This window comes from Polistes dominula, unplaced genomic scaffold, assembly GCF_049000335.1.
Source record: "Polistes dominula isolate Pdom_NZ unplaced genomic scaffold, Pdom_raw_medaka contig_15, whole genome shotgun sequence".
Lineage (NCBI taxonomy): Eukaryota > Metazoa > Arthropoda > Insecta > Hymenoptera > Vespidae > Polistes > Polistes dominula.
Genome location: NW_028300915.1, coordinates 1,298,460 through 1,370,548, shown reverse-complemented (window position 1 = coordinate 1,370,548; position 72,089 = coordinate 1,298,460). Strand labels below are relative to the sequence as shown.

General features: G+C 29.0%; 3 protein-coding genes and 2 long non-coding RNA genes across 5 annotated transcripts in view; 4 read left to right on the top strand and 1 right to left on the bottom strand.

The window, feature by feature from the left end:
- The first annotated feature begins 24,182 nt into the window (after window positions 1-24,182).
- On the top strand, window positions 24,183-26,951 carry LOC149033154 (uncharacterized). The gene is made up of 2 exons (XR_016175855.1): window positions 24,183-25,892; window positions 25,992-26,951. It is a non-coding gene; the product is annotated as an uncharacterized LOC149033154 (long non-coding RNA).
- A 3,091-nt stretch (window positions 26,952-30,042) lies between these two features.
- On the top strand, window positions 30,043-31,099 carry Grx5 (Glutaredoxin 5). The gene is made up of 3 exons (XM_015324456.2): window positions 30,043-30,255; window positions 30,505-30,646; window positions 30,772-31,099. Exons 1-3 carry the CDS (start codon window positions 30,172-30,174, stop codon window positions 30,966-30,968), a joined length of 423 nt encoding a protein of 140 aa, XP_015179942.1. The 5' UTR covers window positions 30,043-30,171; the 3' UTR covers window positions 30,969-31,099.
- Window positions 31,100-31,171: 72 nt separating this feature from the next.
- On the bottom strand, window positions 31,172-37,978 carry LOC107068244 (uncharacterized). The gene is made up of 7 exons (XM_015324455.2): window positions 37,342-37,978; window positions 33,257-33,433; window positions 32,652-32,983; window positions 32,396-32,542; window positions 32,020-32,268; window positions 31,654-31,922; window positions 31,172-31,564 (listed from the first exon to the last, which is right to left on the bottom strand). The coding sequence occupies exons 1-7, from the start codon at window positions 37,615-37,617 to the stop codon at window positions 31,239-31,241; spliced, it is 1,776 nt and encodes a 591-aa protein (XP_015179941.2). The 5' UTR covers window positions 37,618-37,978; the 3' UTR covers window positions 31,172-31,238.
- Window positions 31,237-31,625, top strand: LOC107068246 (uncharacterized). The gene is made up of 2 exons (XR_001475984.2): window positions 31,237-31,377; window positions 31,502-31,625. It is a non-coding gene; the product is annotated as an uncharacterized LOC107068246 (long non-coding RNA).
- A 31,033-nt stretch (window positions 37,979-69,011) lies between the features above and the next one.
- Window positions 69,012-72,089, top strand: part of eag (potassium voltage-gated channel protein ether a go-go) — a 79,674-nt gene continuing 76,596 nt past the window's right edge. The window contains 1 exon segment of the mRNA XM_089170064.1: window positions 69,012-69,153. Coding sequence (XP_089026190.1) covers window positions 69,075-69,153 — 79 coding nt within the window. The 5' untranslated portion in view covers window positions 69,012-69,074.

The following is a 72,089-nucleotide window of genomic DNA, read 5'->3' as shown; positions in this document are numbered from 1 at the left end:
AAAAAAGGAAAAATAGAAAGAAAAAAAAAAAGGGTAAGAAATGCAGCACACGAGAAACGTTGTTGAGTTAATTTCTCGTATAATGAATTTAATTGCTTCGTCGGAAATACGAAAAGGGATCGTTCCCTATATACTAATACTATATAGCTACACAACAACGACCAATAGGGTGTCCCACGTTACCTGACCCTGTCACACGCACCTGCATCTTCTCTCGAAAGAACATTCGCGATTATATCCGAAGTTTTACGAGCGTTTTACCGAGGATACACAATCCAGTTTCAATAGTAAGAAAGAGAAGGAAAGAAAAAAGAAGGGGCGGGTGGTGGTGGTGGGGAGGGGAGGGTAGGAGAAGGAGGAGGAGGGGGAGGAGAAAAACAATTTCTTTTTTATACAAATATTATTAAATTATTACCAAGTATTTAATAAGTAATTTCTTTCTCTATTTTTTTTTCTTTTTCTTTTTTATTTCTCTTTAAACGTATATAAAATAAATTTAATTTAAAAGAATCCTTTTTTTCTTCGCTTCGAGTTATCGAGAAATGCGTTTTATTTTCTTTTTTTTTTCTTTTTCTTTCTTTTCTTTCCTCCCTTATACCACTCGGTAAACGAGATTTCCATTCTGTTTAGCTTCTCCAATAAAGTCGTGTTTCTCGAAGAACGACTAACGAAGCTCACACAAGTCGGCCACGATAATAGTCGAAATTTTCGTTCTCGGGTTTTGCTGATTCACTCTGGAACGCGACAACGACGACGACGACGACGACGACGACGACGACGACTACTACGCGAGTAGATTAAAGAATCGAACGATAATTGCGACGAAATGAATATGCCATAATAATCCGAGTTTCTCACGCGTATTATATTTTTTTCTTTCTCTAATTTTTTTTTTTTAAAGCTTGTTATTACGAGCTTTTTTTTTGTACAAAAAAAAAAAAAAGATAAATTCTTACAATTGTATCTACTTTTAATTAAGAAATATATTCTATGCATAGAAAACATTTATTTATTTATTTTTTTTTTTCATTTTTATCTTCTTAATATATATAAATTACGTGTGACGTTGTTTGTCCGCAATGGACTCCTAAACTACTGAACCGATTTTAATCAAATCTTTCACACTGTGTGCAGTTTTATCCAACTTGAAATATAGGATAGTTTATATCTTCATTTATAATCGAATTATTTGTTTAATAATTAATTAGAGTCATGATTATCTCTGTTAGTTCGGTAAGATTCTAACAGATGGCGATATAAGGTAATTCGTTGACTTAAAGACGTGTGTATCGGACTGATTATGAACCACAGCAACATATATATATATATATATATAATATCAATGTTTGAAGAAACCCGAAAAAGAAAGAACAACATTAAATCAAATAAATTGAGTTTTATTTCTTAATAAAAATTCTCAATAAATTTAATAAAAAAAAAACCCACACACACACACACAAAAAAGAGAAACAATTAATTAGTTAACTAGACAAATAAAATCAAAAGTAATAAACGTTAAATCCCATAGGTTTAGTATCTCAGTTTAATGTTGAAAACAACAACCCTTTTTCATCTCCTTTTCTATCCCTCCCTTGAAGCAATGCCTTTCTCGAATTGAGAAGGAAACCTTCCTGTCTGTACATACTCTTGCTGCATGTGTTTATGAGACTGAACGAAACTTTGGAAGGGCTTGCAAAGGGTCGAAGTTTCGCAGTATTCCCTCTCTCTCTCTCTCTCTCTCTCTCTCTCTCTCTCTCTCATCCTTTAAATTTCTCTCATGTTCTTTCTCTTTTTATCTTTAGTAAAAGTAGGAAGGTTCGTTCGATCGATGAAACGACGACGACGACGACGACGACGACAAAAACGACAAAGACAGATTCACTCAGTTCTCCCCCCTACCCTTACACACCTCACTCCTTGCACCCTTCACTCTCATCCCCTCTTACACTCCCTTTTCCTACTACCTTCTAGACCACCCTTTTCTGTTAGTTAAGCACCGAGAAAAGGACGGCTTAACGCTAGTCGTTGACAGATTCGTTCGATCTACGATAAGAGACTTTACGAGAGAACTCCCCTTCACCCCCCCCCAGCCCACCCTCTCTCTCACTCTCTGTCTCTCTCTTTCTCTCTTCGTAGCTCGTTCTTTCACCTAACTATCGGCTTCTTTTTTCTCTCTCTCTTTTGCATGGCTAACCAAATCAACGACACCTTCGTGTTAGTCCGTGAAATTCATGCCAACGAGAATTTACCCTAATCATCACGTGTTAATAATCTAAGATCATTAATCTAATGCTAACGTCCTTTACTAAATGATTACTCTTTTTAACTCTTTGACATTTCTTTTCATTAATGATTCTAACATTAATCGTAGTATTTTAATCAAATGTATGTATATTCGTTGAATTTTGTGTTTTGTTTTGTTTTGTTTTTTCAACCCTTTCGCCTACGGTGGTCCTCAACGCGGAGGAGTGTCTTTCGTAAAACGGTGCATTCGTACCGAAAATGCAAATATTAAACGTGTCTTCAACATTGGGAATGAAGATTTTTATCTGAAAAATGACTTAGTAACATTACTTACTTTTAAAAAGTACAAAATAGCGTTTGCAATTGTTTGTGAAGAGAAAACAATCGAGTCGAGATAGCATTTGGCTTGATTTTTGACTCCATTTCTGTAAGAAATGCGACAGGTGACTGTAGTCACGAAGGGTTAAGATTACATTCGTACGTTCGTATGATGACAATTAATTATGATAATGTCAATTCATTTTTATATGATTGATTGATTGATTGATTGATTCTTTTTTTAAATCATTGTATTATTTACTTATGCTTTGTTATTGTAATATTTGTAGAATGATAGTATCATATTGGTGTTAAATTAAATTCATTGTATTGACATAAAAGTGGTTGATACAAAATGTTGTTATATATAATTATAAATTTTTGTTGAAAAATATCTTCTCGTTAGTTTTCACTCTAAATCATCGTTTCAAATTGCAAATAAAATTTCGACATATTTCTTTATATATATATATATATGTGTGTGTGTGTGTGTGTATATATATACATGGTATAAATATTATATATATATATATACGAATAAAATTAACGAATATCTCGAATGTTGTTAATAACTTTAACTCGTTTTCTATTTGACTTGATACGATATTTGATTTATTTATTTAATTGAAACGTTATACAATTTTTTTCTCCTGTTTTTCTTTTTTTTTTTTTTAATCGAAACCATTTATTATATACAATTTATAACAACAATTTCTATACATAGCATAATAGGTGATTATCAAAATCAATTACCTACATTTTGATACTTTCATTTCTAATACTTTAGAAATAACCTATAAACCCAATGAGAGAGCTATTTAACAAATTTAATTAATTTCTAAAATTACATTTTAAAAACTTTTGATCGATCTTTCATATACAAGGTGTTTAAAAAAAAAAACCTCAGATTAAAGAATATTAAAGTTCAGAAGAAAAATATGACATATTTTGTATTCAACGCGAATACAAAATTATTTCATACAACAATAATTTATTTATAATTCTACAAATATTTTTATTGACATTTCTAGCACTTGAATACGCTATCTGGTGGCTAAATTCATAATTAGAGTAGATAGGTCGAACTGCTACGTCACGTGGGGGATCTCTAGCACCTAAGTACGCTATCTAGTGGCTAAATTCAAAATTAAAGTAGATAAGTCGAACTGCTACGTCACGTAGTGGGATCTCTAGCACCTAAGTACGCTATCTAGTGGCTAAATTCAAAATTAAAGTAGATAGGTCGAACTGCTACGTCACGTGGGGGATCTCTAGCACTTGAATACGCTATCTAGTGGCTAAACTCAAAATTAAAGTAGATAAGTCGAATTGCTACGCCACGTGGTGGGATCTCTAGCACTTGAATACGCTATCTAGTGGCTAAACTCAAAATTAAAGTAGATAAGTCGAACTGCTACGTCACGTGGTAGGATCTCTAGCACTTGAATACGCTATCTGGTGGCTAAATTCATAACTAGAGTAGATAGGTCGAATTTCTACGCCACGCCCTTACCAGAGATCTCAATATTACAATTATATTTTCTTTTTTATTATAACAAATGAAAAATAAGAGAAATATATATATATATATATCTTTTTATGTTTCTTCGAAATAAATTCAATATGAAAATAAAATGCAAAAGGTGAAAATAATAATATTATACAATGTGCGGTATAAAGTTCAACCACACACGCATCCCGCTATACTATACTATCGTCTAGTCTGTGCTAGTTGCTAGTACTTTACCTGGGTACTACCTAACGCAAATACGATTAGAGATTCGCTTTGATACCTTAAAAGGTCCGACGCAAGCGTAATTTTGGGATGATGGTACGCGTTAAGGTTACCATCCTTATACCTATCTATCTATCTACCTTTAACTACTACTACTACTACTACTACTACTACTATAGCATGGTCTATTGATTGCTATAACAACTACCAAAAGCTAAGCGGAAATCCTCAGATTTATTCTCATTTTTATTCTATTTCAATAACTAAGCATATTCTAATATAACCTATTTTTCAATCATTTTAATTATGTTAATAAATTAAACATTTTACTAACAGACATATTAACATATAATCTGTTTCAGGATGTTATTTTTTTTTTTTTTGCTTGTTTCTATAATAGCAGAACAAAATGTAGAATATTCGACAAATCATCGAGAAAAAGGGGATGAGTGAAAAAAATTAGCCAACGTAATATATATATATATTTCATATAATCAATTTGATGTTTTAGTTTAATTATTTTGTAGTTATTTTCTAAAATTGCAAATTTAAATATCAATAAGTAATTTACATTTTGATGAGTATACTCGTACGGAGTAATACATTCGTCAATCACACAACTAAACTGATTAATATTACATTTTATATACAAACAAAAAACATATATATGTATATATATATTTATATTTATATAATTTATCATTTATTTGATATAAGACTGCATTAGAAAATTGTTCTATTCCTTTTTACTTCACCCCTCTCTCTTTTTTTCTTTTTTTTTGTTCACTTAATACTTTTGCTCATTTATATTCATATATACAGTCTACTATCGAGTCTCTCTCGAAAAAAGATTCTAGACACCAAAGTATGAGAAGATTTACGAATTGAACAAGTCTGACATGAGATAAAGAGACTGAGTGTAAAGTTACATTTTTTTTTCTTTCTATATACAATATTTACATAAACATATATTAACAAAAAAAAAATCAAAACAAATTTACTCAAATTCCTTTTTTTTTTCATTTGCATTTCTACATTTCTAATTGCAACAATTTGTGCATTTGCAATCGAAACATAAATACATGAATTTATTTATACAAAAAAAATAAAAATATATTTAAACATACCTACTATATACATACATATATATAAATACACTTGTGCTTACACTTGCTAAATGTATCACCACACACTCACACACAATCACACATGTATATATATATGTATATGTATTATAAGATAGTATGGGATCCGTGTAATCCGGATTTCATCGAGTCACGTTGCGGTACATGATCTTTCATCGCGTCTTCGGACATGGTATCTCCTTCGTGGCAGTACAACCGGTACATAATCGATATCGCCATGCCCAAATGCCTTATAACACGGGTTATTGATTTGCAACTGCCGGTTCTGTCCGCTTCGTAGCACCGTGTTGTGTACGCGCATATAACGCGCCAACATTGTAAGCATGTCGCGTGTCCTTTTCCCCTTGTGTGTTACCCTTATTCCCCTGTTATTCCCCTCTTTCACCTTTCAAACCACAGATATATACATTCTCATCTTCATCCTCTCATCTCATATCTATTCTCACACTTCTATCTTTCTTTAACATATCGCAACACGTATTGCAATATTTTTGCATTTTATTTAATTATATACTTTCATGTGTTCTATGAATTGTGGTGTTTTGTCCAAATTCTGGTTCATTCAATTTCATTTTGAATGGTGTTTTATATATGAGATGTTTAGTGTAACACATCGATTAACTCTATTAAAACAAACAGTTGAGAAATGCCGCTTCAATTTAAGATTTGTCAAAAAGTTGAGTTAATCGATGTGTCCACTAAACAACTCATATATATATATATATATAATTACGTACAAACCTATTATCAATTGACGTCATCATTTTTTCCTTACATCACATTTATATAATCCATGAATGATATGTAAAATATTCATCGTAGTGTATTCATTATTATATTATTATTATTATTAATTGACATTAGTAGATCAAAAGTTCATTGTCACAAATATCAAATCCTGTCAATGTTCCCATTTCTGAGTTTGACCTAATCCATTCGTGGTTTTTGTAGTCTATTTCTTTAAAATCCACCCCCTTAATATTGTCCTTCCATCTACGTCTCGGTATGACAAATACAATTGTTATTGAAATTCTTTAACAAATACAGAACTGTAAATTACGTTTATAGATAGATTTTTAAGGATAGGGATATAAAGAAGGTACTATACCGTATATATATATATATATATTTCTTTTCTATGTCTAGATTGTATAGTTATGCAACGATGACATAATGTTTATGTTGCTTGGAAACAATGCAACGCCTACGCGATTACGATGCAACGAGGAGAATGCACCTATACGATCGATACTCGCCATTCGCCTTTGTGTCTCGCTCTTCGTATATATCATATATATATATATATTATTAACACATATATATATATGTGTATATCTATTTGTACGTATAAGCATTTTAAGTGTAAACGTACGCATGCAAAATTCACCATAAATAATTTTGCGCTTAAATATCGGATTGTATATACATATATATATATATATAAAGAAACGTTTCATATTGTATTTTAACGCAACGACGTAACAACAACATTTTTCGTTTCATATTTTATTGATTATTTTTTGTTTTTTTTTTTTCAAGAAAGTTTCATTAAATCAAATACGTGTCATTTTGTACGATCAATTTTTGACCATCATTTTTCGTGGTAAAACCAAAATCGTGTCAATTGTTTCTTTTGTTTTTTTTTTTTTACCCATGATTTTCATCGACATTTTTCAGTTATTGAACTACAGTATACTAGTGAAGTAGAGTATACTACAATTTGTTACATCTTTGCATCCAAATTTTGAGATTTGAAAACACTTAATAAATCAATTATTTAATTTACAATTAATTAATCCATTTGTTTCTATTTTATTATTGTAATAACAAAACAAAACAAAACAAAAATAATAATAATAGAAAATTAATGTAATCTTGATTTTGATATGTGTCCATAACACAGGGTGTCTATAGCAAGGGGTTGCCACGATGTTAAGTGTCTGCCAAATGAATCACGTGATTTTTAATAATATTCTAAAGGTAATACACATAAAAAATTACACTTTATTATTTGATGAATTTACATCGATATTTTATACACCTTCAGTACCATTTACCTGCCAAAACTACGGTAACCCAAACTTCATAATGGTCCATCATTCTTACCTGTGTTGGTAACATGCGCTGACAAACTTTCAGCTTTTATAAAATAACGAAGATCTGTAGTTCACTGGCTATCAGTCTATCACATTTATACAGTGCATTTTTCAACATAAACATAGTTAAAGAAAAAAAGAATGACCATGAGGGATTGATGAAATGAGGAGGGGGGGCGGGGAGGGGGTGGGTGGTTAGGTGGGTGGAGACTTTTAGACGCAGTAGTTTCTTTAATAGTCCAATAGCAGCAAAGCCGTCTGTCTCCTTCGATGTGAAATCACGAACAATGAGCATATTGCGTCTCTTCCTTACGCGAGAGAAATAAAACGAGCTTGGTGGAAACAACCTTGTGGTTCTACTTTCTATTGCGTCAGGAAAAGGAGCTTGGGGGTGGTGGAGGAGGGGGAGTGGGAGTGAGGAGAGGGAGGAGAGGGAGGAATATAGAATGGTGATTGTAAGTGTAATGGTACAGTAGTTGTGTATAGTTTTACTACTAGTAGTAGTAGTAGTAGTAATAGTAATGTAATGGTACAGTAGTTGTGTGTAATAGTAGTTGTGATTTGGATAGTAGTAAAAGGAAAGGAAAGATATAGGTTTGCGCGTTTGGTTTCGATGTTCCTACACGAGTCCCACATTTTCCTCTCGACTTTGAATTTCTCCGTGTGGACGGAAATATCGGGGAAGCTAAATCCGTACTCGATTCTGGAAGGATAAAGAAGTACAAAGAGTGATAGAGACAGACAGACAGAGAGAGAGAGAGAGAGAGAGAGAGAAATAATCTAGAATTCCAATGACAGGTCAATTTCCGTCATTAGAAAGCTTAGAAAATATATATATATATATGTATGTATATATGTATATGTATATATTTGCATATGTAAGCAACAGACAAAAACTGCCCCACGTAAGTATCTACTGTAAACTGGCGTAAGAGAAAAACAAAAGATTAGAAAATTAATATAATATAAATTACAATTAACACGTTCCATGTGTGCCACGTGTACCACCGGTGGGATACACTAACCATTAGACATATTTATTTAATGCACTGAAAATATATTTTATTTATTTACTTATAAAGAATTTATTTCTGTAAAAATATATTCCTATTAAAATATTGATGCATTATGCAAAATGTAATAGTGCAAAACAATGCAGTCACAATGCATTATATAATTTCGAAGTTACTTTTTTAATACTTAGCCGACTGAACGCCTCACAGAGACATCTACAGTTTCCATCGCGCTTGGGTAAGCCAAACTTGTGCTTTTTCAGCGCACATTTTTTTCTGAAGTAACGTTTTAAAAGATAATTTTATGACTTGGCAAAGATGGAGTCATCGGAAATCCCGAAAATAAAGAGAACCGTAATAATGAGCAATAAAAGTATTTTCAAAAATTGATGCATTTTATTATATGTTGTACTACCCTATTTAACACGTTCACGATGGCGCGTACCACCGGTGGCCCGCACTAGACTGTCTCATCGAGCGGCTTGTACCACCGGTGGCCCACGCTTGACTGTCCCATCGGGCGGCGCGTACCACCGGTGGTCCACCTTGGTCCAGGTTTGAACAAGCAAAAATCACGCGCCGCCAGATGAAGCGTATCTTAGATTCGAGTGCCGTCCCACAACGCAGACACTGAAAATCGGCGCCGGCGTCAACGTGTTAAATAAAGCTCTATAGAGAAACTAGCGTTTCTCAGATGAAAAGGATAAATGGTAAATTTGATATAAAATTTCAAAGGAACAAAAAAAATATAATTATAATTATTTTATATAGGTGTTCTGTAACAATATGAGAACAGAGAACTGTAACATTGCATTGTAATGTAAATGTGATGACGATAAAACAGAGTCACATTTCGGTTATGTTACATGTTATCTAAATGTGATATCATTGTTTCATTACATTGGTGCGTTCACTGGGATAGTGTTCAAGTATAAATCTTGAAATATCTCGAAATAAGAGATATATGACTTAGACCATTTTCATAATTATGGGCACAATTTATGTTAATAATTCGTTGTTATAATTATCAATAATATCTGATTGTCCTCGTTCATTCAGGTGAACTAGTTTTCCTACTGATACTTTTACTCTTTCCATTTCTCTCTCTCTCTATCTCGTTTTTCTTTTTGGTATTCACTATGTCTCTCTTTATCTTTCCAACTTTCTATCTTTCTCTACTTTTTTAGTTTCGTGTATGCCAACCACGTTTGCAGTTTTTCATCAAAAAACGCCTTTCGTTGAACTACAGAGTATCATCGCTTTTATGTGAACTCGATACCTTTTGAAACTCATCCCTTTTCTCTGTGTCCTGAAAATTCATTAGAAATAATACAAACGATAGTCACCAGGAATATACTATAAATACATACATACATACATGCATATAAATATGCGCAGGATGAATAAATGTTTTTGTTTTTTGTTTTAAAACGATTGAGAACAAAACAAAATACAAAAAGTCATTAATAATTTATAAGATAGGTATATTATCGTTTGATAATTTTTTTTTTTGTAACAATAACATTCTACATCATTTTTTTTATTATAACAATATATATAATATACACACACTTATATTTATATATAAAAAAAAAAAAAACAAATTAGAAAAAGATTGAAAGATTGCAAAACAAGAATCTCTTCCTGAAATACAGTTCCAATATTAAGTTTCGTTTATCCACTTTAAAATAAAAACCAAGGCCAAAGAATTAAATGATGCAACCTATGTCACAATCATGTTAATCGAATATATATATACATACACATATACAAACACACACACACACACACAGAGATATACAGTAAGATGAAATGATACACGAATATAAAATCATGAAATGTTTAACACGTACGAAAAACTTACTTACATTTACATTATGTGTAAATATAACACATATAGGTATATATATATATATATATATATATATATATATATTGTGTGTATTTATGTATACCTTGTGTAGATTTCAAAATGATTTGTTATAGTGTGAATGACCTTACGGAGGTCCTCAAAGAACCTCGAAGACTGTCGAAACGCAAATTCTAATTTGACAATTAGGTCAATGTCTTTATCTTTCAATACTACGTATATCAAATGACGTGTTAATGATAAAAGAAACAAAACCAAAAATTCCTACGCAGATATTCATTTCAAAGATAAAGTCAGTTCTTAATTAGTCTCACTTATGAAGGATAGAGGTAAGGTGTAACATCTTTGTATATGAAAAGTGTCCTTTGATATGCATTCAATTAAGGTGGCGCCACAGTACGTAGAGTATCAATTTTATAAGGAAGCGCCAAATATTATTAGAGTACGATTGAGAAATAAACTAGGAACACAAATTTTCACAAACACAACATTTGACTCCATAACTGTTTTGTTATTTACTGACTTTTTCATCAAAATTTAATAATAAATAATCAATAAACGTTATTATTCACAATTGACGAAATAAAATCATTCTAGTTACACGTATTCTCATAATAATTCTTTAAGGTTATATTTACTACATTATTACATAACTCGGCATACTTCAATTCGTTTACAATTGCTACATTCATACCATACCTTCTATAGGGATCCTATAGGAGGGATGCGCCATGTACATTGCTGGAGGACCGGAACTCGATTTTGCGCGCGAATGATTCAAATATTGAAATAATTATGAAATAATGAACTATATTTAATGATAATTACAAATTTATATTAAAATAGAATAGGTTACACGAAAAAATTATTAGAAATTCAAGCGGTCTCCCAAAATTTTCAGCCAATGGCACATAAGCTGAATATGAATGGCGCATCCCTCCTACAGGATCCCTAACCTTCTACATTCACCAGCGCCATTCTGGAAGATTTTTGAACTGCTATTTATAGAAAACGCCGGACACTTTTTCACATTGTTTCACTATAACGTGATTGATAGTTTCATTTTTTTTTTTTTTTAGGAAAAAATATAATAAATTTTTCAAATATCCGTCGTGCATGTTAAAATTTGATTTTATTTACAACCAAAATATTATTTTATTTTCAATCGTAAACTCGCCTAATATTCTACATTTTGAAACACCATGTATACAAGTTTCTATTTGCTATTTTTTAAATATTTATATTTTTTTTTTATTTATTTAAAAGATCATCACAATGTAAAATAATAAAAAATGACTTTTATTTTGCAATCTTTTCACAAATTTGTTCAAATTATCAGAACACTTGAACATCCTTAAATAAAACAACATGTCCCTCTTACACCTCTTCTCCCTTCTTCTAAGAACAGTATACTCGTTTCCTGTTGTTTAAAGATTACGAATAATCTTTTCTATCGAGACTTTGAAAAACAAAATGAAGAAAAAATAAATGTAAACACATGCTTTCGTTTCACGAGGCCACCACCACCACCACCACCACCACCACCTCCACTACCACTACCACCATACGCGTTCGTTTTTAGTTCGTTTATTTAGGTTAATCGCTTAACAAAACCGCGCGTGGCTGTCGACAATATGAAAAAAAAAAAACACAACATATATGTACATACATATGTATATATATATATATATACATATATAGATCGTTAGGGTGAAAAAAAGAAAAAAAAAAAAAAAGAAAAAATGGACAACGCGCGCGATCTTTTGGAGAATTCGAGCGACAAATTTTAACGATGCCGATTTATATCTCTGGTTGAACTTTTTTTTTTTTTTTTTAATTTTTATCGTCTAATGTAAAACTTGCTACGTTTACTTTGATTTAAACTATTATATAATATAATATATATATATTACAGAATATATTTAAAAATTTATCTTTATAATTGAAGCATTTTTAATGATGAGACTTTAGTAGATAATATAATAATAATAATAATAATAATAATAATAATAATAATAATAATAATATTTGTATTAAAAGAGATTATTAAATTTAGAATTTATTTCTTCAATTTGTGTATTTTTCTTGTATTATTTTTGTGTCGTTGTTTTTTTTTTATAACATTAAAATATTTATTTATCTGTAACGAAATTTTGAATGATTTCTAAACGTAGTATGACATAGATTTTTATTTTTTTTATTTTTTTTTATATATATCAAATAGAAATATTTAATTAGAATATATTTCAATTGAAATATGTATATATATATATATATATATATATATATATGCATTTACAAGGTGTCCTAGTTTTTTCTCTTACCAAACACATTACCAACGTATTCTAAAATAAAACTTAAAAAATGTCATATAAAATGTGAACTTTTAAATACTTTGATTTAAAAAAAAAATTATGAAAACGTGATGATAATTATTTGGTATCGTTTTATCGACAAGTTTGATATTAATTTTGCAGTAACATTTTTTTCAATTTTATTTTTCTTCTCTATACAATATATATATATATATATGTATATATGTTTTATATCAAAATATCTGTTTTAAACCGGTGTATATCATATTTTCAGATTTATCGAATAAAATCTTGTTTACATTTCCATGACACTTGGTGAAGTATCAATTAAAAAATACACACAAAATAAAAAAAACAGTATAAAATATAATGGAATAACAAAAAAAAAACACACAAATAAAAAAGAGTTAAACTTTTAAAAGAATAGAAAAAAAAACACACACACACACACGGTAGAAGTGAAACCTTTAATGAAAACTAAACTTCGAGACGTAAATATATCGAACCAATTGAATTGTAATACAGCGCCATCTATTGAAAGAATCTTACAGAACCTAGATAACCTCTAAATAAAGAAATCTTTAAATTAGTAATAAAAAAATAATAATAATAATAAAACAACCAAAAAAATGGCGATAACAATTGTTCTATGTTCTAAGTTGGAAAAAATCACGTGAAATAAAAGTAAATTTCATTGAAATTATTTGAGTAATTTCAAAATTATCAGTGGACAAACATATATTGTGAATACACTGAATTTTTCTATATATAAAAATGTGATTAATTAATTAATTAATTAATTAATTAACATGTAGAATTAAATTATATATTGAATTTTATCAATTAATTAATTTATTTTTGTTTCATCGGGGTTTCACGGTTTCTTCCGTTTCACGTTCTTCCGTTTCACGATGTTCAAATCATCCTGATTATTCTAAAGAAATGTTCACTTGAAAAAAAAAACAAAAATAAAAGATGAACAATTTGTGAGTTCAATGATGCGTGCGACTCTTCTTCTTCTTCTTCTTCTACTTCTTCTTTTTCTTTTTCTTCTTCTTCTCAGGTATAACACAACAAGTAGTATGCTTTTAACGCGCATTCACCTTTCCATCTTGCGAGTTTTAAAGCTGGCGAGCAGCAGGTTAGGCAGGTAAAGTTGATTCTGCAGGTATACTACAACCCTGCGACCTAGGTTACTACATGCATATGTAATATGCATTTTCAAAGCTTGCATCGTGAAAGTGCACAGACGTACATACACACACACATATATGTGTGTGTGTATACATATAGGTATACATAGATATACAGAGATAAATATAAATACATTTGAATATACACGGTGGGCAAAAAGTTTCTATAAAATATTTTCAATAAATAATTATTTTAAATTATTGTTTTTTCTTTTTTTATTACATCGTCAGAATAGAAACTATTGTTTACAAAATTGTATAAAATTAAACTAAATCAATTTGTTTAGTTAGAATTAGAAGTATCATTGAATTGATTAAAGGTATAACTGTTGTTTACAAAATTGTATAAAATTACAATAATAAAATTGATCTAAATAAACAATAATAAACAATTGATTTATTAATTAATTTTAACAATAAATTTGATTAGTTTGAAGTATTATTTTTTTTTTTTGTAAATAATCAATTGGATCAACTTTGAGCATCAATTTGTAAAATTGAATATTAAAAAATATTTACAAATATTTGATACATATGTGTGTATGTGTGTTACATAAAAAAAAAAAAAAAAAAAATAGAAATAAGTGCACCTATTTAAGATTTTAAATATGTTTCGTTTATTTTCGATAAAAACAAATCTTAGGAGTGTTGTATACTATTTGAAAATAACTGAAAGGAAGGTAGCTGATGTTACCCATGGTGGATAGCAGAGAACGAGTCATGGGACTCCGTTAGCTTCTCACTAATACACATACATACCACATATACATACGTATTATTTACATCCGTTATATTCACGCTCACAGTGACTCACTAAATGATTATACATACTGCTCCTTCCAGACTGATTTTAATTCAAGTTATTATTACGAATCGTAATTTCCTTCTAGTCGATGAAAAATAAAAAAGAAAAGAAAAGAAAAAAAGAAAAGAAAAGAAAATAAATGAAAATAATATGTTAATTATAATTCTAATGAATTTATTAAAGTAAATCGATAGTAAAATCAAATGACCTATGATATTATTCTAATCGTTGTAACACAACATAATAGTGTAAATGATTAGTAATACGTGTTGTTGTTGTTGTTGTTGTTGTTGTGTATACAACACGTGAAATAATTAATTTTTATAGAAAATTGTACAAATCGTTTATGTTGATTATTTCTAAAATAATACTATTTGTTTTGAAGTATTATAATTAAGTATTATTTTTTTTTAAATTAAGAAACAAATTATGTCGTTATAATTATTATATTATCGTTAAAGTCAAGTAAAATAAAATGAATTTTTATTTAAATCGGTTATTTTATTAATTATAACTAAAAATCATAATATAATGTAATATAGTTTATAACAATTTTTACATAAATTTTTAATCATTTAAACTTATTATTCAAATAATATTCATATTTTTTATAACTATTTTTAGTAAATGTTATTATTAATAACGTTTACGTTAATTAATTTATTTTAAAATAAAGTTATATGTATATATTATAAAATTTAATTAAAAAAAAAAACAAAAACAAAATGAAAGTTAATGAAAATATTACGAAACATTTAACAGATAATATCCTAAGTTAAAATCGTTTAATGAAATATTATTATACACGTAATATTAGAAAACTTATCGAATGATCTTATAATATTAAAGTAATAGTTTAACTTTTACTCTGAACATTTTTTTTTTTTTTATAATAAAAATTTTATTCCGTAAAAAGCAAGGAAATGAAAGAGAGAGAGAAAGATAGAAAGAGAAAGAGAGAAGTGAATTTTATGACGGTCGTGTTAACCTCGCGTCTCGCGTCCTAGCAAATATGTATCTTTCACCAAGTAACTCGTATATGTATATACATATATATATATGTGTATGTATATATATATATATATGCGTGTACTGAGTGTATAATTAAGGGAAAATTCGTTCTAACGAAGATTGAAATCGTTTGTTCGAAGCAACACAACGTGTATGCACTTACGTGAAATATCTAAACGCGTTTCTTTTAATCTTATTCTCCGTTATAATTCTTCTCTCTTTAACGTTTCGTTCTGAAACATCTCTTTGAAGAAGAGATAAATAATTAAAAAAAAAATCTGTACATACGTATCTATAATATTTTTCATGTATATATCATAATCAAAGCTAGAACGTAATAATAATTAAAGATACTAAGGTATTAACAGCACAACAGCAAAATTCCGCAAATGCGTCAATCAACAACTTAAATTGTTCCGACGAGTCATAGAATAAACAACTTTATTTAAAATCGAAACACTATCAAAATTCAGAACATTTTATTTATAAAAAGTGGTCAATCAAATTTCGGTGGAAAATGGGGCCAAAATAGAATTTAAAATCAATTCAAAACCGTCTGAATTTTCTTTCACTTAAAGCTGTCGCGATATGAACTTTGATAAATAAGATTCCAAATGATGTCTCACATATTGTTCTGTTTTTAGCCAATACCAAATAAGCATTTTTGTAGTACTAAAAAAAATGACGAAACCATGACGCAACCCTGACGAAACTGTGACAGTTGCTATATGCAAACAACAAGGTTGTTGTGTACGAACAACAAGATTGTTCTTTATTGGCTTATTAGCGAAATTTTTGCTGCGATGTCATGGCGTTAATACCTAAGTACCATTAATTTATCAAATTTCATATTATTTATTATTAAATTATTTGTTTCTTTCAATAATAAATAATTATGTAACACGTATTAATAATATTATTAGAAATACACAAAATAGGAAACATTTGCGTTAAAAAACAACATTTGGACAAAATTCATTTAACAAACAAGATTGAAATCTGTCCTTAATCAAATTAAATAGATTATTTCAATCAATTTATACGATTGAAGTTGATTTTCAAAGTAGATGAGATTACAAACCGGAATATTATCTAGGATCGATAAGGAAAACTCTACGATACGATTACATATTCAAAACGTAGTTTCAGCTTTACCATTTCTCGATGTCTCGAAAGAGAGAAAAAGAGAAAGAGAGAGAGAGAGAATGAGAGAGAATGAGTGAGTGAGAGAGAGAAAGAGAGTGGGAGTTATAATCGATAGATAGTCTTCTTGTGTATGAACTACTATCTTGAAAGAAAAATATGTACATACATGGTGTGCACCATTTCTCACTCTCTCTCTCTCTCTCTCTCTCTCTCTCTCTCCTTTACTATACTGTTCGTTATCAACGAGCAACTTGTTAGTTTCATCGTTCTTTTCCGGCCTTGCTTGCCTTAACCCTCGAACGTAAAACGAAACTGGGTCATGACGGAACACACCACCACCACCACCAACAACACCTTCTCCTTTTCCTCCCCTTTTCCTCTCTCTCCTCTTTCACCTTATCGTCATTTTGTCGTAATACTCGAGACTATCAGAGCAAAAAAAAAAAAAAATTACTAAAATACAATCTTACACACACACACACACATACTAATATTTTCTATTCTATTCTTTAACATTCTAAATAAATAATGGTACTTATGTATTAACGCCATGACACCGCAGCAAAAATTCCTTGTTGTTCGCACACAACAACCTTGTTGTTTGCACACATCAACCGTCAAAATTTCGTCAGGGTTTCATCAGGGTTGCGTCATTTTTTAATGCTACGATAATGCGAAACCATCAGATGAAATAAAAGTGAGACTGTTTTGAATCTATATATGTTAAATTTTATATCGGCCCATTTTCCACTGAAAAAAATATAAAGTTTATTGTGTACAAAAGATTTGGTAGTGAACAGAAACCTTGAGGCAACCCTAAAGAAACTCTGACGAAACCCCTGACGATTGCTATGTGCAAACAACAAGGTTATTGTGTGCGAACAACAAGATTGCTATTTATTGGCGTATTAGCGGAATTTTTGCTGCTGTTGCGTTAATACGTAAGTACCGAAATATTTAACAAAAAATAATTATCAATATTATCAGATATATATATATATATTAATAAAATAATTATTATTGTAATTGTTAATTTGATCAAAAGAATTTCTTCAATACTTTTTGAAATTCCTGCGAAATCGTACTTATTATTATTATTATTAATGAATAATTATTGTAATAATATCTGTTTATGAATGTAATCTTATGATTACTTGTTACGGCCCTGGAAAAGATATTACTGCCAGGTGAAGCCAGTAGAAGTAATATCGAATATGATATCGCCCATTCTTCTGAACGTTCAACATTTATGCTCGTTCGTGCTCAGCTGACAGGTGTGAATCGTGTGTTCTCGAGAACGCATGTGCAATGTGGCCATCGGTCTGTCGCATTTTTGCACTTAGTTAAAGTGTAAGTTCATAAATGAACATTTCTAAACAAATTTCAAATAATCACATCGGAAAATGTACTTACTTTAACTATTATTTTAATTACTTAGTTTTAATTACTAGTTTAAAAAAAAAAAAAAACACACACACACACACAAAATCGTAAGAAATAAATTGAAAGTTCTAAAAAAAAAACCAAGTGATTGATCAAATCAATGATTTTTTATAACACTCATGTTAATAATTATTGTTGAATATATTTTATAATAATTATAAGACAACATTGTTTTACGAATATTAATAAAAAGATATTAATCAAAAGTTTTGTTAATGAATCATCATCAATTTGTAATAATAATGACTGAATAACTGTAAAAGTGTAAGGTTCGTTTTTCTTTTATTAGAAAATGGTAGGTCACAAATCAGCATAATCCAGATGTCCGTTCTTACTCGATGTAAACGGAGTAAGCAAAAGCTGGACAAAAAGTGACGACAGGAAACGAGAGTAGTCTGTCCGAGGCTCGATTCGAAAGCAGAAGCAACAGCAGCAACAGCAGCAGCAGCAGCAGCAGCAGCTGCTGGTACTGGTACTGGTACTGGTGCTGGTGCTGGTGCTGGTACTATTGTCGTTGTTTGTCTCTCTGAACTAAACTTGTAATTCACCACACATTTTCAAGCTTTTCTTGCATTCTTTTTACTCTAATGAAAAACAAAACGAATGAACCAATTACATTTGTTAGTTACCAGATATCCTAGTGAAATAAACTAGGTAAATCAATACATTTTATTATTAGTTATATATATATATAATTTTGATTACAAAATGTGTTGATATTAGTTTATAAATGAATAATAAAAATTGATGAATTTTGTTAAGTAAATCAATAGAAATTTAATTATTTGTAAAGTAGATTTTTATTAAGTGGAAATAACAAAATGAAACACGATCAAGTTTAATACGTATATTTTTATACTCTATCGGGTGTGTAAAATTAATAACCAAAAAAAAAAAAAAGAAAAAAGAAAGAAAAATAAGAAACTTTAGCTGCAATATAAATATGACTAATAAATCTGTCAGATTTGAATTTTTCATTTACCTGGATATTTTACCTGAAAGTATTTCCATGTGGTATTTGTGGTATGGTTATCAAATAAATTTCTATAAGTAAAGAGATAAAATTGAATTATCGCGATACTATCCCCAAGTTGCCAATAGTTGTTACTCTTTGTACAAGGTACGAACAAACGAAAGAAGGAAAGAGGTTTAAAAAAAAAAAAAAAAGAAAAATTGAATAAAAAATAATGCAACAAATAATATGTCGAAGGCCGTGCGCTCAGCTCACCCTTCGAGCAGGTGGCAGAGAATAAAATGTCTTTCTTGGTTGAGCAAAACGAAAATAACGACACCCAGTGCTTGTGCTGTTGTGTCTGATTGGTCTGTTGTTCGAACTTTAGTATATTCTGTCTCACTTCTTTCTTTCTTTCTTTCTTTCTTTCTACAATTTTATTTTTATTTTCTTTTTTCTTTATCTTTTAACTTCTTATTACGTACATATATATATATATATATATATATATATATATATATATAAATATAACTCTGTTTACTCTTTGCCCCAGCTGTCTTAACTCTTTTATTTACCTTTTTTTTTTTAATCATTATCTTATAACAAAATTATTAAAGAAGTACCTTACTTTTAATGAAAATAGTTACAAATAAAATCAATATATATTTATAGATAGATAGATAGATAGATATTTGATTAATTAAACGATTGCTATCATTCACATCATTTAAATTAATTTGAAATTATAATTAATTCATATTATCATCGGGTAAACAGTTCAAGCGTTACTCGTTGTTTTAATCTAACAAACTAAAATCAGTATAGTAAAGAGTTAAAAAGAAAAATTGTTAACACATGTATTTGTAATATTTTGAAAATTAAATTGTAAAATTGTTAAAATTATTGGAAACAAAATAATGGCATATTGTTTTACGTGCAAATAATAATTCAATTCGATTAAGGGTGATTATCTGTTTGGTTTGTTGTCGTTCTTCTCCTTTTCTCTTTCAACTATTACTCTTTCTCTCTCTCTCTCTCTCTCTCTCTCTCTTTCAATCACGTGTTTACATAGATTTTCTTATCTCGGCAAGTTTCTTCCCTCTCCAAACGGTAAACCCCTTCGTGCTGAGAGCTCAGCGACACGAAAGGAAGGTCGAGACACTCTTTCGCCCTTGGCCGTGCCAAAAAGGAAAGAAAAGATAAAGAAGAAGAACAAAAAGAACATAAAGAAGAAGAAGAAGAAGAAGAAGAAGCCAGAAAAGATCAGGATTTCGACGACCGAGTCCAGTGTTCACGATTATAAACGTGATCATCTTTCTCTACCCCATTACATTTTTATTTCTTATTTTTGTTTCTTTCTTTCCGATCCTGTGTTGCTCTCTTTCTCTCTCTCTCTTTCTTTTCTATCGACCAATAATATATACTAAACAAAAAACAAAAAAAAATAAAAACCAAATATATGATCACCGATAAAATCAAAATGTGCATAATATTGGAACTTTGGTCGTCTGGGATAAAATTTCAGAACGGGTCAGCAACTTTAGATATTTAGGATCGATCATAAACCATCGAACTTAAGAAAAGAATGAATTTAGGCAATGTTAATAAATTATTCAGTTCTTGGTTGCTGTTCTAGGATCATCATTAAATCAGGATCATCCTGACCACAATCATCCTACCAGTAATCATTTATGGTAACGAAACGTGGCCCAACTTACGTTACGGGACCAAAAGAAATTGATGCTTTTTAAAAATAAAATTGTTGGGTGCAAAACACGATGAGGAAAACGGGTGAATGGAGAAAACCCCATAACGTAGAAGTACACCGAGTGTACAACAAAATCGGACATCATTAACTTTGTAAAATCACGCCGATTAAGATGGGCAGGTCACGTGGCGCTTATGGGGGTGGATCGAACGGCGCATAAAATACTGATCGGTGTATCGAACGGAAAAAGACCACTGGGTAGACCAAGACGTAGATGGGAGGACAATATTAGGGGGGGGGGATCTTAAAGAAATGGGCTACGAAGACTGCGAATGGACGGGGTCAAGCTCGGGGACGAGAACACTGGCGGGATTTGCTATTTGCGGCAATGAACTTTCGAGTTCCTATTGCCAATTAATAATAATAATAATAATAATAATAATAATAATAATAATAATAATAATAATAATAATAATAAAATAAATAAATCAAAGAAACGAGCAATAATATAATCATTCTCATACATACACGCGCGGTATTCGAACCGCGACTGATTTCTACTATCATTCGGTGCACTGCTACTACCACCCACTAACCTCCCAATCCCCACCACCACCTGCTTCTTCGACCTCCTTCCCACTCTACTTTCATCTCTCTCCCTCTCTCTCTCTCTCTCTCTCTCTGTCTCTCAGTTCACTTCTATACATATATATATATATATATACATAGTTCCGAGTAACGCCACGAAGAAGCATTCAACTCACCCTCCTCTTCCATCACTCTCTTCCCTCCACCCACACACCATCTCAATCCCTCTCTCTTCATTTTAGAGACATACACATACACACAAACGTTGTATATACTTTGTGACTTGGAAACCTCGGGCGTTACAATCCTCGAGCGTTAACGTAGAGAACCAGCCAATCCTCTCTCTCTCTCTCTCTCTCTCTCTCTCTTTCTCTTTCTTTCTCCTCTCTCATTCTATCTCTTTTTATCTTCTTTCTTCTCTCCTCTCTTCTCTTTTATAATCGTCTCTTTCTTTCTTTTATCTTCTTTATCCGTTTTTCTCTATCCTTCTCGAATGGATAATCATTCTCTCTCTCTCTCTCTCTCTCATAAACATACATACACACACAAACACACACATTTTTTTCTCTGTCGTTTGTTCAGTTTACCGGCCAAAGATTGTTCTCTTTTTTTTTTTTTTTACTCTTTCCTCTGTCTACCTTTGCTCTTCTCTATTATATACATTTATACACATATATATATATACATATATACATATATATCTAAACTGGCTAACCGACGAGCAACGCTAAATGGAGAGTTACGCGTCCTCTCCTACGTTTTTCTGTGGCAAACCAAAAGATTTTCTTACTCTTCTCTTTACCCCTTTTTTATTCGCGATACATATACACATATATATACACAAACGTAATAATAATAAGAAGTCATTACATACAATTTTATCGTGAACGAATGATTGCAATAATAATCGTAATAAAATAAAATATTTTTACTTATAGTTTCAAATGATGTTAGGTAGAAATAATATATATATATATATATATATATATATATATATATAGTATAAACAAAGTTAATGTTATAAATTAATATGAATATATATTTATGTATAATGTTGCAATGTGAAATTATGCTGATGTGTGTGTATTACAAAAATCGTGAATTAGTTAAATCTGTAATTAATATATACACACATTATACGTATTCGTATAAGAATTAATTCCAATATATATATATTATGTGTTAATTGTTTCTAATCAACGTGTCATATAAAAATGCATCATATGCTGATTACTTTTTTACTTTTTACTTTATTGCGCATCCCAAATAGAATTTCCAACATTATTTCATATAATTTATCAATAATAAAAATAGTAATATAATAAAATATGACAGAGTTTACATGGATCAAAATATACCTTTGAATTAGAGTCAACGATATGTAAAAAAAAAAAAAAATGCGTCCGACAAACACAATGATTATACGAAACAAAAGTCATATTAGAACGTTATTATGCATACAATGGATTAAACATGATACGTTATAATTATTTTCTATTATAAAAGTTTAACGATACATTATACATATACGTAAATGTAACGATTGACACGATGAAATTTGTAAATATGTTAATTTATTGTATCTATTCATTGACACTAGACAGAGACAGAGAGAGAGAGAGAGAGAGGTAGGGAGTTCCGATCAACGCCATATTGAATTTGGATGTATCTTAAAAAAGAATCTGAAATTTAAGAGTGTTCTCAATGGCCTTTGTACTTAGGTTGGAACGAGCTGTTCGTAGTCAGCAGGACAAAGAAGAAAGACGACGGGCGGACTAGTAAAAACCAGTTTTTCGGCCATCTTCAGAGTCTCTTCAAGTGTATACACTTCTTCCTCTCTCGGACATCGGAAACTCCTGGTGATTTGACCGTTTCGTGGGATAATCTCATTGTCGCTTTAAAAAGAAAGTCAAGTTTCAACGTTATAGTCGTTAACTTTTTCAGAAAAACTATATCACACTCTTACCCTCTAAGAACTTCTTCACGTTCTTATTTTTGGTCTCTCTCTCTCTCTCTCTCTTTTTACTTTTTATTATCTTTCTCTTACTCCTTATACTCTAACTCTTTCTTTCTCTCTTTCTTTCTTTCTTTCTTTCTTGATTTCTTTTTACTGTGAGAGAGTTCTTTCACGTACCACGTCATCGACGTAGCACGAGCTACGAAGAATAAGGGAACAAAAGATTCGTTCGCACGAACCGCGTTACAAGATCTTTCTTTCTATTTATCTTCTACCACTATCTTTATTTAACTAACGCCTTCTTATTTCCGATAACATCGTTGCATCTACACATACATCCTCTCTCTCTCTCTCTCTCCTCTCCACTCCTGCCCTTAGAGTGTATATTTTATATTTCATTTATATCGTTGAAACATCCTTCCCCCACCCCCTTTAGATTTTATATTAAAAAACTAAACATTTGTTTATAAGAAAATATATATATATATGTAGTAAATTTTATTATAAAATAAAATGAATAGTTTGAGATTTATACATGCCCTCTTTTTACAAAAGAGGGTAGTAAATATTTTTTAATTTCGTTTGAATACCTGCACTATTGTAATTTTGTTTGAAGATAAAATATATATATATATATATATATATATATATATATATATTTTTTTTTCTTTTCGTTTTAAGACCTTTCAAAGGAAAAGGTTTTTATCTAATCTTGAGATAAAGTTACTTTATCGATTTAAGGGATTATATTAGATTTTCTTCGAAAACTATGTAAACGAAAGAGAAAATAATAAATGTGGATAATCGGTGCTCGTAGAGATCCCTTTTTATCTTTTTTTTTATCGTCTTTGAAGATACCGTTTGAAACTGTGATGAGAAAAATTTATTTTACTATTCCTTGAACTTGAATTACTAACAATTTTTTACAAATTATTTTATATTTTTCATTTTATAATTTTCATAGGAAATCTTATGGAATTTCTTAAATCAATAAAGAAACTCTCTATCTATCTTGAGATTAGATAACCTTCGCTTGGAAGACCTTAAAACGAAGAAACATACTTTACATTTACGGATTTACAGTGATGCAGTTATTATATAGGTAGGTATTTAAATGAAATCGAAGAATATTTTTTTCTATACTTCTGTGTCAAATCTATGTAATTATTTTCTGATGTTTAACTAATCATTTTACGAATAAAGCGAATAACTATCACAAAGTATAGCTTATAAGCAATTCATAAATATATCCTATATTTTCCTATCGATCGTGATCATTTCTAATAACATTCTTAACGTGTATATAGCTTGTAATCTTATCCTTCCCCCTTTCTTGTATTACATATTTAAAAATAAAAGGAAGTATACATAATATATAGATACTTTACATATTTTCCGAATAAATCGAAAATACATATGTAAATGCAATTAAACTGAACGATTAGCTATTTTCAATCCTAAACTCAGTAATTTAGAAATACATTGTAAAATTAACATAAAAGAAAGAAAGAGGTATAATTAAAGTAAGACAAAGTAAGGAGAAAAAGAAGGTAAAGCAAAAGCAATGGAATAACGTCACACGCACAAGCGCGCAACAGCTGTGTCGGCGCCGTAAGATCGCGCGACTCCGTGGAACGCGTGTCGCGTGCCCCACCGTGTACGGCCCTGACGGCTCGCGCGCGTCATTTGTCCTCGTCTCCCACTCCTCGGTACGAGCCGTCACGACCGCCGCCGTCTTCGGCCGAGCAAGATCGTCGCGTGGCGAGCCCTCCCCTCCCGCACACAATTTCACCCCACCACTATCCAACTACCAATACCATTATCGTCGGCGCGCATCTTCCCCCCCTCCCTCTTTCTCCCATCCCCCACTCTTCTACCCTTTTCGTCACGCACACGCGCATGCTTACACACATTTATTCACGCGTGTTCGCGCACATATATATATATATGCTATAGCCGAAAGCAACCGCGCTTCGCTTTACGCCGCTTTCGTGGTCGACTTTATCGTCGGGTTACCGTTTACGCGCTCGTATCGCTACGGCGCGTCATTTGTTCGAATAATCCTACCTGTGAGCTGATTCCCCGTGGCGAAAGCTCAACGAATGAATCTTTTAACATCTATAGGGTGTCCTACAATTACTACTAATCCTTACATCTATCTATTTCATTTATATATATATATATATATATATATATATATATATATATATTGTATATGTATATATATTGAGATATTTATTTTTAATATAGTTTTCATAGGTATGCAGGTCTTTTCATTCAAGACGGCGTTTAACTATTGCATTATAATTACAAGTTTGATTGATAAGAGAGGATTCGTTTAAACGTAATAGTAGTAGGTTGTAGATCTAAATTCTTAAATATGTGACATCTATTTTTTTCCTTCTTCACAATATTCATTGCATACTTTACTCTCTTTACGTGTCGTAATTAGCTTCAAGGATACTGAGAAGTTACGTTCTTTTGGATTGAAAAATCGACCGGGCGCCAGTCGACTCTCCTCCTCTGCTGATGACGTCATACATACGGAAAGCCGATTTTTGCTACGGATAGTAGCACGTATGTATGTATGTATGTATGTATTTATATGCTACATATATACTTATATATATCTATATACATACTTGACTAAGCTCGCATCTTCCTATCTCTTGTTAGCTAGATTTCCATTTTTTCTCTCTTTCTTTCTATTTGACTCCGTTTCACGTGTCTTTCACTCGACCTCGAAAAATCGGTGCAACTTATGTTGCATATCCCACCTCACCTCACCACACCTCACCTCACTTCTTCTCTTTTTCTCTCTCTTTCTTCCGTGATGTTTCTTTTTCAAAACAACGACTCTCAACCTCGTCGACTTGTGCTAATAATAATGATAAGTATAATCAAGAAGAAGAAGAAGAAAGAAAAGAGTAGTAGTACTCATGTACAACGAAAGTTTCTATTTTCTTTTTTCTTCTTTCTTTCTTTCTTACCTTTTCTCTTTATGTGAACTTGTATCTTAAGGCAATCGAGAGAGACGTGCTCACGAAAACGAGCTTTGTTCATGTTCATCTGTACATGCATATAGATTTTATTCCTTATTCCCTATCGAAGTTGAATTGCGTCATCCTGGAAGATGGACTAGGGGAATAATAATAAATAAAAATAAACAACTACGTCACGTAGTCCGAGAATCATTACCGTAGCAGTGTCACGTACAATGACTCTTACACATACGTGTATATTACTTACTAATGAATAATATTTATTTGCAATAAATAAATTGTTTGTTTGACGTTTAATATACAATATCGTATCAGTCATAGGAGAACTAAATGATTTTACAATCTGGAGGGACTATTGTTTCTCAACTTGAAATTCGATAGATACAATAGATAAGAAAAAAAAAAGAAAATGAAATAAACAATCGTGGCATTTAACAAATATTACAAAAAGAACGTTATCGAAAGAATACATGCAAGTCTCTCTGTCAATAATTTTGATCGACTCTTCTGTATATCGTATGTTAGATAAATTTATAACTAACTAAAATTGTATTTAGTAATGTCACAAAACAAAGTAAATATTGATTCTTTACAAACGAGTTTATATCGAATGATTGAAAAGAAGAACTTATATAGAAATATTTTCAAAGCATGGTGAAACACAGACACATACACACACATTTTGCTTTATCTTCTCTCTCATCTCATATTTCCATTCCCTCTTCTTTCTCTCTCTCTCTTTCTCTCTTTCCTTATCTCCCACTCTTTCTAGGTAATATATGTGTGTGTGTCGTCGCTTTTATATTCCAACCACTCCCGCACGAGGGCGCGCATTCTATTCCAGATGTTCGGCAATGCCGACAAACTGCCCCCACCACCGAACGATTAGCCGGCGCGGTGACGTGCGAGAGGGATAAGGGTGGGGGGATATTCGTCTGTCTCACGGCTAAAAGACGACCGCGAACGAATGAACGAACAAACGAACAAACGAACGATACCCTTAAAGGATTTTCTTCTCCTCTATTTAGATATACGTTATATTATCTCCATCTTACTTTAGATTACATTTCGTCTATATTCGTCTATTTTCGTCTATCATCGTTTCCTTTCGTTTTACCGAAAAAATCACTTAACAGTCGCGTCATCGTATCGTACGTAGGTAGAGCAACGAACGAAATCAGTTCGTGGTAATCTACTACAAGGAAAAGGATGACGTTAAAGAGCCCAGCAATGGTGGACGGGGGGTGGGGAAGGGATTGGGAAGTAGTACAGAAAGGGGAGTAGATAAATATCTGAGAGAAGGGGAAAAGAACGTGACGATACGGCACGAGTTCTCTCTTGCAACGTAAATACACACGCGTATCTCTCTCTCTCTCTCTCTCTCTCTTTCTCGCTCTGTCATCCGTTTGAAGGTTCGTAAACGCGTTGACCCTGTAATGAAAACACATTGCCACGTAACGTCGTAACTAATTTATCAAAGCATATCTATCTCTCTTTGTTGTCGATATTTCCTTTTAGAATCGATTGATAAAGTTAGATCGTAAAAGATTAAAAGTTTCTAATTGCTATTTAAAAAAAAAAAAAAAAAAAAATAATCGTCACTAGATTTGCGAAAGCTCATTGCGTAATGAATGAAACGCGGTCGATAAAACAATTCTCTATTTTATCGACCCATTTTCATTCTCTCTTTGATACCAAACGGATTTAATCGTTTTCGATGAGAACACAGTATATTACGTGATAATTTACAGTTTCTTTTTTCTTTTTTTATCATTCGATCAAATTACAAATTATTTTCTTACGTTTTATATATATACATAATATTTCGTATTTTAAAATTATTTTATCGAATTTTATTCGATACATTTTGTTCCCTTTTGCTTATCAAATTTTCAACAATTTCATTTTTCCCGACAACCTTAATCCCTTTGCTCTTATACGAACTTTGTACTTTATCGTGTATCACCCTTTCTTTATTACGTTCAATAATAATTATAGTTCGAATTGACATTTCGAGTCTTTATATGTCACCATGTAAATTTGAGCTTTCGTATGATATAAAATCTAACATTTTGTTTTTAGTTTTGTTCATTGTTTTGTTTCAAAAAAAAAAAAACAGGAGAAATAGCAATCAATATCTTTCATTATAAACTTTTATTTGTTAGTCGTTGTATCTCCTTTTTTTTTTTATCTTTTTGAAATTATTTATATGTATGAATGCTTTTTATTTGCGTTTTTTTATTTTTTTTTTTTATTATAGATTAAAGAGTTATCACTTTGCAATATACCTGTTGCTACATATACAACGTAGTTCGTAGGGGGACGATTTTCATCCCTGACCTATCACAGTGCATTTATGCGTCAAGCAGGGCGTGACGTACAACGCGGACGAAATTTAAATCTCGTGGGCGTTCTCACGCTACTAGCGTATTGGTTTCCATAGTAACTGGTCATGGTGGGTGGCCATGGTGACCATGATTTCATTGTTGTGACGTCACTTTATGAAAGAACACGTGCTATTCTTTCTCTCTCTCTCTCTCTTGTTTTTGCAAGTTAACATTTTCCATTAACGATTTTTTCCTCCTGACGTAGTTTTTAACTTTGACGTAATAAAAAATCCGTAAATGAGAGTAAAAGAAAATTGCTGACCTTTTTTACGTAATCCCACGATGGCGACATTCGATGTAATTGAACGTAAATACAGATTACATACATGAAAACATATATATATATATATATATATATATATTAATTAGTTGTATTTTTATGTATATCATATCGAAGAAAAAGAAAAAAAAGGAACGTTCTTATTGTACGCCTTCGCACGACCTTGACATTTTCTTGACATCTTTTGTGATTACTTTGTGACGATGACAATTGTTGAATATGCGTTTCAGCGTACAACGTCTCTGCCATCTTTCATCGATTTTAATGGTTCATTCAATTTATGAGTGTAGGACGCTTTTATAATGTTCTACGATAATTGTTATCAGCCATATTTAAAATGCATCTTTTAAATTATTCATAATAATAATTAATGAATTTCATTCATATTATGAATAAGATGTTTTTGAAAAGATTTTTTTGAACGTTGCTTTTTATTTTTTTACTTCAAAAGTATTCAATTTCTTGCAATAGACAAAAAGTTAGAATGACCAAATAAATATTTCGAAATTATTATATAAATCTTTTTTTTTTGTATTGTAAATATAGGTACTGTAAAAATTAAGATGTAGTATTTTGATTTTAATATTTTCTGAAAATAATTTTTTTTTTTTTAATGACTATTTATGTATTAATTTATAGATAAAATTTAATAATACATATATATATATATATATATATATGTAAAGTTATTTCTCATGGATACATATGCGCATGTGTGAACTTTCTTATACATATGATAACCCTTCCCTTCCTAATCGGTAAAATATATATACGAGAATTCGTTGATAGATGGCAGTAGGTATTGGTAAAGTAGTTTCAGATGGCGTAATCGTCGTAAACAGATAACGAGCGTTCTTCTAACTAAACAGTCGTTGCTAACCTCTAACGAAGAAAAATTTTGTAAGGAAACATCAATTCAAGTTATTTATTTAATATCATTTGTATTTTAATAAGTGAAATAAAATGTTGAACATTGGAGGAAGATTGACAAGAATAATTGTTCGAAGTTATGCTACGAAATCCAATGAAATTGGAAATCTTGTTAAAGTAAGTTATCATATATATATATATTAAAAGAGGTTATAAATATATAAGATTTGCGTTTGAATTGAAATGTTGTTATATCATCATTTTATTTATATATGTTTTAATTTGATATTATAAATGTAGTCAATTAAAAGAATCAAATTTAGGTTATGTAAAACTTCGTCTTTAATATATGTTTTTCAAGCATAGCAATTTTCATCACAATTAATGATATTTATTATTATATTTTGTTTTGTTAATTATTTACAGAAAAATAAAGTTGTTGTCTTTATGAAAGGCGTACCGGAAGAACCAAGATGTGGTTTTAGTAATGCTGTAGTTCAAATATTTAGAATGCATGGTGTTACGTATGATGCTCATGATGTTCTTCAAGATGAAGATCTTAGACAAGGTTTGTAAAAATAATAATTTATTTAAAACTTGAATATTTATAAAAATATATATATATATATTCCCTACTTACACAAGTCTTGGTAATAGTTACATTAAAATATTATTAACAAATAACAAATTTAGGTATTAAAGAATACTCAAAGTGGCCAACAATACCGCAGGTATTTATCAATGGAGATTTTGTTGGTGGTTGCGATATTTTATTAGAAATGCATAAAAATGGTGAACTAGTTGAAGAATTGAAGAAAGTAGGTATTAAAAGTGCCTTGTTGGAGAAAGAAGATGCTTCTCAAAATGAAGCTACCAAATCTAAAGAGTAAAAAAAAAAAACACCAATCTGATCATCTATTTATTGTAAATAAGATCGATGTGTGTAAACTGTTTATTTTTTAATTTTTCTGATCATGAAATAGTTGTTTGTTTTGTTATAATAAAATATTCTTCTTTTCAATTCTTTTAGCTTGCGTCAGTTATAGTTGTTGTGCGAAAAAAGGATGGAAAAAAAACAGGATGTGAATTTGAATTTTTGTATATAAAAAAAAAGAAAAAAAAAAAAACCCTATGTATACTTCTGCGTAGATACGTAAAAATCACATATTGTGTAGTTCTTTTCTTAAAATTTTGCCAGCCGCACTTTTAGGAATTTTGTCGATGAACTGTACGTGTCCTATTTGTTTATAACTGGAGACCTGTTTGGCAACGAAATTTTTAACGTCATCCGAATTAACGGTAACTCCTTTTTTCGTTACTATAAAAGCTTTTGGAATTTCGCCATATTTGTCATGAGGAACGCCGATTACAGCAACGTCATCAATAACATCTAAACCTCTAATAATATCTTCCAATTCTGCAGGTGCTACTTGAAAACCTTTTACTTTGATCAATTCTTTGGTGCGTCCCTCGATGTATAAATATCCTAGGTAAAATTTCAAATTGATTCATATAATAATTAATATATAAGAGATATAAGATTATAATGATTATAATTTGTAATATCATTAATACCTGATTCATCATATTTTCCTACATCACCAGTTTTAATCCAATCACCATCCATAATCTCTTCAGTTGCTTGACGATTTTTATAATAACCTTTCATTACTTGAGGTCCTCTAACATAGATTTCTCCAGTTTCATTTGGTCCAACGTTAATACTTTGATCATCTTTGTATTGGACAATACGTACTTGTGTGTTAGGAACAGGATAACCCACCGAATTGCTAGGACCATTCTTACTTAATGATATTACTGGACCAGTTTCAGTCATACCGTACCTTTAAATATAGAAAAACAGACAAAACTTTGATTTATGATCTTTTTTTATTTTTTTTTGAATCGTTATCACATTGATATATATATATATATATTTACCCTTGCAAAAATGTGACCTTGTTGCTGATACGTTCATGAAATTTATTAATAGTATCTGTACCTATTGGTGCAGCTCCTGACACAACAGCCCTTACATTTTGTACATGCTTCGATGTAACATTTTCATTATTAACCATCATTTGTATGATCGGTGGTACCAAGTATAATAATGTTGGTTTATAATTTTCAAGAAGTTTCATATAATTTTCTACTGAAAATTGTGGTAGACACACCAATCTGGCTCCTGCTCTGTAAATATTGAATTAGTCTATTATGTTTAGTTAATAAACAAATATATATATATGTATATATTTATATGGTGTATACCTAGTAGATATCTAATTTATGTTTTGAATATTTAAAAAAATACATTTACCGTAAATAAGAACTCATAAGTGGTACTAAAGCATATATATGAAAAAAGGGTAGTACCATTGGTACAACATCGTGCATCGTTTCGGTAGCAGGTGTTAATAATGCAATTTCTGGACAACTTATTTGAAGTATATTTGCAACAATGTTCCTAAAAAAATTATGATATATATATATATATATATATATAAATAATAAGACAATAAATGAAATAGTAGATAAATGTTTATTATAAAATGTAAAATAATTACTACAATTACCTATGAGATAATTGAACACCTTTAGGTAATCCAGTGGTACCACTAGAATATAATAAAAAAACATCATCCTCAGGATTAACACCAGTCTTATGATTTTTGGCAAATTCTTCGATATCTTCTTTTATGAAATCATTGAAATTGATCGTACCAGATGGTATTGATCCACTTCCATCGTTAACTATTATTATTGGTAATTTGATTTGCGAATTATTTTCTATACTTTTTTTTACAGTAGGATATATTAAAGGATTGGTAAAAATAGCCTTAGTTTCGGAATTTTCAATTTGTTTCATTATTTCCAAGCTGTTCCATGTAGGATTTAACGATGTTATCTAAAAATAATTCCAAAGAATTGTAAACAAAATAATATAACATTAATGTAGATGTGAAAATAATGTGAATATTATCATTGGAAAAGTTTGAATATATTTAAATCATTAATAGTATGTAATAGAATTAGTTTCATAATTAAACAATTAATGAATTATTTGAATATATTTCTAAACTTGATTTATGATATGTGATATGTGTGTTAACAATTATGAAGAAAAGTAGTATAAAACAAAAAAACAAAAAAGAGTATAAAAATGATAAAATTTACTTACACGAAGGCCAGCTTCAACCGCAGCGAATAAAATGATAGCATATTCAGGAATATTAGGTAAAATAATAGCTATTGTATCATGCTGTAAAAGTTTTGCTTTACGTAATGACATTGCCAATCGACCAACATGTTTTCTCAATTGTTGATAAGTATACGATCTGCCAGTGATTGCACATTCCTAGATAATTCATTAATTATTAGTAATTTTATCAAATATAATCGTGTCATTTAATACAAGTCTTGAAATTTTATCATTAAATTGTAAATCCAATTTCGAGATATTTATATTCGTGATAATCAAAGATTTATAAATAATTTGTTGTTGTTGTTGTTGTTGTTGTAAATTCGATTAAATAATTTACTTTTAATTTTGTAATTTTTTAATTACATACATAATAGAATTAATTAATATAATAATAGATAGGTATAATCTTTTTTATTTTTTGTAATCTCTGAAACTACTTCATTTCTAGTCTTTTTTTTTGTTGTTGTTGCAATTCTAATTTTGGGACAGTATGAAAATATTATGAATAATATGAAAGTGTTATATATATTTTCTTTGTAGAATTTAAATTGTTCACCATTTGCGTTGAAGTACGGTGATAAGTGATAAATATTATCAAGTTAAAAAATAATTTCATATATATCTTTACTCGTAACGTTCTAACTAATTACCACAGTTCAAACGAATTCAAACGAATTCAAACGAGTATCAACTTGTATTGAATTAAATGTATCTTCTCAATTAATCGTGAGATCATATTTCTTTTTTTATTATAAGTAAATATAAATTGATAAAATAATAAATTTGATATAAAAATATATCGTGGATCTTTCGAATTAATGAACAATCATAAAAAAAGATATCCGATAGAGAGAGAGAGAGAGAGTTTGACCGTTTGAAGAATTGATGACATAAATCATTGCTAATGCATAAAAAAATCAGAATACAAAATTCGCATTGTGATTTTATAATCACGCAAAATGTATTTTCAACGTAATCTTGAACTTTTGTACAATGTTTAATAATTCTAAAAGAATGAGGAAAATTATTCCGACATTATTTGAATCATTCATCAAAATTTAATCTTGAGTCCAAAGTTTCAAATAGATAAAGGAAACAAAAGTGTAACTTCATATTTGCATTTACAAATAAATTGTTATAGTATATATATATTTTTTTTTAATAGTTAGGAACATATATATATATATATATATATTTCCTTGTATTTTTTATTATTTATATTAATTAAAATTGTCGATTTAAATAAATATTTACATTTTCTTCATTTTTTTAATTAAATCTTGTATCGTGTTATGTAATTCTTGTTGCTAAACAACAGCCAACTATGTTAAATTAGAAAGTGGCATAAGTTATCACCGATGGCATTTAGGTGATCTTATTGTTAGTTGCATTATACTTTAGTAGTACACTTTTAACCAGTTGTCACATTCAATGATTCATAGTACGTATTTGAATAAAATTTCAATGACAAACATACGTCTTTATTTGCATAAGGAAAAACAAAATCATATCGTAAATTAGATATGTAATATAGATTAACACGTTCACGTCAGCGCGTACCACCGGTGGCCCGCACTAGACTGTCTCATCGGACGGCTTGTACCACCGGTGGCCCGCACTAGACTGTCTCATCAGGCGGCTTGTACCACCGGTGGCCCGCACTAAACTGCACCATCGGGCGGCGCGTACCACCGGTGGTCCACCGTTGGTCCAAGTTTGAACAAGCAAAAATCACGCGCCGCCAGATGAAGCGCATCTTAGATTCGAGTGCCGTCCCACACAGCGCAGACACTGAAAATCGGCGCCGGCGCCGGCGTCAACGTGTTAAATAGAAATTTATATCTAAATATATAAATAAATATATAATAATTATAAAATAGAAATAAAAAATGTCTCGTAACGAATTTATATATTTTTTTTCTTTTTCCAACGAGAAAGTGTTTCTCATGGTTTTTCTATTTTTACTTGAATACAAAATATGGAGAAATAAGGTATGATGAAAGTGGTTCTTTCGTCACAGTAAAAATGTAGAAAATAGTTTGAATTATTTCATAAATATTTTGTCGACTGTAGTACCTTCGAATCAAAATCTTTTATATTTTTAGATAGATAAAATTTACATATTTTATATATTTATAATTTTATTTTTTTCGTATTAGTGTTTTATGAGATTTTTGTTTACGACATGTAATAGTTATGAATCATTTGGTAGTATCGTTTAATAATGTTTTTTTTTTTAACAACATTTTAAAAACCTTCAAATTGTATTTTTATCGTATTATAATTTTATTTCGATGTGTTCATAATTTATTTGTTTGCTTATCAAGGTATTTCATTTTTTTTCCTCAATCATCAAAATTTGTAATTTCGATAACGTTTAATGTCATATTCTATGTGTTTTTTTCTTTTTTTTTTTTTCTGACGACAATTGTGTCTTTAAATAATCGCAATATTATTTAATTAATATTTAATTATTAACTATAACATTTATTTTATATTTTTTTTCAATTTTATTTTATTATTACATTATTTAATTAATATTATTATTTTTTTAATATTTTGTTATTATATTATTAACATTTGTCGAATACTTTTCAACAAGTTTTACTTTTTTTTTTTTTTATATTTAATTAATTAATTAATAATCATTTTCTAAATTTTGATACACAACAGTTGTTTTATTTGATACTTGTAATATTATATTGCGGCTTGTTCTATCGTGTTTATAATAATAAAATACATAGAGATTAACAACAACAACAACAACAACAACAACAACAAAACTAAAATTGCATCCCACTTAATCATTTTTTTTTTTTAATTAAAGGACATTGATATGAGAAATGATTTTTTTTTTTATATGTCTCTCGTAATTATACAGAACGTGGTTTAGAAAAGACAGATTATTATTACTTCGACGATAATTATAATTGTACGACAGAAAATCGTAGATGGAAGAAAAGAAAAAAAAAAAAATAGGTAAATACAGAAGAGTACGAGTTATCTCAATATATACATATATATATATATATATATATATATACAGAATAAATCATGTGATGTATTTAACAATGATTATGTTACCATGTTGTTGTTAAATGTTTCAGTTAAATTACTTTATAATGAAAATATATTTATACAAATGTATATTCATTCATTTCATTTCATTTGTATTAACAATATAAAAATATTTCCAATAAAAATAATATAAAATAAATAATATGCAAGAAAAATAAACTATCAAAATATAAATAATAAAATTCATTAATATATGTATATATTTTTATCTATTCAAATTTGTAAATAGATAAAAATACATTTCCGTTTTAAAATGAATAAATAGAAGATAATATCTTATCTGTGACTTGAGACATGTTGGAGATAATACAAATGTCAATAATAAATTGAGATTTGATGATAGTAAAAAAAACAAAAAAAATAATGCATTAAGTATTATTACATCGGGAATAGATTTAAAATTAACATTTTAACGTAACAACTTGAAAAATACTTTTTAATTAATAAATAATATCATGTGAAGTATCAGTACACACGAAACATTTGTTATGAATGCGTACAATTATAATAAATTAATGTTTTACACAATTTTTAATACAAACAAAATGTCAATGCATATATTATTACATTTTAAAATGAAAATTCAGTTACTTTTGTTTTTATACAAAACACCTACGTGTGTGTGTTAAAATATATATTTAACTTTAACACACATATATATATATATATATATATATATATATATATATATATAAATTATTGTTTACCTTGAATTATTTTTAAATTCACGTATTATATAGAAATTGCAAGTTAGTTTTATTGCACACTGTGTATAAATTCAATTGCATCATTTTTCGTGTATATATATATATATATATATATAAATGCAAACGCATACAATTCTGAGAAGACAAACGTCATGAATGAAATTTAAACTCAGTAAGGTGAGGTGTGGTGAGGTGAGGTGAGGTAGTTGATGATGGAAGAAAATGTAATTGATATTAAAAAAAAAAAAAAAGAAAAATGAAATGATAAATACTCACTATTGCAATATTGTTCGGCCATTTGTTTACATCTTGGAAAATAGTTTCGTGCAACAGTGCATTTTCGTATCCATGTATATTCATGAACGGACTATTTAAAATATTATCACGTGTATTATTTGTTTTCAATTGTCTTTGTTCATTCGATGAACGATAATAAGAAAGTAATCTTGTTAAATGTGTTTTATCATAATAGTAATGATATAATTTATCAATAGATCGAAATAAATTAGCGCCTATTATTCGTCTTGAAAATAACGAACGATACATCGACATGATTTGTATGTTTTTTTTTTAAATTTATTTTATAATAAAATAATAATAAAAGCACACAACAGCACAAAATTTAACGTAACGATTTGTTTTTGTTTTTATATTATTAAAATAGTTTTTTTTTTTTTTTAAATTTCTATTTATTTTCTTTGAAATATATGTTTAATTTGTTAATTAATTTTTTTTCTTTTTTTTCTTTTTTTTTTTTTGTTTCAAATTTTATTTGATTGAATTCGTTGAAATTATTATTATTATTATTATTATTAACACTCACGAGAAAAACTACTACGTCATTACTATACACGTTATACTACTTCAACTGACTTATGAACAACAAATGACAATTCATCTGACTTACGTTCGAAGCGTAGTGTGCGACTTGAGCGACAGGTTACATCTAATTTGAACTAAGAGATGGCGCTTATGGCAGTGACGACAGTGATAATAATAAATGAATGCGTTGTGTTCATCATTATACGATTCACAAGAATTTGGAACTATTAAGATAAGATATTTGTTTGTTTTTTTTTACTTTTCTTTTCACATTTTTTGTTGTTGTAAATATTACTTGGATAAATATGTCATTATATATAGCTTAGAAAAAAAACAAAACACTATCAATTTCTCTCATTTTATTTTGTTTCAAATATCTATCATTTACGAGATAAACGCTGACTATGAACTAATCTATGAACTAATCTATGAACATCCTGTATATATTATACAAAAATAATGATTAATTTTAGAGAATTTGTTTATTGTTTTTTTTTTTTTTTTTTTTGAAAAAGTTTCAGTAACAAAATAAATAACACGACAAAAATTATTCCGTTTTTTATGCGTAATAAGAATGAAACATTTGAAAAACATACACAAAAAAAAAAACAAAAAAACTTCGAAGAGTTGTGTGTGTTAATTCGCATGAATTTGTATGTATTTTTCAAATGAGATTTGAGTTCATTAAAATAAATTAAGAATTATATCCAGTGTCTTCATACTGCTTGCGTAAATGCTTTCTTTCTTTTTTTTTTTTTTTTTTTTTTTTAAAGTATAATCGTTGAAATGCTAATTTTTATACAGCGACAAATATACATTCAAATATACAACACACTATGCACTAATGTTATACGAAATAAATAAAGTAATTATATTGTTTGCAATTGTATTTAAAAAAAAAAAAAAAAAAGAAAGAAAAAAATTCAAAAGAAAAAAGTTGTGTTAAGGTTGCATCAAAAAGCTGCATCAGGTTTTGTCAGGTTTTGTCAGGGCTGGTTTAGGTTGTGACAGATTTCGTCATGGGCTGCCTTAGGTTGTGTCAGATTTTGTCATGGGCTGTCTTAGGTTGTTTCAGGTTTCGTCATGGCCTGCTATAGTTTGTGTCAGATTTCGTTAGGGGCTGCCTTAGGTTGTGACAGGTTTCGTCATTGGCTGCTTTAGGTTGTGTCAGGTTTTGTCATGTGCTGCTTTAGTTTGTGACAGACTTTGTCAGGGGTTGCTGTAGATTGTGACTGGCTTCGTCAGAAGCTGCTTTAGGTTTTGACAGGTTTCTTAATGGGCTGCTTTTGGTTGTGACAGGTTTTGTTAGTGGCTGCCTTAGGTTGTGACAGGTTTCGTTATGTGCTGCTGTAGATTGTGTCAGGTCTCGTCAGGGGCTGCTGTAGGTTATGACAGGCTTTTTCAGGGGCTGCCTTAGGTTGTGTCAGGTTTTGTCATGTGCTGCTTTAGTTTTTGACAGACTTTGTCAGGGGTTGCTGTAGATTGTGACAGGCTTTGTCAGGAGCTGCTTTAGGTTTTGTCAGGTTTTGTAGTGGGCTGCTGTAGGTTATGACAGGCTTTGTCACGGGCTGCCTTAGGTTGTGTCAGGTTTTGTCATGTGCTGCTATAGTTTTTGACAGACTTTGTCAGGTGTTGCTGTAGATTGTGACAGGCTTTGTCAGGTGCTGCTTTAGGTTTTGTCAGGTTTCGTCATGGGCGTCTTTTAGTTTTGACAGGTTTCGTCATGGGCTGCTTTAGGTTGTGACAGGTTCTTTCAGGGCTGCCTTAAGGTTACGTCAGGGTTGCGTCAGACTTTTTAAATTCCTTTTTAATTTCCTATTTTTGAAAGTGGTCTAATGTTAGTCAAAATTAATAAAAATTGAGCTTATCAGTTATTACGCACCACATTTAGCAAGGTTAATTGATGTAATTGATAATACGACAAATTAGAAATGGGAATACGTAAAATTTGCAAAATATATATATACATGAAATGATTATTATAATATTTTTTAAATAGTCTGACAAAGTATGAGAAAAAAATCTGAGAGAAATTAGGTAAGATAATAAAAATAATGAAATGATTTTTTTTTTGAGTAGGCTTGTTTTCTCTAGAAAATAAAAATAGATAAAAAAAATAGTATAGAAAAAAAATAAAAGTTATGTAAATATATATGAAAAAGGTTAAAGAAGGAGATATATGTGCATATGATCTATATATAAATACCGATTTGTTTTCGTTGTATGCAAAAGAGCCTATATAGTCTAAAGGAAGCCACGTTAAGTCGTTATGCGAAGGTCGAGGGTACATTTAACGAGGACAAAAGAAGGGAAAGGGAAAACCTCCGTTGTGTGTTACACCCATAACTGTGTTAAGGTGACTGAGAAAGTATGAGAAATATATAAATCCTACCTTATAAACCTACTACTACTACTACTACTACTTCTACTACTACTACTACTATTTACTCATAATGCACGCGATTTATCAATTTTCTCTATTATCCTTAAAAAGTAAAACCATACTTAATTAAGATAAATTTCAATACGTTACATATTTGTCATTTAAACAAAAACAAAAAAAAAACAAAAAAGAACAAAAAAATTAGAAGAAAATATATTTTTTGAAGGATAAAAATGATTTAATTTCATTATTTAATGCAATCAGATTGAAAAAGTAACAAATGAGAATTGAATAAATTGTTAAGTGTCGAATGAATATGACTCGATTATAAATTGATAAGGTTCAAAGGTTAACTGATAGAATTATTTAACTATGAGTAATGTTTACAACGTGTTAAACGAACAATATGTATAATTAAAAAATCTTTTACAAATTTATAGTATGTACTGTGAGAGTAGTTCGATTAATTTACAAAATATACTTTAATTGCTATTATTTAGAAAAGGTAGTCGTAGTTGGTAGGTGTTAGTAAATGATCCAAAGCTATTTCAATTAAATTTAAAAATGCTTACACAAGCATTATTAACAAATACCGATCAATCTATAAAATATACTTAGGTTAATTATCTTTAAAATTGGAAGAGGTGTAGTTTAGGCTAAAAGTGAAACAAACTATGACAAATTTAAACAAAAATTACATATAATCAACAAAAATAATTTAAGATAGTCAAATTAATTGTCAAATAATTCATATTAATTACTAAATAAGATAAAATATGTCAGAAAAATAAAATACAAAATTAAACTTCTCTACGGTGACTCAATAGAATGCATTGCAATATACCGTCTTATGTAATACACAAAGTGTTAATACGTTTACATCATGTAAAATGAAAAGAAAAAAAAGAAAAAAAATAGTATCGTTTTAAAGGATAGATATAAATCAAGATAAAATGGAGTATAGAAGAAGGAGGGCAGGAGAATGCCAAAAGGATAAAATCTATGCTCAACTCCGAGTGAACTCGATGTGATATAATCGTTATTTAGGGTAGTAGAAAGGTTCTCTTGTGCGCATTCGGTAATTACCGAGAGTAATTAAAATGTCTCAACTCTCGTCAATGTAGCTATTAATATAACCTAAGAGTTTCATACGTACTCCTATACTCTGTATATCTAAATTTACAAATATATATATAGAAATATATATATTATACTAATATTTATATAATATTATAGGGGTGGCTTGCCACGCGTTGCTGTGGCTCACAATCAGTCCGATACACACGTCTTTAAGTCAACGAATTACTTTATATCGCCTTATTGCGATTATAAATTGAGATATATACTATCTTATCTTTCAAGTTGGATAAAACTGCATACAGTGTGCAAAATTTGATTAAAATCGGTTCAATAGTTTAGGAGTCCATTGCGGACAAACAGCGTGACACGTAATTTATATATATTATAAGACTATTATTATATTATAATACTATAATTATATTAATATATATATATTATACTCTCTCTCTCTCTCTCTCTTTTCTAATATATTATATATATATAATATATATTTATTTATTAATTAATTTACTTTTATTATTACTTGATGTATTTAATTTTTTTTTCTTAATATCATTCCATAGTTGTTTATTATCGAATCATACGAGTTATTTAAATTTTGATTAAAATGAACAACTTTGAATAATTGTTCTAAACTTTGAAATAAATGTTACACATCAAACAAACAAAAAGAATTTCTATATTAATTATACAGGGATGTAATAACTATTTATGATTAGTTTATTTTGCATACAATGTGAACATGGATTATTTTGAACAACTTTGTCTACTTTTTTTGTTCCACATTATAGATTATATTTCTATATATATATATATATATATATATATATATATATATATATATATTGTTGTGAAATTATATGTAGTGTGTTAGAAGTGGATTATATGTGTGTATGTATCTATATATTTATACATACGTAGGTTGAGTCACGTTGATTCTGGTAAACTAATTGCAAGACGGGTCCCTGGCTGCTCGGGCTGCGAATTAATTAATGGCATACGAAATAACTAACGTGTCAGGAAGCTTAAAGGTCATAGCCCGATGAGTACTAACATAAGAAGAAATTACTTAATCGTATAACGGATAATCATATGTTTTATCTTCTCTTGAAATAACTTTTTGTTACAAATAATTTTTAAATTTTTTTTTTTTTTTAAATTTTTTTTTATCATCATTGTCAAATAGAACTACACATAAGTGTATCTTTAAATAGTATATAGTGTAATTATATAGTATATTATAATACAAGGCCAGTTATCTAACGTGTTAGTATCTCAAATATATCTTAATTGTTTTAAACTTATGTCAAATGGTTTCTTTTTTTTTTCTTTTTTTTTTCTTTTTCTTGCTCCTACGATGATAAAAATATTTTGTTCACTTTTTAGATCAATTTTTTTATATTTTTTTTTTTTTTAAATATATCTAAGTCACCTTCATTTTAAATTGTTTCTTTTTCTTGTTTTGAAACACAATGTATTTAAATTACCCTCATTCTTCTTTTTTTTTCTTTTTCTTTTTAAATGCACATTTATTGTAGACAAAATAATATGTAAATATTAATTGTTATTACAATTAGAATAATTAAAATAAAATAATACTTTTATTCTACATTAATATTAACGAACACGTATATGCGTCGATAGATCTATTCTGATAATTTTTATCAAACGCATATATGCGTCTATAGGCATAGGTGCGAAGTCATGGTAGGGGAAGCCGAAATGTACACTAGCGCACGCAGTGGATAACTTTGGCAATAAAACACGGTGTTTTTTATTTTCGTGTTTACAAAACATACGCGTGACAATGAATTTTATGATATTTTTCTAAAAAAAAAATGTATAATAGAGTTTTCCTTTTTAGAAAATAAAATCTCAAGAAACGAACTGAATATTAGATTTTCGTCTACATCTGCGACACTTCAAACTCTCCTACATATATATTTATTTTTTTTTTTATAACAATGTCACATCGTACTTTAACTACTTGCAAATATTATTTAAAGTTTGATCTACTTTGGCTATAATTTAATTTTTTATTTACTACAGTAAATGCTACAGTTTTCTTCATAATGTTTTTAAATTATTAATTATACTTACATTTTAGCGATAATTTTTGCATCACAATTGCACAAGATTGAAATTTTATTGTCACGTGGTTTGACATGCAACAAAACAAAATGTTTTTAATAACAAAAATTAATTGTTATCGCAAAACCCTATACGTTTAGATATTAAAAACCTCAGCAGCAGCAGCAGCAGCGTCTTTTAGTTCCATAGATATCATGGCGCTACTATGGCGCTGCAATCACGCACGGTGGCTATAACACTTTAAGGATTAAAATTAGGTTAGATCATTTTTATAATTATGGGCACATTTATATGTGTTTGTTTATTCCTACCAACATTCTTGTTCATGTTTTTGTTCTTATGTTTGATTTAACATGAAAGATAGACAAGAAAATGACTCATTGACCTGATTCATTGCGAAAAAGGGGGTTGAATTCAGTAAAAATAATAAAATAATACCCAAACATCATGACTAAAGGTTTTCCTACTCTAGAAAACTCGAGAATAGTTTTCTATTTTCAAAATATAAGAATTAATTACGTGCGATTTTCAGTAAGTTGCTTCACTCTAGATTTGTAACGCGCGTATTCGATTGGCCAAAAGCCAAATGGAATGGCCCAGGGGTGGTTAGGGGAGGGTTAGGAATAAAACCTTTTCGAATTCTTTAACTTTACGATACGCGATTGGAGAAATTGGAAAAACACCTTGACGTTACATTTATCATTTATACCCGTTGATTTTCAACCCTTTCCTCTTTCCCCCTCCCTTTCCAATTTCTCCTTTTCCACCAAGATTTTGTATTTAACCCCCTGTTTTCTTTTTTTTTAACTTCTATTAAACGTGTTACCAACATTTTTCAAATACTTCACTAGTGTTACTATTATTAATTATTTTTACAATACACTTGTACTTTCTTTAAATTATTATTATTATTATTATTATTATTATTATTATTATTATTATTATTATTATTATTATTATCATAATAAAAAGTAGTATTAGTAAATAGGTTTTCAAAAATACTAATGCAACTTAAAACAAATATATTAAATAATAAATATAAAATATTATAAAATAATAAATATAATATTAAATAAAATATTATATTTTATATAAATAATAATAATAATAATAATAATAATAATAATAATAATAATAATAATAATAATAATAATAATATATATATAATACTAAATAATAAATATAAAATAATATTAAATTAAATTACAAATGTATGTGCAATATTGGTATTTATTATTATTATAATTATTATTATTATAAATATATATTATTATTATTATTATTATAAATATTTATGTAATCAATAAAATTCTATAAAATAATATTAGACACGTAAAAAAAAAAAAAAGTATAATATGATAAAAACGTATTATACACATCTTTGTCAATTTAAATACATTATAGTAAAGTATTTTCACAGAGGATAGTTAAATGTTAAGAGGTGGTAGATGGCAAATAGTGGTGGTGATGGTTGTGATGATGATGATGATGGTGGTGGTGGTGGTGGTGGTGGTGGTGGTTGTGTAGTGGTGGCGTTAGGATGGCCGGATATTGAAAAATCCGGATATTGTCCGTTATACCTAATTGCAGGATTTCCTGCTTTCCAGGGGCTTCGCCCGTGACCGTGTCGAATAAGGTAGAACTTGCAAATTGCAGGTATACCTAGTTAATACTTTAGTCTATACATATATAACATATAATATATATATATATATATATATATATATATATATATACAAATTGTGTGTGTGTGTGTCTGTTTCTACGTGTTACCCCTATAGATACAGATACATTTAATATATACATATATATGTATATATATATATATCAAAATATATAGATGTATATACATGTATATATGTCTATGAATGTCTGTATGTGTGTATGTATGTATGTGTGTTTGAGTGTTAGAAATACGCGTGATATCGCGTTGTAAACGGACAGCAACGTAAATGCCCCATCTCCATTTCAAATAAGTGTCTATCTATCTCTGTCTCTTATTTTCCAAGAGAGTGAGTGAGTGAGATAATGTGTGAGAGAGAATGTGAGAGTGAGTGAGTGAGAGAGAGAGAGAGAGAGAGAGAGAGAGAGAGAGAGAGAGAGGAAAGAGAGACACTTAGCAGTCATAGAGTTCTGTGCAAATCGTAGTATATCTCGACTGTCCATTTAAATGTAGAAGTTTTCAAAGTCCAAACAGAACGTAACCTACACACTCACACACACATATATATATATATATACCTACTTTGGTTATATACATGCATACAAATGGTACTTTGATTCAACGTTTATGCATTTGATTTGCATTGACAAACTTTTTTTTTTTTTTTTTATCATATTTTCTGGATGATAGAATCGTTGAATTTGATTACAATTTTACAATTGGTTTATCTGAAGATAGAACAGTAAGTATTTTTTTTTTATTGGTCCAGACAGATAGATAATAAGAAACAAAAAGAGTATGTACAGGTATCTGTGTTTGTATATATGTGTATGTGTGCATGTGTGAGAAAGGTATTCTCTTGAATTATTTATAGACTTCCGTTCACCTCTTATCTTCATCCTTTATCGTATTAATCGAGAAAATGTTCTCATATCATCTCTGTAACAATCTATCCCTTATGTGTGTGTGTGTGTGTGTGTGTGTGTGTGTGTGTGTGTGATGTGGTGTGTGGTGTGTGTCGACCTTCAGGGATTGACACGATGATCTACGAAGCACGCAGTATGCCAAGAGATGCTATTTCTCTGCTCTAGTAATAATAATAACAACAATAATAATAATAATAATAATAATAATAATAATAATAATAATAATAATAATAATAATAATAATAATAATATGTAGTAGTAGTAGTAGTATAGAAGTAATAATGTAATAGTAGTAAGCGGTTATGATCAAGAACGAACGTCATCAGCTGTTGCTGACGTTTCTTTTTTTTTTCTTTTTTTTTTCTCTCTTTTTTTTATGCAACATATTTTACAATTACAAATTGTAATTTATTGAGTTTTTTTATTCTTTTCTTTTTTTTTTTTTTTTGTTTGTAATAATTCAAGCGATTATATTTTTTCGATTTAACGAAGTATTATTAATCTTTTAATGTTTTCTATCAAACACATATGTAAGAATTCTTAAAATTGAATTGAAAGAATCTAGTCACGTGGTAAGCAAAATAATAATGAATAAATTTTGAAAAATTAAATTTTCGTAAATGATAAAAATATTATATTAATTTGAATTTATTTATTATTGATAATTATTTGAAATATATATTTTATTTAATTAATTAATATATATATATAAATTATAAATACAAAAAATTATAAATTATAAAACATAAAAAAGAATTATAAATTAAATAAATAAATTATAAATATAACAAATTATCAATTAAATAAATATATTAATATATTTTAATATATATATACAAATTAATTTTATATATGTAGTAATTGCAAATATATAACTTTATATATTAAATATATTAAAAAGTATTCCTATATATGTTTATAAATTAATTTTATAAATAGTAATTGCAAATATATATATATATATATATATATATATATATATATATATATATATATAAATATAAATTTTTTTCTAGTTACTCTCGATTAATCCCTTTTAATAGAAGTTCTTTTGATAAGTAAGCAAAGCAACGACTCGCAGGAGCCAAGTAAGATAGCAATAGAGAGAGAGAGAGAGAGAGAGAGAGAGAAAAGGGTAAAGAGGGGGCGTAAAGGGAATAGTAAGAGGTAGGGGTAGGAGGAATGGGGTTGATACTAGTTGGCGAGGTGGCGCCCTCCCTTCGACGCCTTCGATCGACCATCCCTCTCTCTCTCTTTCTCTCTTTCTCTCTCTCTCTCTCTCTTTCTTTCTCTTTCTCTTTCTCTCTCTCACTCTCTTTCTCTTTTTCCCTCTCTTTTCTCATCGCGTTGGAACTAACGTATCCTACGATACGCGTAGAGAGAAGAACCCCAACGCGATTCAGGATCCAGGACATCCGACTTACCGCAGTAAAGCGGTCCTGCGTCGTTCCAGAATCCCTCGGAATAAGATATCGGGGACGAGTTTGAAAAACCCTTAAAACACCACCACCACCACCACCATCACTATCACTATCACCCCCTATCTATTTCCCTTTTTTCAATTTATCTTTTTTTATTTTATTTTATTTTTTTTTTTTTACTCAATTTTGATCCATCTCAGTATTATTCGTTCAATCGATGTATTCCTCTTTGTCTAATCAATTTACTTCGTTGGGTGGTTTACGTTAATCCACTTGGATAGTTTGCCTATTGGTTAGTATACTTTAGAAATGAAGTATTATATAGGGTAGACCAATGATAGGGGTAGTACCAGCAACAGTAGTAATGGTAGCAACAGTAACATCATCAATAACAAATAGTAACCAATAAGCAATATATTAATACTATGCTATTAATAGGTACTAATATTACACGAGTAATTATTTTATTAATAATACTATATATTATATATTAGTGTGTGTGTGTATTTATGGTATATTATAGTATTACTAATATAGTAATGTAGTAACAAAATTATTATATATTATAAAAATAATAAAATTACTAACTTAGTAATACTATATATTATGTATTAGTATATTTATGGTATATTATAGCATTACTAATATAGTATTATTAATATAGTATTACTAATATTGTATTATACTATTATAGTAATATAGTAATACAATTATTATATATTATAAAAATAATAAAATTACTCATTTTTAGTAATATTATATTAGTAATACTATATATTATATATTAGTATATTTATGGTATATTATATAGTATTACTAATATAGTATTACTAATACAGTAGTATAGCAATAAAATTATTATATATTATAAAAATAATTAAATTACTATTTTAGTAATATTATAATATACTATATATACTACTATATAATTTAAAATATATTAATATAATATTACTAATATAGTAATATAGTGTAATAAAATTTTTATATATTATAAAAATAATAAAATTACTATTTTAGTAATACTATAATATACTATATATATTATTATACTACTATATAATATAAAATATACTAATATAATATTACTAAAATAGTATTACTAATATAGTATTACTAATATAGTAATATAGCAATAAAATTATTATATATTATAAAAATAATAAAATTACTAATATATAGTAATACTAAATATATAAATTTTATTATATTACAATAAAAAGTAATAATACTCTTCTATCTACAAATAAAATAAATAACCAAAGCTCCATTCTAATAATATAGTAATATAGTAATATACTAAAACTATACACACATATATATATATATATTTTACTATATAATAATAAAAAGTAATAACACCCTTCCACCAAAAAATAAAACAAATAACCAAACCTATATCATAATTATTCTTTATATATATATATTGGTTATAGAGTTAAGGTTGAAAGTATGGTTGAAGTCAAACTGTGAGTTAAGGTTCCAAATAAAGGTAACATATTCTATATATATATATATATATATGTATAAAAAGAAAAAGAGAGACAGATAGCAATGGTGGTAGTAACGATGGTTGTAGTGGGGTAGTCTTGGATGGTGGTGGTGGTTGATAACTGGAAGAGTAGGGGTATTCTAGAGGGGGTAGTCAACGGCAGCAGAGAGGGTGAGTCTCAGTCGCCACTCGGTCACCCTGCCGAACGGCTGGGGGTTCCCTCAAGTTGTAGTCGTCTCGTTCCTCGTCGTCTTCGTTTATTTATTGTTGTGTCGTCGCGGGTTTAGAAAAGCGCGAGATAAGAAAGGTGATCTTAAATACGAACGGGGAATAAAAAAAAAAAAAAAACGCGCGACGTATATATACGCCCAATATATATCGTTCCCCATTTCTCTCTCTCTCTCTCTCTCTTTCTCTCTTTCTCTCTCTCTCTCTTTCTGTCCTATCTTTCTCCAATTTTCTTCTTTTCTTATTCTTTCATCTTCTTACCCCCCATAACCAACCCCCCGTTCATATCTCACCTTTGTCAACCACAAATCGTGTTGAAAGAAACTACCCCTTACTCAACCTTTAAAAAAAAGAAAAAAATTTTTTCTTAATTGGAATTTATAAAAGAGAGACGTATCATCATTGAGTGAACACATATACAGATGCACACACACAGACACACAGACACTGATGATTTAAGAAGAAGACTACTATAAGTGTGTTATATTTGAATTTTCCTGTTTTTTTTTGGGGGGATTTTTTTTTTTTTTGAATTTTTTTTTTTTTCTTGGATTTCTCATCAAGTTCTACTTAACTCCTTGTTAATACACTTGTTCGTCATCGTCGTCATCATAGTCGTCGTAGTTGTAGTCGTGTACGTGTGAACGCGTACCCGCAACCGGTCAGCGCGTGTGCACCCGACAACGATCGATCCTCACCACGATAGAGATCCAGAGAGAAGAGAAAACGCGATGGACGGAACCACCCTTCAACTAGACGACACAAACGCCAGATAAGAAGCAACCAAAACAGGATCAAAATCACTGACTTATTTTTTTTTCTTTTCTTTCCTTTCCTTTCCTTTCCTTTCCTTTCCTTATCCCTTTAACTTTCCTTTCTTTTTCTAATTCCTTTTTCTATTATCTTTATCCTACGGGTTGCTTCGTCGTTTCGCAACACTTTTATCAACGATTCCAAGGAATAATCTTCTTATCACGGTACGACGTCTTGTTTTAGGACTAATAAGATTTGTTTTTTATTTATTTTTATAGTGTATTTAATTGTATATCTATCTATCTATCTATCTATCTATCTCTCTCTTTTTATATTTATTGAAATATTATTTAAAAAAACAAAAGAAATTATACAAAGTGTATTCTATTATTTACTTTCAACAAATGACACAAATGATCTATCAAGTGTTCCTATTATAGTACCACGTCTCGTTTTGAAATAATAATAATATTTTTTATTTATTTATTATTATAATATATTTATCTCTCTTTTTTTTTATGTTTATTTCAATTTTGTAAAAAAAAAAAGAACTATACAAAGTTTATTCTCTTACTTTTTACGAATGATTAGAAAATGATCGATGAAGTTTTCTTATCATGCTACCACGTCTCGTTTTGAAATAATAATATTTTTTTTTTACTTATTATTATAATATATTTATCTCTCTTTTTTTAAATATTTATTTGAGTTTTGTAAAAAAAAAAATTATACAAACTGTATTCTATTATTTACTTTCGACAAATAATGCAAATGATCTATCAAGTGTTCTTATCATGGTACCACGTCTCGTTTTGATATAATAATATATTTTGTTTTTATTTATTATTATAATATATTTATCTCTCTTTTTTTAAATATTTATTTGAATTTTGTAAAAAAAAATTTATACACAGTTTATTCTATTATTTACTTTCGACAAATAATGCAAATGATCTATCAAGTGTTCCTATCATGGTACTACATCTCGTTTTGAAATAATAATATATTTTTTATTTATTTATTTATTGTTATAATGTGTATAATCCTATATCTATCTCTCTTTTTTTTTATATTTATTTCAATTTTGTAAAAAAAAAAAAAACCAAAACTATACAAAGTTTATTCTCTTATTTTCTACGAATGACTAGAATGATCGATCAAGTGTTCCTATCATGGTACCACGTCTCGTTTTGAAATAATAATATTATTTATTTATTATTACAATGTATATAATTCTATATCTATCTTCTTCCTGTTTCTTTTTATACTTCTTTGAATTTTGTGAAAAAAATATTATACAATGTTTATTCTCTGACTTTTCTACGAATGACTAAAATGATCGATCGTGTTCAACACATTGATACTTTGGGGGAGTTATGTTAAAATTTTTGTATAACATTTGATTGATATCATGTATATAAAGTAAATAATAAAAAGAGAGAGATAGAAAGAATGTAAAATAATATCAAAATATCAATGTTGGTATCTAACAATAAATTCTCGTTTACAAAATGAACTCACTATGGGACACTCGATCGACTTTACGTAGTGCGAATTTCTGCTGTTACTACTGTTCTACTATCCTGCCCATGTGTGTGCGTGTATAATTTGTGTGTTTATGTGTATGTGTATGTGTGTCATCTCATGTGTCAGTTTTAAGAAAGTTAATTTTACGTAGATCTATTAAACACACTTTTTTTTTTTATTATTATTATCAGACCATTTTAGTATTGTGTTTCAATTCGTTCAGAGGGTTTGCTATTGGTTTATTTATATTTTATATTTATTATTTTATTTTTTCAATTAGAAATAATTCAAACACATCCCTCTAATTTGTCTGTCATTTTTTTTTTTATATTATATTTGTTTAATTAAATATTAATTTAAATGAAAAATTCGATTATCATTAAATGTTGGCTTTGCAATTTTCCTTTTAATTCTTTAGCCTTTCACAAACACACACACACACACAATTATAATTGAAAGTTAAATAAAATATTAATTTAATAAAAAAAGAAAAAATTGAAAAGTAAAGGGATTAGTATAATAAATGTAATTATTAAAAAATTTGTTAACAAAGTTATTGTGTTTTGTGTGTGTGTGTTAGAACAAAATCATTATCACTTATAAATCATTGATTGATTTCCAATGATTAATTAATTGATTAACTCTTCTTATTTTTTTTATAATAATTTTATTTCTTAATCACACACACACTCACATAAAGTTTATTATTATTCGTACAAATTGAAAAATCATTAACAATTATATTAATTTGATTTATTTCAAACACAACACAACACAATACAATACAATACAACACAACACAAAGTTGATTACAATTCAAACGAATTCAATGTTCAAAAAAAACCAAAAACCAAAAACCAAAAATAAAAATAACAGAAAAATCATCTTTATTTCGTATCAGTTATATTTAATTCAAAAATCATTAACAATTATAATAATTTGATTTATTTCAAACATAACACAACACAACACAATACAACACAAAGTTGATTATAATTCAAACGAATTCAGTGTTCAAAAAAAAAAAACCAAAAACCAAAAACCAAAAATAAAAATAACAGAAAAATCATCTTGATTTCGTATCAGTTATATTTAACCCTTTCGCATCAGCTGGGACAACATATGTTGTCCCAATCGGAAAAATTGTGTCAATCAATTGAAAATTCAATTGTGAAATCGCTGTTGTTGATGAAGGTGCACTGTTATAGGGACATTTATGGGTCTCAAAGTTCTTCAATGTTTTAGGCATAAAAGTTATTTTATTTAATAATCGTTCGGAGGAGAAATGAACTGATTTTTGTAATGGAAGACACTCGGACTGATTTTTCGTCATATTGAAAGGGTTAAGTACCGTTTGTTAGGTAAAACACGTGCGTGAACCGATTGAACATTGAACGTTAGATACCCTTACCTTTTCTTGGGTAAGAAAGGGACGAGATAGGTGCGTGCCCTTTTCAATCTTTTCGTTGACCTTCGTCACTGTATTTTACTCCTTCGTGATATTGATCGATACAACGATCTGTAAAAGACTAATTTAGATAATATAAATCATATGTTTATTTTATTATTTTCAAAAATTTTGTAGACAATATTTAGAGAAGTATTTGGTTGTTTGAAAAGTAATTTCATTTTTCATTTGTAAAAATGAAAACAATTTTTGTTTCGATGTTAAAACTTAGGCCTTTTGAGTAAGTATAAACAGTTGAATTTGATGAATTTAATTTCTCACCGATGTCACATGTTGTTATTTGCCATTTTGCATTAATTCATGTATTTATTGTGTCAGGAAAAAAATGAAATTACTATCAAAACAACCCAGTATATCGTAGATGTAGAAAATATATCTTCATTTAGATATCAGCCGATATACAAAGTGAATGTTTATAATTTTATTGGTCACTCTGTATAATATACGGCAAATTATAATCATTATAATCATAAATATGGTAGTTTATAATTTATTATTCTTTTATTTTATAATCATATGAATTTATTTTTTGTATTAAGGGTAGAGGTAAGAAGTAACATCTCTGTATAATGAAAAGTGTCCTTTGAAATGTATTCAATTAGGGTGGCGCCACAGTAGCTACAGGGTCAATTTTAAAGGAAGCGCCAAATATTATTAGAGTACGATTGAGAAATAAACAAGGAACACAAATTTTCACAAACACAACATTTAACTCCATAACTGTTTTGTTATTCACTGACTTGTTCATCAAAATTAAATGTTAAATAATTAATAAACATTACTATTCACAGTTGACGAAATAAAATCACTTTAGTTACACGTTTTTTCATAATAATTCTTTAAGGTTATATTTACTACATTATTACATAACTCGGCATACTTCAATTCGTTTACAATTGCTATATTCATACCATACCTTCTAACTTCACCAGCGCCATTCTGGCAGATTTTTGAACTATTAATTTATAGAAAACGTTGGACACTTTTTCACATTTTACTCCCATAAGAGATGTTACTCTTAACCTCTACCCTCCATAATTTTTTGTTTGTTTGTTGGTTCATACAAGTCAATGTATTTTTTTTTATAAATTAATATTATTATTATGATGAATAATAATAAACACTGTTATTACAATTATTATTATTATTATTGTTATATAAATATATATTTGTTAATAATTTATTTTTTTTTTTATATATTTAATTTTATAATCATTTGACATCAATTGAATTCCTTCTCACCAACTTTAACTTTTAAAAGTAAGAAACAAAAGTAACTCTCGGGGGTGGTGAGAGTGACATTAAGGGTGGTTGATATATTTAATAATAGCTTTAACAAGGGTTAATGTAACCTTAACTCGCTTTAATATTATAGAAAGTTGATAATAACATAATATAAATATAATTTTATAATTTCAATTATATATATATATATATGTAATATATTTCGTCGAACGTATATAATCGTCAAAGGGAATAACAAAAAGAAAAAAAAAGTTCAAACGCGATTTCAACGTGAGCCTAGTTTGGGGTTTGTTTTTTTTCTTTCTTTCTTTCTTTCGTTTCGTTTCGTGAAAAAAAAAGAAGTCGGTGAATATAAAGTTGGCCTCGGTCCAAAAAACGATAGAAAAAGTGAGAGAGAGAAAGAGAGAGAGAGAGAGAGAGAGAGAGAAAAGTTGATAGTTGACTAAACGAAAAGAATAGTTTCGTTAACATCCTTGTGTCTTTTTTATTTTTTTATTTTTTTTTTTTTTTTTGATCTATTTTTATCTATTTTTTATTTATTTTTTCTCTCGTAGATGGTAAATACAGAAAACTATGATGATCATTCGACGTAAACATTGGATAACATGCCAACCGCTTAAAGGAAATTGCAGTAATGGAAAGAAATAGAAAAAAAACAAACAAACAAATAAAAATGGGGATGTATTTAGGCTGTTTTTTGTTTTCTTCTTCTTCTTCTTCTACTTCTTCTTCTTCTTCTTCTTGTTTCTCTTCTATCCTTTCCCCGTTTCAGTTTCACCCTCTCTCTCTCTCTCTCTCTCTCTTTCACTCTTTCTGTCTTTGTCTCTCAATGTTTTTCTGCTTTGTTAAGAATTGGAAAAAAAAAAAATACAAACAAATACTTGGAAAGAAATGTCAGTTGCTTTGAAAAGATGATGCTGTGTGCTCTGTCTGAGAAACCCATTCCCCAACCCCAATCTCCCAACCCCCAACCCCTAGGTCGGGACTATGAACAATACCTTTATTGGCCACACTGTATAATAATCATCACTCTCTCTCTCTCTCTCTCTCTCTCTCTCTATTTCTCTCTCTCTCATTCGTGTCTTCTTTTATTATTTTCTTTTTTCTACTTCTACTTCATTTCTTTTGTATTAAACAATGACAAATATATATATATATATATATATATATATATATTATATGTATGTGTGTATGTTAATGTATGTTGAAATTATTTAAATAATATTTCTAATCAATCATTGTAATTATTTTATTCTTCTATTACTATTTCAAATTTCTTTTTCTATTAATAAATATTTTCTTTAAATATTATAATAAAATATTGAACTTGTGTATTTAAATAATATTTCTAATCACATTCATTGTAATAATTTTTTTATTCTTCTACTTCTACTTCGCACATACACACACACACACACACATTTCTTTTATAAATATTATTTAAATATTTCATTGTAATATTAGATTGGAAACTATGAAATGGGGGGATGGGGGAATGGGGGGAGGGCGTTGAATGAAAATAAAAATACGAAAAGCGCAATTTTTCACATTATTTATTATATTCAATAGAAATAATTTCCATTGGCATTTACAACGTTTTGCCAACGATTGAACAAATCATATCTGCCATTTTGAAAAAAAAAAAAAAATCATTATTTGTAAAGTTAATAAACAATTAACAAGTCTTTTCTAAACAAAAAAAAAACGCCAGTTTTTTCATAGTTTCCAATCTAATATAATAAAAATTGTAATTTTATAAATATAATAATATTATTGAATATTATTTAAAATAAACAAACAAACAAACAACCAAAAAAGAAATGAATTCAAATGAGATGTTGCAATTGAAAATATATTTTAGTATTTTTGTCTGTTTTAATTTGTAAGATTAAAAATAATAGGGTGTTAAATTTGAAAAGTACAAAATATATCATCGATGAAGTTATATATAATACTGATGTAATGAATTGTAAGATGATGATATTCGAAAAAGGGGGCTAACGATCGTTAAGGTTGGCTAGGGAAAGTTACTATATCGTAGTTTTCAACATGAAACAAGAAAAATACACGAGGCAGTTTGCCAAGATAAAGAAATTCCCGATATATCGTAGTTTACTTATGATCATATACACTATATATATATATATACATATATATATATATAATATAAATTTAAAAACGTGTTAGGTCATATCCACAATACTCTCTTGGCAATAAATTCACATTGTAATCTATTCATTGTATGTAAAGTAGGCTTATAATAGAATCTTTGAAAATTTTCTTTTGTTCAAGTGTTGTGAATGAAAATGTCAAGAAGCAAATGTCAAGAAAGGGGGTAGAGATTGATGTTTTTCATTTTTTTTAAATAATCTTACATGTAAATGTGAGATTCGTGATAAAAATTGGACCGCTGGACTGACTTGGACCGGGGGACTCGAACCACGGATCTTTCAGTTTCCGGGCGACTGCTCTTTTAACCAATTGAGCTATCCAGGGCCCACCGACCAATTCTTCTCACGAATGCCCAATAAGTTTGACATGGAGGCGCTCGTCCCACATTCCACCCCCCCCCCCCCGTCCCCCCGTTTTAACAACATTTGACCCTGAATGTTATGGCCACCCAACTTTATCTTCTCTTTTTGTGGCGTCCTTAGCTACCAACTTCAACTTTCGTCTTCTTTGTCTTTAACTTCGTCTTTTTGTCATCAACTTTCAAACTTTCGTCTTTAATTTTTGTTCTCACAAAGATTAAAACTGTGGAACGTGTTACGAAGCAGACCCTTCATCCCGGCTAAGTCCCCATGTCTGGGATTCGTGAAAATAATTGGACCGCTGGACTTACTGGACCGGGGGACCCGAACCACGGATTCCGGGCGACTGCTCTTTTAACCAATTGTGCTATCCAGGGCCCACCGACCAATCCTTCTCATGAATGCCCAATAAGTTTGACATGGTGGCGCTCGTCCTACATGTATTATGATTTAACCCTTTCGCACCAGCTGACACATATGCTGTCCCAGTTGGAAAAAATTTGTCAATCAATTGAAAACTCAATCGTGAAATCACTGTTGTTGGTTGATGGTGCACTGTTATAGGGACATTTATGCATCTCCAAGTTCTTCAATCTTTTAAGCATAAAAATTGTGTTATCTAATAATCGCTTGGAGGGGGAAATGAACTGATCTTTGCAATGGGACTTACTCGGACTGATTTCTCGTCGTATTGAAAGGGTTAAACTAACTGACATAATCTTTTCTCTTATTTGTTCATATATTTGAAATTTTGCTGACCGGAAAAAGCTTCAAAGTTATTCGACGAAATACTTCTTGAGCTTTTCTTGAAAATAGGACGACGACTGCGAGTAAAAGGAACACAAAACCCTTTTACAAGGGGGGTGACATACTATTTTTTTTTTTTTTTTATAGGTTTTACTTCAAAGTGGGTCCTCTTATTTTTACAGTGAAAAGGATATACAGAGGGATGAATTGATAGAAAGGGATGGTCTAAGAGAACGAAAGGAACATAAAAAAACAAAAAGAAATACACACAAAAAAAAAAGGAAAAAACAATTTTGCTTAACAAAATTGTAAAAAAAACAGAAAGTTGTACCTTTTTTTTGTTTCATTTTTTATCCACTTCTACCAACCCTTGTTCTTGTTTTTTTTTTTTTTTTACAAATTAATCGAGAAAGTTCAAAGTTTGTTGAATGTTTTGTAAATTTTGTTAAAAGATTTGAAACCCCCTTTTTGTTTAATCATCATTTTGTCATTTGTCATTTTTTACGTTTTCCATTGAAATTCATTTTATAAACAAGGTTTTTTTTATGGTTTTATAATTGAAAAATAAATTATAATAATTAATCTATAATAAATATATCAAGTTTTGGATCATTTTAATAATTCAATCAAATCTATTTGCTTCAATTGTTTGTCAGATATTTTCAATTTGCACAGTAATAGTTTTATAAGTTGTGCTATTGTGTTTGCCATTTTATAATATTAATAGAAAAGTTAGTTTCTGTATGAAAAAAAAAAAACAAAAAGGAAAGTTTATGGAAAAGATTAATTGATGTTTGAAATCATCTAAGAAAACTTTTATCTTACCTTCCATATCTATATATATATATGTCTTATCTTTCTTGTGTTAGAAATCTTTCGATCTTGCGTTTATCCAAGCTGTTTGCTTTATTTTCGACGACAGATGGAACGACGTACTTACAGAGACACATAATATACAAGTACATACACACATACATATACATATATATATATATATATGTATAAAAAGAAAAGTCTCGGAAATACAGAGAATTTTATTTATGGCTTTGTTCTTCCCTCACAATTCTACTGACTACGAAAGATATTTTGATAAATTATCAACAAGAAGATGACAATAAAATATTATTATAATATATTATTCAGTTTAATATTAAATAACTTAATAGAAACAATTATATTCGTGGGATTTTATATATCAGTGTTGAGATTACAGATAACAGAATTATTTATTAAAATTTATTTATTTGTAAAAACCTAAAAAAAAAAAAAAAAAACAGAAATAAAATGAAGAAGAACAAATTAAAATCTTTAATCAAAAATGAATTTATTTTATATAAATATATATATAATAAATAATATTTAATATATATAATAATTATAATAATAATTTATTAATATTATATATATGTAGGAGATTTTTAAGTGTAGCAGAGATAGACAATAAACTAGTATTTAGTCCTTTCTGTAGATCATATTTTATTGAAAAGGAAAACTCTATTCAGACTAGAAAGAAAAGATCAGGTAGCTGTCATAAAACCATAAACGAACCTTAAGAATTATCAGGATATATTGGTGCAATAAAAAATCATGTGTGCAGTGTCGAGACCCTTTGAACCTAAACATATGCATTACCATAACAAAGGGTAACATTCCGATGTGCTAGATTAAGTTTCTGTATGCATAGATTCCTACTACTTAAAACCATAGGCTGTACCTGTCGGTAGACTATGGGTTGGATCTTTATGCTATTGGTCAATAAGATTTGTAAGCTTCCTCCCTCTCAAAAGGGGTGTAGGTCAGTTTTGATATAAAACACGTGAAAAGAAATAAGAAGTAAAGCAGTCTCAGTCATAGAAGTAGAGCAGTAGTCACAGTAGCAGTCGTAGCTGTAGTTAGACATCAGTTGTAACAGTCGCAGGTTTATCAGTTGTAAGAATACAGTCATAGCTCATCTCAGTTGTAACCGTAAGATTGTCGTGAAACTAATATTGTACTTTTTCTAATATCTGTTTGAAATAAATCTTATTAGTAGGATTAAACTGGGTGGTATGTTCACCAAGCATCTCTCACCCTAAATAAATTTCCCTATATATATATATATATATATATATTACTTATCAAATTCTTATCACAAGTGAAAGTCAATAATATTATCTTGAAAGTAAAGCGGAAGCATGTGGATGCATATATATATATATATATATCTTAGGTGAGCCTAAAATTAATTGACCGTTTGAATAAAGCTCGAGTAAAAGTCAAAGGGCATATTGTAAGCTGTTATTTGGCCTTGCTTGTATATATCTTGGGCTTTCTTCAAATCGATACACAAATTAAATCGAATGAAGCGGCAACACGTCGAGTATCAACTCGATATACGATCATCAAAGCGATGTTAAATATAATACATTAAAACTATACTTATAAAACAAATTAGAAAGAGAAAGATTAATATTGATTGTATATTTAAAAAAAAAAAAAAATTACATTACCAAAAATTAACCCTTAGCAATCGGCAAATAATTTCTACCACTGTTTGTAATTAATTCTTCTAACGAGTATTATTTTTTTTTTTAAGAATTTATTACTTATCGAATTTTTTTTTTAAATTTTGTTGTTGTTTTTTTTTTGTATTTTTCTGTACATTTTTAAATAATGCTTGGATGAACACATTTTCATTACAGATAATAATTATCATTTGAAGATACTATACTGTAGCATCGTTAAGCATAAAGCTTTAAAAAAACATTATTTTGCACCACCACGAAGCTTACGAAATTTTGAGGGTTAAAAAATAAAATTAAAATTATATTATTATTATTATTATATTATTTTACAAATTATATTAATATTTAAAAATATAATCTTACATTATATTTATATGAATAACAATATAATAATATTATTACGTAATTTTTTTTTTATATAATTTTATATTAATATATATATATATAAAATAATAGTATGCACGTTTTAAAAGGGTTGAAAAAGGGTAAGAAAGTAAAACAGAAGAAGAAGTAGAAAAAAGAAAAGTAAAATTTATGTACGAGTAGTAATCCAAAGAAGAAAGTTTTAACGAGATTCTCTTTTAAGTTAGAAGAAATCGGATAAGGAATAAAGTAGATTCATGTAATCAAATATATACATATATATATATATATATATATATATATATATATATATATATATATATATATAATACTACTATTTCTAGTTATACTATTCTTTAACAATTTGAATAATACCTAACTAAGAGACAAATGGACAAAATGGAAAGATTATCATAGATTTAGGACTTGAAAAGATAAGCTTCATCACTTATTAACTCATAAAACAAACAAAATAATAATAACAATTGTCGACAGTTTTAAATGTAATTATTATAATTAATGACAAAATTCTATTTTTAATTTTTATTACACACACACACACATACACACATACATACATACATACATACATATATATATATATATATATATATATATATATATATATATATATATATTATGTGTTTATTTGTGAAATATTCGTGAAAGATTTGAAACGGTGTGGGATAACGTGCTTCCTTGCATCCAACGATATTTTTATTGTTCTATTTTTGTTTTATTTATTTTAATTTTTTTTTATTTTTCTCTGTTACACACACACACACACATACAAACACACACATACATACACACAGACAGACATTTTCGAGAGACTCTCCCGCGCGCGTTAGCTTGCAAAAACGTTTTCCCCACAAAGGCCGAATGAGTTTACGTTATAAAACACCAAATCCTCGTAGCTTTTCTATTCGTCGCGTATACAAAAGAAAAGAAAACAAAATTTACGATGAATACTTTGTGATGGAAGAATTTGACTAATACTATTATAAATAGTATTGCCACAAACCAATGTCAGTTGTATGTGAAGCTTTACGAATATTTATTCATTTGTTGTTTATTTGCGAATTGATCTTTTCATTTCATTTTCTACACAGGTAGTATATCTATATATATATATATAAATTGCATTATATATTCGTATACGTAAATGTGAAACTAATAATTTTATTTATTAATAATAATTAAATATTAAGATAGTTAACAAAATTTTTAAATAATATTTAAAATTATAATAAATATATATATATATATATGTATATCATACTAAATCATTTATCATACGTAATCAACTATTTGATTAACTAATTATAATATATAAAAAAAAATTAATATAATTAGTAAATAGTAAATAAATAGTATTATAATAGTATATAGTATAGTATAGTAGTAGTAGTAATAGTTTTATTTATTAATTACTATATAATAGTAATTAGTAATATAAATAATAATATAATAGTATAATAGTAATTAATAATATAATTACTTAATTATATATTTTTAGTAATTAACTATTTAATATTATTTTTTTTTTGTCACGATTCAACGTTGTTTTTATTTACTTTATCGTAGTTAACTTTTCTATTTTCTGTCCTTCATTTCTATTTCTGGATTTAAAACCAAAAAAAAAAAACAAAAAGTAGGAGTGGTGATAGTCATTGACGAAAACTATTTAAAACTATCGTAAGAGTATCGAATATCTGTCGTTTATAGATAACAAAAAAAAAAAAAAAAGAAAAAAATAACAAAAAAATAGCAAAACAAAAAAAAAAAAGGGCGGGGGTGATGTAGACACACACTCGAATCAAGGAGATTCTTTAAAACCGTTTTGAAAGGTATCCCTCAGGTTTGAGCTTTTAACAAGCTTTTCTAAACTCAAGGAAATCTCGAGGGGAAGAAGAAGACTTATATTTCGATGCTTTTATCGTTTATCCTCTCTCTCTCTCTCTCTCTCTCTCTTTCTCTTTCTCTCTCTCTCTTACACACACTCGTTGACCGATACAATTATTAATTTTATTTCATTTATTTTGTATTCTTTTAAACACATACACACACATATATATATATATACACTAATATCTCATGATCTTAGTACGATTTAAGTACTTGAAAAATCGTGAATACATTTACATGGGACACCCTGTATATATATTGTATATGTGTAGAAAATTTGGTCTTTGATTTAAAAAAGATAGAAAGAGTAATAGTGATTGTGAAATTTGATCAAATAAAAAACTATAATTGTTGTTTCATTGAAATTGTTGCTTAGGGTTGTCGAACATTACTTTTAATTAGAAACTTAATTTAAATAGAATATCCGTAGATTCAAGTATACATACATAAAGTTAGTTAAATATATATATATATATGTGTATGTGTACATATGTACAATACTTACACTTTTTTAAATTGGATATATGCATTATAAGCTCTCGAAACTTTTAAAAGGTTTCCACGTATCACGTTGTGCATTTATCCTTTTTTTCTTTTTCTTTTTTATTCTCCATCGACGAAAAAGTCAAGTAATAATATTTTTCAATATAAATTCGATTTTTCTCATATCTCTCTCTCTCTCTCTCTTTCTCTCTTTCTCTCTTTCTCTTTCTTTAATAGAATTTTACTTTTTTTTTTCTTATTTTATCATTTCGTAAAATGTACGTAAAAGCTGTTACCAATCGTTCCTTGTTATATATCCCATTCAACTAAACCAATTTCTATTTCAATTTGTGTAATCTAACGTTATCATTCATTACAATATTTTATTAATAAATGCATTTTATGTAATACTATTAGGTCGAGTCATAAATAACTTCTGTTTTTTATGAGACAAACAATGTCGTTTCTGTGACTGATAAGTGCAAGACACCTTTCATGGAGTTTTTCTTTTTTTTTGCACTTTTTACAATTGTTCAACGTATCTATTGGATTTTGCTCTAATATTACCTTTAAAAGGTTCATCAAAGTTAGAAATACGTCCCTGCACTCGGTTCATCTTTTAAGATCGTATCTTCAGAACGAAATTTTACAAAGCAATTTCTGACTGTCCTATCAGTTATCAGTCCTGCACTGTATACGCTGCATATTTTTTCAGTTGCCACCTTAGTGTTATTGCCCTGTTTCAATTCTTAAAGCGTTACATGTCGAATATGTACTTTTTACTATCCAATTTCAATGGTTAAGAAAAACGGTTAAATGTAACATTGACTGCATAAAGAAACATGTGTGCAGATCACACGTGTTAGAAGTGAAATCTTCAAGAAACTAAGTTTCGAGAGAATGAGACCAATACAAAATATCTGCTGTAGGATAATAGTATTCTCTTCTTATTTAGTAACGCGGCCGTTTCATTGCCTCCCACCGCTCCGTTACATAGCCGCCTACCGCTCCGTTACATAGCCGCCTACCGGTCCGTTACATTTTTTCAAATCACACCCATTCTAAAGAAGTTTTTACTTCAAAAAGTTGACAGAAGACTAACTGAATCCCTCATCTATACAGTGATATCAAAAATCCGTTTGTTTCGGTGACTTATAATAGGTAAATACGAAAAATAGATTCTACATAGCTGCATCGGAAGTTACTTATGACTCGAACTAATATATAAAAATATTTTTTCATGGATTAATATAAAATTAAAAAAAATAAAATAGCATCAATATTGTTCGAAGAAAAAAAAAAATATGAATGTGGCGTGTTGGTTGGAGCCCAGTAAGAAGAAATTGGTCGGAAACGATTTCAAGAGAAAGAGAAAGAGAGATTTTTCTTCTACACTTGGAAGTTTTAAAAAGAAAGAAATTAGGAGATAGAGAGAGAGAGAGAGAGAGAGAGAAAAAAGATGAGGTGGAGAAGAGGGTGGTAAAGAGAGGGAGAGGGAGAGGGAGCAGGAGGAGGGGGAGGGGGAGAAGTAAAGCCCGTAGAAAGAGGTTACCTCGATTCCTTCCTTACGCGTACGTACTTTAATACGTATTCTCTCCTTTCTAAAGAGGAACCTAGTGTATTTGAGTGTTGGTGTCCCGTCATTTTTTTTTTTCTTCTTTTTTTTTTTTGTCGAGGGTGAGCTTTTTGGCACACTCTTGTGCTCTTTACTATCAACCACCCTCTCCCCCCTCCCTCCCACCATCATCTTTTTCTTCCTCTTCTTCCTCTTCTTCTTCTTCTTCTTCTTCATCTTCCGTAATTTTTTTTTCTTTCTCTCTGTTTCTCTTCTACTACTTTTTCTTCTTCATCTTCTTCAAGCATTTTTTGTCTTTTTTTGCTATCATCTCTGGAGAGAACGATCGATCGATCCTTCTTCAACCTCCCAACCCCCATCCCTGCTTCTGTTTTCAACCCCCTGAGCAAAATGCTTTTGCTCAGTCGGTGGTCCATGCCACACAGACCAGCCACCCATCCACCCCTACCACCACCACCACCACCACCACCACCAGTACCTACATTATCGCCAAATGACCCCGTTGAGACGAGCCGATCAACGTGAAAGGTGTATATCGTACTTCAGATAAACCAACTTAGGTTTGAAGTGACAGACAGAGAGATAGAGAGAAACAGACAGAGAGACAGAGAGAGAGAGAGAGAGAGAGAGAGAGAGGTATAAAAAAATATAAAAAAATAAAAGAAGAATAAAAATAATAATAAACGAAATAGATCCATTTAGTTGACTGCATATTTGATCACACATCAAATATATATAATTATTATTATTATATAATTATTATATAATATTATTAATTATTATATAATATATTATTAATAATTGTTATATATTAATAAATATATATAAATAATAAGAATTTTTTATAATAAATTTAATATAAATTAATTATCAACTATTAAATATATTATAATAATTAATAATAAATATATATAATTATAAAATATAAAATAATTTAAATTAAAATATAAAATTTGTTATAATAAAAAAATTTGATCACATCAAATATATATATATATATATATTATATATCTAAAAATTATCTAAAATATTTATCTACTATATACCTATATATATATTTATATATTTGATATGATCAAATATGCAGTCAACTAAATGGAACTATTTTATGTATTTTTATTTGTATTCTTCTTTTATTTTTTTTTTTACATTTTTATATATATATGTATTTTGGTGTATTTCTATCGTAAAAAGGTATTGGATTTCTGTAAAAATATGAAGAATCGTTTGAAAAAGTCTATAGATATATAAGTGTTGTGGTGGTAGTGGAGGGTGCCATAAGATGGCCTTGAACAATAGTAATAGAGTTTCCGAACGTTTACGTAGCAAGCAGTCTTCTTCAGATTCTATTTGAAATTCAAAGCCGATGAAATGTCATGAACGTAGGGTAAAGCTTTAAAATCACGTTTGGTCTTCGGCTGTTGTTATGCTTACACAAAATCCTGTTTTTATTTCTTCTTCTTCTTCTTCTTCTTCTTCTTCTTCTTCTTCTTCTTCTTCTTTTCACCCTTCCACTCTCCATACTTTCCCCTCTTTCTATATATTCATGTTACACACATACACACACATATACTTTGTTTTATTTTTCTTACAACTTTTCTATTGGATTTAGGTTAATTAAGTATTGTACTTATTATACATCTGGTATTTTTTTTTTTTTTTTTTTTAAACGAGATTTATATTTTTGTAAAAAAAAAAAAAAAAAGTAAATATGTACACAATATTGAATTGTTCATTTCTGTAATTGCAAAATTACGTAATATTTATAGTGAAATTATTATTATTAGTAGGGGTTGATTTTTCTTCGAAAGTGAACCTTTTAACGGGGGTAAGGGGTGGGGGGAGGGAGGGAAAGGGAAAAATACTTGAAAGCATCGATCGAAAGGGATGAACTACTTATTTACTTTGGCACACGACCTTCTTACGTTATTAGAACGATTATTCTTTACGTTATCGTTCCAAATGCTAGAAATTCGAGTTCAATTTTTCGAATAATTTTTCCTCATATTTTCCTTTTTTTTCTTTTTCTTCTTTTTCTTTTTCTTTCCTCATTGAAGAAAAATATTCTATCGAAATACGATATTCGAGATATGAATATATATATATATACGTATAACTACTACTTTAGTCGAAAAGTTTTTGGAAGAAGAAGAAGAAGATGAAGAAAAAAGATAAAGTAAGGAAGAAACTTTTTCTTTTTCACGAGTGTTTCATTCCTATTTACAAGTTTACGTAGTTACTTACATAATAATGTAATTTATTATAGTTCTATGTTATACGTATATATATATATACACAAAATAATAATAATGAAATACATGAAATAATAATAAAAAGGGAGGTTAGTTACGCCATATGTAAACCTGAAAAAAAAAACGTGAAATAATTGAATTATAATACAGTGCCATCTATTAAAAACTTACAATACTTAAAGACCCATATAACCTTTAAATAACCAATCCCTAAATTAGCCATAAAAGATACTAAATAATATCACAATTAAAAATGGAATATATACAATAATAATACTATAAAAAAAAATATAAAAAGTGAGGTTAATTACGCCATTTGTAAATCTGAAAAAGAACGTGAAACAATTGATTTATAATACAATGCCATCTATTGAAAATTTATAGTATGTAAAGGCCTAAAATTAGCAATAAAAAAATACAAAATACAATAATTTCGAAGTTCATTTTGTAACGAACAATGTGACACTGTATTTTTAAACATAAATATATATCATATGATAATAATACACAAATAAATACATTCTCACATTATTTTTCAGGAAAAAGGAAGAAATATCGAGGATTGAGGATTACATGCTGAAGATTTCAAGGATCAAACAGGATCAAAACTACTACAACTCTAAGAATAAATTCAAAGAATCCGAAATAAAAGAAATCTATCGTCAATCATCGAGTAAGAAGAGTAGTAGAATCAACAAAATCGTTACGATGTGATCGATCAATGTTAAAAGACAACATTTAAAAAAAAAAAAAAAAAAAAAGAGGGGCTTCTCCAGCCAGGTTCTTCACTGGCAAGGGATGTCCTCCTCAGCGGGCACGAGTTGCACGGACGCCGAGGAGGACGCCGAGGATGTGGAGAACGAGGTCGTTGAAACGAGGCCTGCTTCGTTGTTTGCCCGTTTTCCGTCGTCATCTTCTTCACCCTCGTCATTATCATCATCGACAACATCGTCGTTTAAAACCAAAACAAGAAGAAGAAGAAGAAAATCAACGTCGCCGTCGTCGTCGTTGTTGTTTTTATTTTTATCATCTGCAACACCATCATCTGCAACACCAACAGCAACAACAACAAGAAGAGGAACAACGTCATCATCGTTATCATCATCATCATCATCATCGTCTAACTTTAATTCATCGTCATCTAATATTATTATTACATCACCAAGTTCCACGGCCAGCATTAGCTATAGCTCGGCCAATCGCGTGGAAGGACTGCGGTTAGATGGGTCAGTGCTCTTATTTGGCACGTATCCATCAGCACCAACAGCAGCAGCAGCACCAGCAGACCAGAGGGAATTTACGATCGTATCCTAAAAGAAAACTTGATTCTTGGCTCACCTATTTATACTGTTACTATAAAAACAAAAACAACAACAACAACTGGAACAACTGGAACAACAAGTATTATTGCGACTACTACAACTACTACAAGTGCTACTACTATTTCATCATTATTATCTTGTTCAATCAATTTGTTGATTCCTCAAACTATTCCTTGCTTATCCGATCGATCTTTGTCCTAGTCATCGATGTGACTACTTTGTTAGTCATCTTGGTCAATAAAAGTGGGCCAAAGGTCATCGTCCTTCTATCGATCAATCTCTCCTCCCTTCTATTCTTTTCTCTTTCTACTTCATCTTATTGGTCTATCTTAAATCTTTGTATTATTACTACTACTACTACTACTATTTCATCGTTAAAAAGAAATAAGAGACTACTATTAAAAGTAAGAAAACTTTCGTATTTCTTATCTGCCAACACTGCGATGTCGCGTGGGAGGGAAACTATCTTCAGGTGACGAAAGAAGCGTCACGTTATCCTTTTATTATTTTTCTTTTTCTTCCTCTTCCTCATCCTATTCCTCATCCTATTTATCCTTATCTTATTCCTTATCCAATCCCTTATCATATTCAATAAGCATAATATTCGTGTATATAATAATAATAATAATAATAATAATACGATTTGGGAGTATCGATGATTCGGCCAGCGGCGATGACGATAACCTTGACGATGATGATGACGATGATGATGATAATGATAATGTTGTCGTCAATGATTATACCGATTATTATGACGATGATGATGATGATGATGATGATGCTGATGGTGATGACGACGACGATGGATTCTCGTTTTTGGATATCGCGAGTGTGCCAGTAGTAGTGGTGACGTGTGTGAACAAAGAAGGAAAAGGGTGAAAAAGGGTGACAAGAAAAAGGAGGGTGACAAAGAGAGAGAGAGAGAGAGAGGGGAAGAGAGGAAGGAAGAAAAACACAAAAAGGGAGGCAGGAAGGAAAGAAGGAAGGAAGGAAGGAAGGAAGGGAACACAAAAAAGGGCTGCTGCAATGCGGTGCTCAAGGTACCGGCTCGAGTTCCTCCTCGTCCTCGTCGTCGTCGTCGTTGTCGTCGTCGTTGTTGTCATCCTCTTGGTCCTCCTCCTCCTCCTCTTCGTCCTCCTCGTTATCGCAGAACCAACGAGCTCCTCCTGATAGTCATCTCAAGTCAACGACCACGGTTCAGGATCGTTCAACGAAGAAAGAAGGATGCCAGGGGGCCGTAGGGGCCTGGTAGCCCCCCAAAATACGTTCCTTGAGAACATCATCAGACGTAGCAACAGTCAACGTGAGTTTTTATTCTTATTTTGTATTTTTTATTTAATATTTTAGCAATTTTAGTATTTATAGTATTTGTGATGAGGTCAATCCAAAAGTTCGTACCTCTATTGTGTTTTAATTTTAATTTGAAATTTCATAATGGATTGGGTGTTTTTCTGTTGTATACAATTTATTTTGGGGAATATTAAGATATTTTTATTTATACAAATTTTGATATAAATCGTAGTATTTTAGGGATAGGACAATTATAATTTTTATTAATATTTAATTAACGTTATTTGAAAGGATAAGTTGTTTGCACTTGTTGTAAAAATAAAGGGACACGAATTTTTGGTTCACCTTAATAGGACCAATAATAATCATTTGTTATATTTATTATTTAACATTATTATAATACAAATTCTTATGTGAATATTTGGTTTATTTTTGTTTAAATTTTTGCATTTGTATTTTTCATAATTATACAAATGGGATGGAGGAAGGGTTTACTGTTAATAAAAAATTAAATGCTTGAACGGGGATTAATGTTAGAGGATCGAAGGTCTCCACATTTAACCACGTGAATTTTATTTTTTAATCCCATCCGACCCGAAACGGCAGACATGTGTTATTTTAAGACACGATCGTAGATTAATTATAACACTTAATGGGAATCGATATGGTGTGTCATAAGGGGATAATCTTTTTGCAGTTCACTGCAACATACATACACTCCAACATGACACACATACACATTTGCATATATGAAACACATTTCCATTTAAAAAACAAACAAACAAACAAATAAAAAAAAAAAAAAAGGTTGATTGGTCGTGCAATCATTGACGCGAAACTAAAGTGTAATTTTAAACGCATCTCATTCGCGAGTACTACTTCGAAACGACGAATGAGTATTTCGTTGAATTGTTTGACTCGGTGATGCATGCCACTAGTCGATGAAAATTCGCGAGGGTACTGTTTGATGCATTTCTAGTTTCCAAGAGAAAGGTATTAATCGACAGGTCGAAGGTCAACGATGAATAAACCTTCTCATCCTTTTTCTCATCTTGTGTCGTGAAAGAGTCAAACCAACCGTACGAACGAACCCTCCTGCATTCGTTGTTCAACCCATTAATCGAAATTAGACAAATTTTCAAGAGATTATTGACACATCGATTTTTATCATCTTATCAACGATAAGATGATGTGGTTACAGGTTGCTGTTGTTTTGTTATAAAAATGTTGATTTTATATCATTTTAAATTATTTGTTGAGATATAACAACACACAAAATAATAGCACAATTATTAATGGAATATTTAAAATAATAATACTCGGAAAAAATATAAAAAGTAAGGTTAGTTACGCCATTTGTAAATCTGAAAAATCTGAATTGTAATACAGCACCATCTATCGAAAACTTAGAGTACTTAAAGACCTATATAACTTTTTAATAATAATTTCTTAAATTAGCAATAAAAAATACAAAATAATTACAAAATAATACCACAATTAATAATGGAATAAATAAATCAAATAATATTCGAACAAAATATAAAAAGTAAGGTTAGTTATGTCATATGCAAATCTAAAAAAAAAAAAATATGCCGTGAATATAGCGAAATAATTGAATTGTATTACAGTGCTATCTATCGAAAACTTAGAGTACTTAAAGACCTACATAACATTTAAATAATAAATCCTTCAATTAGCAATAAAAAATAAAAATAATCGTGATAAATATTATCTACTACTACTACTACTGTATATGTATAAATATGTTTATAGTTAGTTATGTATTTATCTATTCGTAGCAGAATATTCGAGAATACATTTTAGAGTAGGAGGTTATATATATATATATGGGGCCGGGCCGCTTACCGCGAATTTCTATTTTCACGTCCATTTTCTACGCTAACGGTAGAATCAACCATCTTCCTATTTCCATCTCAATTAATAGGTATTTCCGAATTGAGTTGAAAAATAATAATAGTAGTGGTGATCGAATCACACTGTTTTCTAATTTTTCTTTTTCATTTACAAACAACATTTTACCATTAATTAATTAAAAAAAAAACAAAACAAAAGAAATAAATATTTACGAAATATTTAAATAATATTTTCTATTCTCCATTGGACGAATCACAATCAAATTTTTATATTTTAATTTAAGATTTTTATCTTTAACTTTAATTGACGAATTATTTATTTATTTTTTTTTTTATTTAATCAATGCATCGTTTAATTTTTATTTTCAATATTATATATATTTTTTTTTTGATTACTCTCTTAGATCGTTTGTTATATTATTTAATTATCAATTTAATTTTGTGTTCGTCGTAAGTTGAAACAAATTTTGTCGAATTTTCTACTTTATCGAACTTTACTTTTTTTTTCTTTTTTTTTTCTTTTTTTTAAGATAATAAAAAAAAAAGTGAATTTTTTATTTCTCAGGAGAATACGCAAAGTTCGATTTTCTTTCCTTTTTTCATTTTTTTTCTCTCTCTCTCTCTCTCTCTCTCTCTTTTGATTCGTCAATAGTTAGTTGAGAACCCAAGGGAGAAGTTCGACTTTCGTGTAATCGATAGACTACTTCCGACCAATGTACAAAATAGATTTTTCTTAAACCAAGGACATTTTTAAAACGATAAAATAGAAAACTCGCTGTAAAACGAGACAAAACATTGACAGATGTAGAAAAAAAAAAGAAAAAAGGAAAGAAAAGAAAGAAACTAAACTTTGTTCAATCAATTCGCATAATATTAAGGTGAAAAATTTTTTGTTTTTGTTTAATTATTATCTTATGCAATATTATACAATTCCCCATGCTTTTGAAACATTCAAAGTACTTACAAAAAGCACTTTATTTTTCGACCTGGCTAAGCGTGTCATTCGAATATATTAAAAATGCCGTGAAACGAGTTAAATTTTCTACTTCTACTTCTTCTTCTTCTTCTTCTTCTT

What these genes read in the sequence shown, in the direction of transcription:
- Grx5 (XM_015324456.2), top strand. Translation starts at nt 30,172, where the DNA reads ATGTTGAACATTGGAGGAAGATTGACAAGAATAATTGTTCGAAGTTAT. An exon ending in AAATTGGAAATCTTGTTAAA is followed by an intron (nt 30,256 to 30,504) that starts GTAAGTTATCAT and finishes AATTATTTACAG; the next exon opens with AAAAATAAAGTTGTTGTCTT. An exon ending in AGATGAAGATCTTAGACAAG is followed by an intron (nt 30,647 to 30,771) that starts GTTTGTAAAAAT and finishes TAACAAATTTAG; the next exon opens with GTATTAAAGAATACTCAAAG.
- LOC107068244 (XM_015324455.2), bottom strand. Translation starts at nt 37,617, where the DNA reads ATGTCGATGTATCGTTCGTTATTTTCAAGACGAATAATAGGCGCTAAT. An exon ending in GGTGTTCAATTATCTCATAG is followed by an intron (nt 32,543 to 32,651) that starts GTAATTGTAGTA and finishes TAATTTTTTTAG; the next exon opens with GAACATTGTTGCAAATATAC. An exon ending in AGGAAAATATGATGAATCAG is followed by an intron (nt 31,565 to 31,653) that starts GTATTAATGATA and finishes AATTTTACCTAG; the next exon opens with GATATTTATACATCGAGGGA.